At 35.7% G+C, this 68,475-nt stretch overlaps 1 non-coding gene across 1 annotated transcript; it reads right to left on the reverse strand.

Annotated features, from left to right (window-relative positions):
* Window positions 1-53,253: 53,253 nt before the first annotated feature.
* LOC114077032 lies at window positions 53,254-53,360 on the reverse strand. The gene has a single exon (XR_003578127.1). It is a non-coding gene; the product is annotated as a small nucleolar RNA R71 (small nucleolar RNA).
* Between the last annotated feature and the right edge of the window lie 15,115 nt (window positions 53,361-68,475).

The following is a 68,475-nucleotide window of genomic DNA, read 5'->3' on the forward strand; positions in this document are numbered from 1 at the left end:
GCTAAGTACCCATTTCTTCAACTGCATCAATAGCGTATCAAGATGTTGCTTAGACTTAACCTCTACCACTAAATATTACTTGGAGTTGTGATGGACCATAAAGCCACCATTTGGAGAATCTTCCAACCGAACACCTAACCGAGCCAATCTATGAACATCTTTCACTATTTTCACGTAATGCCTCCATATTTTCAAGGCAAACACTACGGCTGCTAATTCAAGATCATGAGTTATATTGTCACACCCAGGATTGCATACCTCAGATGATACCAACATCGTTGTCCTCTCAAAGGACTCAGACAAGCCATTAGTATTCGTCATAACGTGTGATCAGTAAAAAATGCGGAAAATTAAAACTTTTATATTCTATTTGAAGTATACTTAGACTTCATACTTATCATTCATAAACCATACGATATTATAAGAAATTTGTCTCAAATATATAAGACCATCTAAGAGTACAATTCTGGACTTAGCCAATAAATAGTCAATATGCCATACAAGCCTTAATACAAAAGAATCCAAGAAACATGATGGAAATAGGATATTCCTAATATCTACTAAATTCTTCATAAGTTGGAATATAATTGATAGCGTCCCGAACATGAGGACCTACCAAGACTTGGAGAAAGAGTTCCGAGCTTCATCAAATCGACCTCCTTAAACTTCAATGGCTGGAACCTACAGTTGTAGTAATATAAAGTAATAGGGTTAGTACGCCACATGTAATAAGTATGGGTAAATGCACATAACACTTAAGGACATGCATGAAAAAGTATCATTCATAATATCTTTAGAAAATGTGCTAAGCCATGTGAACGTTTTTAATGCATATACTATCGAACATATACAAGTCAAGGATTCCATCACATGAAGCATGATCATAATTAAAGACATATTATCATAGTCATGTTAACTTTTTCATATCCAATAGTTCATATAACATATCATACAAAACACTTACCAATGATTCCATCCCCAACCTACAAGTTCAATGGTCATGTGAAGCTTCATAACCCCACACAACCACGTAGATAAGATAGGAGACCATGAGTAAAGCTTTGATTCATATAACTTCTAACATAAGTAGTCATCACTTCATTTAACAATACAACTGAATAACATATCCATCATAAAGACCAACATCATATAAGAGTAACATCATGTATCATAAACATATACCTTTCAAGTTATCATATTACATAAGAACAATATCCTAGGACTTCCCTTAGAGTCAACTTGTGCAATGTCTAGGTAGAGTCCCATACCCCTACCTATACTAGGTAGACTCCTCAAGTTACATGAGGGAACATTATCCTTAACCGATATAGACCATTTGAGATAAGCATGGAATCTAATGTCATAAGCACCCACACCGAAACAAGCTGGTCTACCGTCCAAAGTATAACCAAACTTGAAATAACTTTCTAAGTGGATCCACCAACTAGTATCCTTTGGTGGCAACATATTTCAAGAACTCGGAGATGCATTAGATACTCATAGTTTCACATTACATGGAAGCCTCAATATCATGAGAGTCATTGTGAAGCTACCTTCCAACTAGGGAAGGGACTCATATCTAGTTCATCGGTTCTTAGCTTAAGTCCCTTTCTTGAATTACCTTTAAGTTTTATTTTTATAATAACTTATTATAGGTCATAGGAGATTAAATCCTTGTATATACATGATCATGAGGTCTTTATGATTAGATAAGAATTTCCTTTCATCATAACCCTTCGTATGTGAGATTACTATAACATAGTCATCTTGTGTAAAGCATACAAGAGAATATCATAACTTGCATTTATCGTGTTCTTTTCATGATCTCACAAATAAAATGTTCATATACTAGTATATCCACATAGCAACATAATAAATACTTTCACAACATATCATCATGATTTATAGGCTAACATAAACATTGTAGAGTAATCACAACTTTAGAAGACTTACCTCTAGCTTTCAAGAACCTTATTCAAGAACTTACGTTCATTTTACGACATTCATAACCATAACATAGTGAAATACTCAATATCATAATCAAGAACAACACTTAAAATCATATACAAGATCAATGCATAATGTCGGGTAAAGGATAAGGGTCATTTAAGAGTTCATTCTAGTCTTAGTTCCAATACCTACGTGTTCATATTGTCAAATAGTAGAAACAATCATATAAAACCATTATGTAATATCAACATACTCATCAAAGCTTATGGAATAGACAATAGAAAACACTTACTTTTAATTGAACATCATAAATCTAGGGTTAGGAAGAAAATCCATTTCGTAGAGTAAAACCCTAATATTTGAAGTTCTTGAAAACTTATCTTTGAAAGGACATCTTGGGAAAAGGATTCCCAAGAGTGAAAAACCCATACTTTATAGATGAAGAATCCATGAAATTTGGATGAAGAACTTGAAGTCTTTGTCTTCTTCCTTAAGCTCTTCTTGTTCTTCAATGGAGTTTGAAAAAGAGATCCTTTTTTTTTTTGAAAGATGAGAGAAAACTTGTTTGAATCTGATTTGGACGTGTAAAAGTGGTCTAAAACTGACCTACCATCAATATATAGTTGTCCTATAAATTACCCGAAAGACCCTCCACTTAAATGGGTCTTTTTAATAAGTTAAATTACCAAAAATACGACTTTATCAATTCTGGGAAGTAGCTACACATCGCGGGGCCAAATCCCATCGTTTTTATTGAATTTTGAGTTGAGGCAGTGAGGTGCATATCAGCCTTGCGTCGTGAGGCTTCCTCTCAAATCTTGAGGCATAATACCTCTTGTTCCTTGCGCGTCGCGCACCAGACCTCCACATTTAGCCTACTCGCAGGCTGCCACGCAGCCTGCCCACACATGTTTGGATCCTCCCCATGGAACCTTCTGGTGGTCCTTGGGTTGTCGTTGCCGGACGTTTGGACCCTTTGTACTACATAATACCTACCAAAGGTCTAATTAGAATGTTTGGACATCATTTTACACCTCTAAACGATGACCAAACATGGGGCCTTAAACTAGTTCAAATTAGCTAGTTTCCGGACGTCAAGGTCTTTCTTAGTCGTTTTGGCTCTAACCTTTTCCAAATGAGTTTATTACATTAATATAGGTCTGGAAACATCATTTTAAACATTATTTAATAGATTAATCTTTACTCTAAGTCATGGCATTTCCGAGTGTTACATAGATAATTCTTCTCATGCACCTTGAGTTGTCTAGAGGCATAGTCTATCACCTTACCATGTTGCGAATAAAACAACCCAAACCTACTCAGTAATCATTACAATACACCACAAAACCCTTGGTAACCTCCGGTAAGGTCAACACTGGAGCAGATGTAAGCCTATCTTTCAATACTTGGAAGCTTCTTTCACAAGCGCTTGACCACTCAAACTTAACACACTTTTGGGTCAAGGTAGTCAAAGGAGAAGCAATGGATTCAAACAAAACCACAAAACTCCTATAATAACCGGCTAAACCCAAGAAACTTCTAATGTCAGTTGGATTCAAAGGTATAGGCAAATGCTTAACCACTTCGGTTTTTTTTTTATCGACCTTGATACCCTCATTTGAGATAATATGACCAAGAAATGCCACCGATCTCAAAATTCAGACTTACTATACATGGAAAAGATGTTTGTTCAAGGCTTGCAATACGACCCTCAAATAGTCTATGTGCTTATCCTCACTCTTTGAATATACCAAGATATCATCAATTAAGACAATCACAAAGGCATCAAAGTAATTCCGGAACACTCTATTCATAAGGTCCATAAAAGTCGTTGGGGTATTAGTGAGACCAAAAGACATCACTAGGAACTTATAATGACCATACCTAGTTCGGAATGTGATTTTAGGTACATCCTCACCTCTCACCTGAAGTTGGTGATACTCCGACCTCAAGTCAACCTTAGAAAATTAGCTTGCCCCTTGGAGTTGATCAAACAAGTCGTTAATCCGAGAGAGAGGATACTTGTTCTTAATGGTGAACTTATTAAGTTGACGATAATCAATGCATATCCTAAGGGACCCATCCTTCTTCTTTACAAAAAACACCAGATCTCCCCTTAGAGAAATAATAGGTTGTATGAAACCCTTATCTAATAAGTCTTTGAGTTGAAGTTAGAGCTCTTTCAACTCCGCCAAAGCCATCCAGTAAGGAGGTGTTGAAATAGGATTTGTATCCATTAATAAGTCAATACCAAAGTCTATTTTCCTTTCAGGGGGAATTCTGGGCCATTCATCGGGAAAGAATTCTGAAAAATCCTTCACTATGGGGACCGACTCTAAAGGAGGAATGTCGGACTCAAGATCCTTAACAATTACAATATGGTATAGACACCCCTTAGATATAATTTTACAAGTCTTTAACAAGAAATGATATGACCTCTAAGGATTGAGTTATACCCCTTCCACTTTAAGACGGGTTCATTAGGAAAATTGAACTTAACTACCCTCGTTCTACAATCAGTTGAAGCAAAACAAGCATGCAACCAATCCATTCCCAAAATGACATCAAAATCAACCATATCAAGTTCTACCGAATCCGCCCATGTAACTCTATTGTGTAAGGATATAGGACAACTCCTAAAGACTCTTCTAGCCACAACAGAGTCACCCACCGGGGTTGTAGCAGAAAATGGTTCAATTAAAAAATTGGGTAGAACATCAAACTTTTTATCTACTAGAGGAGTTACAAATGATTAAGTAGCACTAGATCAAATAAAACATAAACATCAATAGAGAAGACTTGTAACATGTCGGTGACCACATTAAGAGATTCCTCTTGGTCACCCCTAGAGTGAAAATCATAGAAGCGGTCCTCTTTGGGGCATCTAAACTAGGACTGCTTGCTTGAGATTCACCACTCCCCTTCTCTTTACTCCTCACATTAGGACAATCCCTCACTTTATGGCCCTCCTTTCCACAATCAAAATAATTTCCTGTTCCCACCAAGCATTTACCCCTATGCTTCTTACCTCACTTGGCACAAGTAGGTTTGTCACTTGGTGAATTTCCATTTTTTCCCTTTTGGGGCATAGGTTTAGTCTTAGGAAATGGGAAGGGACTTGGTTAGAGACCCTCTTCTTGAACCTAGGTTTGTCTTGAATCTCAAGACTTCCCTTGGAAGTACCTCCCTCAAAAGACTTGGCCATCTTAAACTCCCTATTGTTCTTCTTGAGTCTAGTCTCCCAAACTTGTTGTGAATGTACCATCAATCGAGAAATATCCATATTGTCATGTAGCATCACTGAACGACACTCTTCAACTAGATCATCAGACACTCCCATTACAAAGTTGCTCATCTCATCCGTACGATAAGATACCAAAAAAGGAGCATACTTCGACAATTTAGTGAACTTCAAGGAGTACTCTTGCACACTCATACCTCCTTGACCAAGGTTGATGAGCTCTTCCACTTTCACCTCCCTTTTATCCCTTGGAAAGAACCGATCAAGGAAATCCCTTCTAAACACCTCCCAAGTTATAGGACCCGCTCTCAAAGCCCGATTATCTCTTTATTGGGTATACCATATTTGAGCTACATCCTTTAGTTGATAGGAGGTTAGCTCGGCCTTCTCATTGGAACTCACCCCCATATCATATAGGATCTTATAGACCTCATCAAGAAAGTCTTAGGTGTATTCATTCACCTTTGATCCAAAGAACATCGAAGGGTTCATTCTTGTAAAGTCCCTTACGCGAGAAGCCATGGTACTAGCATTTTGTTGAACAGGGGATCCAACCACCCGGTTTGCTTGAGCCATCATGGCTTGTGATTGAGTAGCTACCGCTTGATCTTGGGCAGTCATAGCTTGAGCCAAGCTTAGAAAATCCGACCTTATCTCTCCATCCATCATAGGTGGAGAAATGACCAGAGCTTGGTCGTGAGGAGGAGCTTGATTGCCTTGTGGAAGAGCTTGGTTCTCTTGGGGAGGAGCTCCGGCATTAACAATCTCTTCTTCGACTCATCTTGTGGCTTTCCTTCTAGTAGTCATAACCTATAACTACAATAAAAGGGTTAGAAGAAAAGGACACATAGAGCTACCACTCTTGAGGCACGACTTTCAAGATTACAAAAAAGGTGAGAATTCCTAAGAATCACATAGTCTCCATTCATAAGTGTGGCGCGCTTCACACCCATGAACAAGATCCTACGTAGACGTGGTTTAGTAAGAATCAATCCTAAGACACTGATACCAAATTTTACACGACTGGGGAGCACCCTCTAGACGTAATCGACGTCGTCGTCCTCGGAGAGGACTTGAACAAGCCCTTAACATTCGTCATAACATATCATATGTCAAAAATGCATAAAATATGAAACGTTTACATAGTGAGGTATACATAGACCTCTCATATATCATATATGGAGTTTACATATCCTCCCCGCTTAGTGAAGATTACATAGGCTTCTCGTTTAGTCAACATAATCAATACATAAAACTTAATCTAATAATTTATCTCTCATTAAACCATCTAAAGCGAAATATGACATCCTGGCATAGCCCTTATAAAAGTACATATTGCCACATATGGCTTACAACAAATGTCTTCAAGATTAGGAAACAAATGAATGTCTTTAGACAATAGCAGTACTACTAAGGTAGAGCAAATGTCACCATTATCGGACATTTAGGACCTACCAAGCACTTGGGGAAAAGTCCAAGTCTAGAGTAGAAACACAAAGGGATCATGAAGTAACTCACAAAGAACATGAAAACTGAAGACATGGATCATACAAGTGACAATATCTTGAAAATCCTCTTGTTCATAGAGACTAGTGATAATATAAAGACAGGTTTGTCTCCATCTTCCCCTAAAGTAGCTCATTTAGATGCATCTGTATTTGATGAAGAAGTTGAAGAATAATGGGCTATATTTCCCTCATTATCATTTATCTGTATGTCCTTAGGATACTCTATTATAAAATGAATGTTATGGCCAAAATTGATGCAACTAATAGATCCATCACAACACACCCCTGAGTATCTCAAACCACACTAAGAACATGCAGGATTTTTAGTACCCCTTTGTGCGTCACTTCCTTGTGAATGCACAAGTGTAGATCTGATGTTTCTCATAATACTAACTATTGTACACACATTGCTTTTTTGTGCAGGTGCACTAGCAGATGATGGAGCAGTTCCTTTCTGTTCCTATTAAAAAGAAGACAAAATCACAGTATCCCCTTGCTTCCCGGACTCGTTCATTAAGTCATAGCCCTCTTATTCTTGAACAATTCTTTATCCCTTAGCTTTTCCTTCCAACTTATAGAACAGGGATTATCAGCCTTATTAACCCATGTTATCTATTAACATTGCAATATCACTTTTCTTACTCGATATACAAGACAAACCAACTACAAACAAGTTCATTCTATTCATCGTGTAAATAACCATCTCTTAGATTCTATTAGATCATGGGGAAAGAAACTCCCTAAGAAAGGCCTCCTCAAATAAAGCTCATCTCACAATCGGTTACAAGTAAGCACGCGGTATAAAGAAACTTTTTGCAGATAAACTCTAACATACGAAATGAGTATGAAAAAAGTGAGGAATTTCCTAATTTTGCACCCTCCTAAAATAACAAGGATTTTACATAGAGGACTTCATAGACTCCCTAGGACTGTTGAACTCTGAGCTCTGATACCAAGTTTTTCATGTTCTAAGCCTACACCTTGGATGTGTCTAGCACTCGAAGACTGTATCTAGCCTCGAGCTCACCCTTGGTCTGGCTTACTTACTCAGTGAAAGACTTAACCACAAGACAAATAACTCAAGAAATAACTAAAAGAAATCACTTAGCCAAAATAACAACTCAAGTCTAAATCAATTACAAGTGAAAGAAAAAAGTAACAAATAATACTATATTTCTATTAAGCCTTTAAAGAAAGGGAATTTTTGGACAGGACCCCTATAATACTAACAACTGAAAATTAAAAACAATAAATGAGTAATAAACATGTCCATAAGAATGTAGGGAGGCTTACCAAATGACTCTGAGGTTGCTCATTGGATAAATGGTATGTCGAATGTTGATCCTCTTACCTGTGGTGCATCATAAGATGATGAAGACCAATTGGAATCAGTATATTGAATGTACAAGTATACTAGTTGGAATGCTACAAAAAACTGAAGCTTGAAAATAGTAAGAAGGAACACTTACCTTGTCTGCTAAACTCATGAATAACTTAAATCAACATAAAGAAATAAGACACATACAATATATTTAATGCTTGTAAAACAGTGTAAACACCTTAGTTCATTAAAGAAATGCAGTAACAAACTTATTCTTTACTTTTAAGATAAAGTATCCTAATTTCTATGAGAGATTCGTTAACCAAAAACAACGATTATGAGCCTAAGTGTTGATACAACGTCTTTCCCATGCTTCCTGAACATTCCTGTACTTTTCCGTTGCTTAAAACTGCTTAAATTAGTGGATCCACTAGCTTAACTTAAGTGACCATCTATAGAGTATGATCATTTAACATCCATAATGGCTACATATTTATGGAAACTTCAGTTAATATGAAATCACATCACCATATTAATGCTTAATACTACTCCCAAAAGTATACTTAGCTCATATGTACAAAACAACTTCTTTCTTTGGGTTGATATGATTACTCAACACTTAAAATGTCTCTTAGAATCGATGTTGCTTTTTCTTGTTCAATATTATTTTGAGAAATCTCAGCTTCCTCTTATCATAAATGTGAAAACATTTATGAAATATTTGGGAATACTTAGTTCCCTTATAATATTTGAGAAATGAACTCAATTTTTTACTCCTTACTTACCTTGAAACTCGAGCATTAAAAACAAAGTTAGAACCTTTGTAAAGACTCTTGAAAATTGTTAAGAACTTTTCTTTGACTTGTTTTTTAACTTCTAGACTCGACTCTTAACTTCTTTGACTTTGCTCTTAACTTTCGTTGAATTGGATTATGGATTCAAGGTTCATGATCTCATGTTTATGGATGATTAAATGATGTTTATATGTACCTTAGAGAGTTGGAATAAACTAAGAAACACAAGTACATCACATAGGAACTATTATGAAAATTAGGGAAAGAATGGGCGAATTGGCATCCCTAGCGCTCTGAGAGGCGTGGGACCCCAACCTCATATTACATATTACAGGCTGGGGTTCTCTGGATGTCGCGGATCTCAAAGGACCTACGAACATAGATTTTTCTTTGGGGCTTTGAGAGGCACCGCGCCCCAACCCCCATACCCATGTGTTCTCGACTTTTCTCTTCTGCTTTCCATCTCTAGACCCCCCTAAATTCCATGGTTGTTTAACCAAAACACTTAGGATCATTAGTACTATCAATATACAATATATTGAACCCAAATTACACTTCAAAATATGAATGAGAACTTCAACAACACAACCATCAAGAATTTAATAAAAAGTTCAACAATGTTCTTCAAGAGCTCACTTTCTGAACATTTAAATAGCCTAGATTTGTTGAATTTAAATGAGATTGATGTGTAGATGAACTAAACCAACAATATGTGATCTCACGTACCTTGTAGAGATCACCCCTGACGAATGGCACTCACAAAACTTGAACGTCCTCGGCAATTTCTTGATTTCTCTCCTCCTTTCTTTTCTTTTCTCTCTTCTCCAAGCCCCAAAGAAACTTATCCTTTTACTAATTGAGCAAAGTCTTATTTTACCCAATAAATCCCCAAAAGCTAAATAGGAAATTTAATTAAGGAAAAGATTAGTTTGTCTTTCCATAATTCGGATTTGGGTTTTCCTTAATCCAATAGACCAACTTCCAGAAGGCATAACTCACTCATACAATGTCTAAATCACGCAAACTCATTTCCGATCACATTTGGAAGTTTATAGTCGTTTTAAGTTGACCAAAGCACACTTTTAAATTAGGAAAATTTTATAGACTTTCTTATTCTTTCCAAAAACAAGCATTTTCAGATTTTAAACTCTTTTACAAGTTCTTTCTAGTTGCGAGATATTACATTCATATTAAATTTTTTTATATAATTAGGCATATCGGAACCAAATCCTCGTGAAATTCCTTTACATCTGTTTAACCCAGCAAAACAATGTGCTTTCCATTCAGGCACGTTAGTCACACTAGCGATGTGTGTCAATGTTTGAAAGAAGAGATCCAAAAAATCTATTGAATAGAGGAATGATCATTAAAAGGCATGTAATTTGCCATAAGTTTTTTTGGCATTAACTTTCATCTGTCATGCCGACGGCAAGTCATAATCAAGTAATTTATCCACAAAGTGTCACTTCAACTCCCCCTAACAGTCAAGCAACTGTTTTGTCAAGAATTATTGTATTAAATTTACCTTTTCAAGCATCTTCTGCAGGATATTATGATCTAATTAAAAAGAGTGCCAAGAATGGTTTCTTTCAGAGCAACCATTAGGCGTACAAGGAGGTTTCTCGAAAGATCACTTTTCAGGGGCACAGAGATGAACAATTAGTTTTTGTGTACCATCTTTTGAAAATATTTAAATTTTTTTGCGCTTAAATGATCATTTATTATTATTTTTTTGAATTTATTTTTATGTATGGGAACCTAGTGTCACTTCCGGATTTACCCCCTAGACGTAACCAACGGCGTCGTCCTCATTGAGGATTAAGACTAGCCTCTTAGTTTAATCATTACATTCATATGTCAAATTTAGCGAAAAATTTAAAACTTTTCATTACTTCTACTTGGAGGTTACTGATAGACCCTTCGTATAGGAATGTTATATAGCCTTCTACTCTTATTGCACACAAACACACACACACACACACACACAAATAAACACACACACACACATTATATATATATATATATATATATATATATGTATATATATATATTCTAGAAAATAGTCTTCAAAGATTGTCTCATCTCATAAATAACTAACACGATTAGCAATTTGGGCATAGCCCATACATTAACGTAAAGAAAGCCATATATAGGCTTTATATAATCCGTACTCAAATAAAAAGATATAGAATGTAAGAGCCTTAAATATTAAACAACATAAGATCGATATTGGCACTGCCCTTGGAAAATGAGGACCTACCCTACTTGCATGATCAAAGATCCAAGCTTTCTTCAAGTCTCCTTCCAAAATACTTCAACTGTCGGAACCTAAAATATTGGGGGGAAAGGAAGAAATGGGGTTAGTACACCACTTGTACTAAGTATTAAACCATATGCGCATATACTTTTAAATCATGACAAAGAAAAGGAAATTTCATGAAGTATGCATTTTTTTTAAATTAATATGCACATTCAACAATACCATACCAATTATGTTTGCATATTCTTTATGTCATAGGCATGTTAATCACAATAAACATCAAATATAGTCAAGTCCATCATTCATATCATATAAGAAGATACATACTCAAGTAAATCTATCATCAAGCCATATTGTCAATAAGCATGAATAAGAGTACGTTTCATTATAAATTAAGCAAGACAATTACCATAGACCCCTATCAAGTAAACAAGTTCAATGACCAAGCAAAGCCCCATAACCTTACTCAATCAAGTAACCCAACAAGAACTATGACTAACACCCTACCTCACATAACATAGCATTTTAGGTATACATAACATCTTAATTTAACAATATAACCCAACACATCTTCATAAGTTAACTAAACAACATATAGTATAAACAATGTGAAAGTTCATCATATGCATGTCTTATAACATTATAAACATAATCATATATAAGAACCTCCTTCTAAGAATCCCCTCAAGGCTAACTAGTGCAATGCTTAGGTAAACTCTTATACCCCTACGTAGACTAAGTTAGACCCCTTAGGTTATCATAGTTAGAGTTCAATCCTTTAGTTCATTTTGTCTTTTGGGAACATCTTGCCCTAACCGACATAGACTACATTAGCTAATGTGGAATCTAGTTTCATGAAACCCTACATCGAAGGAAGGAGGACTACTTGCCAAGGTAGTACCAAAACATAAATCATAGCAACTATATGGATCAACTAGGTAGTATTTATATAGGGGGGAAACATAGTTCAAGAACTATGAGATATAGTTGGGACCCTCTTTATGCTACATACATTGTAGTCTCAAAATCTCAAGAGTACTTTAGTGCTCCTACCTTCCCTATGTGGGAAGGGACACTCCGCACTCTAACTCGGTGCTAAGCTAGAGTCCCGTTTGAAAGTTTCTTTAAGACTTAAATTATAAATCATAGCTTAGCTTAGGTCATAGGGTCTAACACTTGTATAACATTATCAACATCATATCTCAATCGGAATTGCATGAGTATAAGTCCTTTCATTAAAATTCATATATCTGTGGTTATCAGATTAGCATTTCATATCATAATAAGTCACATTGGTAGTCATCACCATCCTTGTAACATATACACCTTAATCAAACTCAAAATCATAACCAAAACATTAAAATTCAACATCATACCACCCTATTAATCTTAATACAAAGCATACTCCAATGTCACATCATGACTTAATCATAATTAACCACAATTTGAAGTAAAGGATACAGATCATAAGACTTACCAACTCTTCTTCATAATTCATCACCAAAGTCTTACATAAACTCTCATTCAACCCAATTATTGGGTGTACATCATCATAAGTCATTACTCAACATTATAACAAGGCTAGGAGAATCATTACATCACAATTCAATGCTAGATTATACTTTAAGACAAGATGCTTCGGTCAATTCGCTTTCTAACCTAGATCATCTTCTCAAGAACTAGCATGAAAGACTAAAATTCACTGTAACTTGTTAATGAATAATATAAGAAAATCATCCAATAATAATTCAATCCATAAACAAGCTAATTACACAAAATACAACCTAATTTATATCAAAATCAAACCTAGCGTTAAGGTTTAGGGGTCATCTTCTACAACCAAGACCAAACCATTAAGATAAATCATAATTGAATCAAAATAGATGTTAATCTATCGATAATATCCAAAATAAATGATAAACAAGTCAAATCATAACATCAATTTCGTATTTGATGAAAACCCACTTGAAAACTAATATTTGGAAATCAATTTTGAAGGAACCCTTTGCGAAAAAAAGGTATCAAAGGTGAATTAGATATCATACCTCAATGTTTGATGAATATTTAATGGTGATTTATTCCCTTTACATCCCCCAAATCCCTCCCCTAGATAGTCTTCAATGGTGTCTTCCAATAGAGAGAGAAAAAAAAAAGAGAATTCTCCCATATGGGGTTGGGGTCTTTATATGGGGGTTAATTAAGTTAATTATGATTCCTTAATCCCTAAATAACCACCAAAACCATTAATTAATTAATTAGAACCAACTTAAAAATGTGCAGGAAAATGGACCCTCACAGACGAGACCCCGATCAACGGTCTGTCTGTGAGTCGAAGGTCATTGTTCCCTTCCATGATACACATCCTTCATTTCTATCAGAGACTATGAAATTGGAGACCTTCAATAAATTTTCTAAGTGTTTATCGACGATTGGCAAGGAAGCCCTGTCGATCCACACATGGATCGTCGATGCCCTATCGTGGATGCACACTACCAAGGTAGTGTTTGACTCCACTTGCAAGGGTCCTCCTCCAGGGCCCTTGGTTGGTATTTCGGGAGTCGTACCCGGACGTTTCGACTAGAAATCAAATTAAACACCTATTAAATATCTTTCCACCAATTTTCACCATTGTACGACTCCTAAAAGCTAGTCAAATAGGCTAAGACACGCTAGTACCTCCTAGAAGTAGTTTCCGGACGTCATGGACGTTTTGGAACGTTTTTGTTTCTAGACTTCATAAATGACTTGTAAACATTAAAATAGGCCTTAAAACAGTGTCTAGACCTTATGAAACTTATGTTAGGCTTTAAGACACGTCTTTATTTTCAAAATGTTACACCTACACTTAAACTTATTTCCTTGGTGGATACGTAGGCCGCCAACATCAGGACTATGTCATATTAGAATAGAAATTTTAATATATTTGTTTGCATATAATTGGAACTACGTTTGACCTAATTTCCTTGGTTGATACGCAGGCAGCCTATAATAGGCCCAGTCGATTTATTATAAAATTTTAGTATTCCTCCTATTGGATTTTAGCAAAGTGTTAATGGGAAATGAGAATAGAAAAATGGAAAAGAGGGAGAACCAATTTTGGAGGAAAAATGAAAAGTCATTTGCAAAGTCCAAATAAAAAATTAATTCACCCATATTAGTAGAAGAAAGGAAATTGTTGTCCTTATATTAGGAAATATTTCCTATACCTCTTAAAGGGTTAAGAAGAAGGTTCCCCCTTGCACCATCGTTACTTGCTCGCTCGGCCTCGGCCTCGGATTCAGCTTCGACTTCAGAATCAAAATTGGAATAGATTTGACAAATGATGTCATAGATTGATAATTTTTTAGACAAATTTTATTTAATCAATTTTTCCAATCAAATAAATCATTTTAATCAATTTCTTTTCTTTTATAAATTAATTCAGAAAGTTAGTTAAATAAGAAAATTAATTTTTTGGGGCAACAGAATTTATTTGAAATTGCGCGCAATGGTAATAACGATCTTATTTCTAAAAAGTCATTATTTTTTCCCAAAAGACACATCATTTCGAAAAGTTTTAATATTTCCCAAAAGACATAAATTTTTTGGAAAAAACGGGTCTGAACAAATTTGTCAGACCAAACACATTTATTTCTTAAAATGGCTATTAAAAGGAAGTCATTTTTCATTTTTCAAATACTGAAAAAAATTTCTTATCTGCATACATTTTCTCTCATTAATAAAGTGTCGATCAAGTCAGTGTATGTATGTCTTGTTATTGTTCTTACGTTCACTGAAGTTATTGAAGTTTGAGGTACCGCTTTTTCTTTAACAGGTTAATAAGTTTTATCTTGGGAGAAATTAATTTGCAACCTCGAGCACATTGAGGGGATTAAATTTCTTAAGGAGACAGAATACTTTCTGTGGACTCGAATTTAAATGTTTTTCTGCCTCTTCATCGTGTTTCTATTTCTGTATTTTATACTAACCTTAATACATGTAGTAACAATCTTAAGAAATTTAATAGTTTTTGTATTTGAGGTTTCTAGAGATAAAAATCTTTATGGTTTTCTACTCTGTTTGAATTTTTAAAATTCATTCGTTTAACGATTAAAAGACAATAAAAACATTATCGTTAAATCAGAAATAATCTATGTAAAGATTTATTCTTTAGTGTTAGTATTTCACATACTAAAATCATCATTCATTTCTGACAGAAAAATGACTAATCAAGTGAAGTAAATGCTGCAACGGTGAGTGCTATAACAATAAGTGCTGCAACAACATCGGTTGCACACAATCGTTCAACTACTGCCTAGCACTTACTGAGAAACTTTTAAATTTTTCTTGAGTCTACTTCAAGAGATGACAGTAGAAGATTTTCTTCTATATCACTACCTTATGTCTGCAGAGGTTCATTAATAAGAATGTTCCTGTTATGTTTGATGAAACTTGTCTGAAGAACAACTTTTAGTAAAAGAAGCATGGACACACTAAGATTTTTTGTATAAAAATTATATATTCTGAGTGGGCTGCAAGATGATCTGTACAATGTGTACAGTAATGTCAAAACCTTAAAAGAACTACGCGACGCTTTATAAAAGAAGTACAAATCAGATGTCGGAATGAAGAAGTGCATTGTGGCAAACTTTTTGGACTATAAGATGATAGACGGTAAAACCGTCATCACTCAAGTTGCAGAATTGCATGTCATAATCAATGATCTCCTTGCTGAAGGTATAAATTTATTTAATGCTTATGTTGGAAATATTAAGTTTATTCCTAATACTTACATACTCTTTAATATAGGATTGATTGTGAATGATACTTTTCAAGTCTGTCATAATTGAGAAGCTACCTCAATTGTGGACGGACTTTAAAAAACTACTTGAAACATACACGCAAGGAGATAACTGTTGAAGATCTCATAGTAAAGTTGAGAATTGAAGACGATAACAAGGCTGCAGAAAAGGGGTAACGTGGTTATTCAGCAATATCTAGAGTAAATATTGTTGAAGAAGATTGATATGCTCAAACATACTTCTCATATAAGAAGTAAAGCGGCCGTGTCAAGTAAATAACCAAACTAATGAGGTTGGGATCGTTCGCACGAGGAAAATAGTCTAGCCTTAACTTCAACCTGTTATTTCTATTGTTTGGTAAATGACTTCCTTGGAAAGTAAGAAACAATAAAAGGGGGGTTTCTAATTCTAAATGAATGAAAATAACTACAGCAATTGAAAGAGACACTTAACAGCTTTGAATGTAGGATTTTAATCAATTAATCAAAGTAACTAGGGTTTATGTGTTCCCCACAGGTTCATAACTTGATAATTCTAACTATAACAATTCTTTCCTAGTATCTTGCATGCAAAGTGATAAGTTATGTATTTCTAAATCCTTGGTCCGGCATCTAGNAATGAGAAAGAGTAAAATCCGAAAGTTTGCTTGATTAATCACCAAAAATCACTTGCAAGAATCTCAAAGTAATCAATAATCTCACAAAATCAAAGTAATCAATGATCAATAATCCAGAGTTTGATAATCTAACTAATAATACCAAATCTAACCTCACAGAGTCTAACCTCAAAAACGAGGTTTTTTGAACTATTTATAAAAAATAAAAACCTAATTAAACAAGGACTCTATTTGCTGGAAATCTGCCAAAACGCGGCTGGGTCGACGGACCTCGCGACGAATCGTCGTGGTCACGACGGACCGTCATGGACTTCGTCGTCCCATACTTATACAATTTCTTTTGCTGCTCTCTTAATTACCCTCGACGGCAAGTATGACGGACCGTCATAGGCACAACGGTCCGTCGAGGGCCTTCGTTTCAAAACACTTCAACTCTTGGAATATGGGTACTGCGATCACTTCTCTGAACTTCATGACGAACCTGCAGGACGGGCCGTCATAGACACGACGGACCGTCACAAGCTTCGTAACCCCACACTTGGTCAGATTCCCCATCTTCCTTCAGCAGCTGCACTACGCTGCCACCTACGGACCGTCACAAGCACGACGGACCGTCATAAGCTCCGTAGGTGGTCTCTTCTGCATTTCTTCGCTCAAAATCTCCGCATACAGCTTTGGACAGATTTCCTGCAAAATAAAAAGAAACTTATATAAAAATTTGCACAAAAAGGCTTTTGGACACACTAAACTTAAGGAAAAACTATTAATAATACCGTGAAACAATGGTATATCAACACCCTCAACTTAAATTCATTGTTTGTCCTCAAGCGACACACTATGACTCAATACAACATCTTTGTACAATAGTATCCATGTTTCATCCTTTGCAAACATTTGGATATCAATCCCGATTAATCTCATCAAATCTATGCATGCTATCACTATTAGGCTTGAACTATGTGGGATTAGAATATGACACAGACTCACCATGCACTAACACCTATCCTCTTCAATTTCTCACTGAGGTGCTAACAATTCCCGTATTGCAACTAGTGTCCTCACTTCAAAACAAAATCCTCATTTTTCACAGAATGATTTCAATTTAAGTATAAGGATTACTTTTCAACACTCGCTTTTAGAACAAAGTCACACTCATTCATACCTATTGCCATAAGCTTTCCCTTGTTTTCACTTTCTTAAGTTCGCTATACAACCCTTAGGATCACTATAGGACTTTCTTGGCTTGTAACATAGGCTCGGGGTAAGGTAGGGTATATTTAGGTATACTTTAGTGACTTTTTTCCCTCCTTGACATATCGGCTAAACCTTCCACTTTCTTCATTATATCTTGCCCAGTTTCTCATATTCTTTCACCTTGCTATTTTCTCTTATTTCTTCATTTGTGTAAGTGACTCTCTTCTTTTCTTGCTTGTATTTCTTGTATATTTTTCTTTTTTTCTTTACTTTTCTTTCAACTAATTCTTGAGTCACTTTACTTTTGTTCTTTCTCTCTCTTTGTTCTTTCAACCCCACTTTCCAGAGCATTCCTCATAATAGCCACCCTCAACTCATGGATTTACCATGAGTCAAGGTACACAATACCTAAAGTTGGGTCAGGGCCATAACAAAGGTTGTTTTCTACATTAGCCACCCTCAACATATGCTTTTGGCATTAGCTGAGGTGCACATGTCCAAGGAGGGACCAGGGCCAACACATTGTTCCCAGAAAAGATCGGTTGGGGTGAAAAAGAAAGGTCTATTTTAAGCTCGGATCATTTGGATCAAAGAAGGATAAATTTCATTTGCTTTTCTTCTATTTAGGCTAAAGATGGGCTATATTGAATAAGGGCCTATGATCCTTTCCTAATTGTTTATTACAGCTTACTTTTAGCAGGACTAACCAGGCAAGTCCAGCTCAGTACCAATAGTGGACTTATTCGAATTTTCCTCACACTCACTTGACATCTAATCACTATACTAGATTATCATACACCTAGCTCGAATTTAAGACTTAGGGTAATGCAATGGTGTAACTCTATGTCATGTTTAGAGCCACACAATTTTCAGTTACTATGCCTAGTCATGCATCATTTTCTAGTTTATCAGGATATCATTTTAGCCATCATGCTCCAGAACTAAACTATGTACAAAAGATATAAACATGCCGGTTCAACAGAAAAAGTAATCAGGCTTTTGGGGGAAAAGAACACAGGCAGGAAAACCCCAAAAGAGGATAGAGAATTTGGGCTACTCAAACTTCACCCTAACACTCACTTTCCATTTACCCCACCCCCAAAAAAAACATACAATTGTCCCCAAGGCATAAAAATTTAAATACTAGAGTGGTAGGTGAAGCAAACCTGTGGCGCAAAGCGCCGTCGATCAGCAAGCTGGTGGGTCCAGGTCCCCGGAACCCACGTCCTCTGCAATCTGGACACCCTCAGTGGTGTCCTCAGCAACAACCGCACAATCAGTAGTGCCTCCTGCTATCTCCACAGTGCGGGAGCTAGACGCCCCAGCTGCTAACTCTGATGCTCTCATCTGGTAAGCCTCCTCCTCAGCAAGTGAGGCTCTCCTCGCAGCCTCCATCTCTCGGCGCTCCTTCTTCCGTGCTCGCTCCTCGTTCTCTACTCGACCCCTACGCCTCTTGGAATTCTCTCGAGGGGGAGGTGGTGGAATATCTGAAGTGGAAAATAGGGCCGCCAACACTGTGTCTTCAGCAGGCTCAACAGAAGGGGCCTCAGACTCCGGCACCCTAGCCTCTAAGATCGTGTCGATATCCGCACGAAGACTGTCAACTGCAGCCTGAAGAGTCGACACATCCACCCGAGGGGCTGGTCGGGCTAACACCCTCAACTCAAAGGCGTACAAGCGCTGATGAACCTCAGCGATCTTCCGCTCTGTATATTGTAACATTTTACGCTCTAGGCGCTCTTCTGACTCAGTAATAGACTTCTGCATCCACGGCTGGATATGATGAAGAAGTGTAGCCATTTGTGCCTCTAATTTTTGGACCCTAGCAAGCGGGACCAGTGCCGGTAGAGGGGCTGTGCGAGAGGAGCTCGGGGCAGTGCTACTACCCAGGATAGACTCGACCGGGGTAGTGTCAGTGGACGCGCCTATGTAGCCGTGCGGGCCTGGGCTACCGTATCAGCAAGATCATCAGTAAGTGGGGGCAGCTCGGGACAGGGCCCTCTACGTGGAGCCAACTCATAGGCCTCATCTCTGGTGAGGCCGACGTCAACAGTGCCCTGCAGGGTCTTGAGCTGATCTACGTGCCATATAGGCACACTTGCGGACCTGCAGAGGGAAAAGATCATGCACGGGAAAGGGTAAGTAGTAGTGACCTTGAATGTCCTCTCGTGCATGAGTGCCTGTAGAAGCCACGCAAAGTCCACCTCGAACCCAGCTGTCATCGCCGCCATCAACACTGCTCGATCCCATGTAACGATATTATCAGCAGCTGTGGGGGAAAGGCAGTGACGGACAAGCAGCCACAAGAACTTCGCCGTGCAAGTGAGGTTGGCCTTCTTGATGGCCCCCTTTGGCTCAGTCACCCAGTCGACACCCTCACAATCAACTGACAGGTGCAGGGCCATCCACCTCTTGGTGGTCTCTCTTAATGATGGCTCGCGCAGGAACTGCCCATCTTTAACAATCTGCCAGCGGTAGTCAAACTCGGCAGTGAGAGGGGTCCGATAGCATCAACACCCACGCCGTATAGAAACCGGCGGATGGCAGGCAGGGAAATGTCAACCTGTACGCCCCGTACTCGGACCTGCTCCAGTGGGGCCTGTTTAGCGGGGGCAGCCCGCCTATCTATCTGTGATCGGAGAGTCGCTACGTAGGATGCATAGAACTCTAGGACCATTTCTTCACTGTAACGTCCCAACGGACGTGCTGTCCACTCCAAGCGATGCCTGGTGAAGAGATTGTGGATCTCAGGCATAGTCGGGAGACTCCTTGTAAGGACCCGCCGCTCCAAGGTGAGTATTCAAGTCATTACTCCTTTATCAGTCAGGAACATGGCATCGGAGTAGACTTGAAATTGCCCGTCGACACACCACCGGTTGGGCTGGTCAGTGGCTGGGGTGGGGACCTGAGCTGGTGAGCCTGATGTGGATTCTGAACTGTCAGCCTCATCAGACGAGGCCGACGCTGCAGTGGTGGCGCATGCGGGAACCTCAGCAGAGCCGGAGCCTTCCTCTGACCAGGATACTTTTAAGGAGCCAGACGCTCCTTTTTCATTTGTGGCTGACCCAGAGGGTGTGCCGGTCAGTATGCGCTCCTCATCAGACTGGGAGGCAGTTACTACGCCAGACGCCACCTTTTTGGGTCTGGCTCTGGGAGCACGTGCAGCACGGGAAGGGGTGGAAGTGCTTGGGGGCACGTACTCAGGGTCACGCTCATCATCGGAGCCAATGACTATGCAGGCAGACGGGGAGACAGACTTCGATCACCCGCGTGCATAGATTCGGTCTTGCTTGTGTGCCATAGTAGATAGTACCTGTAAATGATCAATATTACTACGAGTGGCGGCAAACAAGACAAGCAAAACCATACTAAACAAAATATTTAAAATAGTATGTCATTTCTATAGAAATAGTGACACACGACGGGCCTGGTGACGGCTCGTCGTGACTATGACGGACCGTCATGAGGTCCGTCGTGTCTTACTTGGTCTATGAATATATGGAGAACCCTGAAGGAGAGTCTCTGACTAGTATGACGGTATGTGCAGGACGGACCGTCACAGGCACGACGGTCCGTCGTACATGTCCGTCAGAGGACAATTGGGAAAAAAAAGGAAGACCCTTAGGAGAGGGGTCTCTGACCGGCATGACGGCCATGCAGGACGGAACTTCATGACTACGACGGTTCGTCACATGTGTCCGTTAGAGGACACATGGGATAACATGAGAGACCCTTTGAAACGGGGTCTCTAACAACCAGAACGGTTGTGCAGGACGGACCGTCATGAAGACGACGGTCCGTCACATGTGTCCCATGGGGAACACTTAGGAAAAAATGAGAGACCCTTAGAAACAGGGTCTCTAACAACCAGAACGGTTGTGCAGGACGGACCGTCGTGAAGACAACGATCCGTCACATGTGTCCGTTGGGACAGGGTGCTATGGATTTTTGAACGGACCCTACGACGGTCCGTCGTGGGTACGACGGTCCATCATCGGGGTCTCGTTCTGTATATCAGTGAAAGAACTGGGGGTACCCCATGCATCCCTGATGAACCCACATCAAACTTGTAGTGTTTTGGACCTACATTTGTCTAACAACTACCTAGGAAACTAGCAATGCAAAAGCACCTATGTCTAGGGTTGTAAACATGGAAATTTTGAACATTTTTAACCTACGTTAAACAGAATCGTATAAAAGAAACAACATATGACTAAGAAGTAAGCTAATACTAACTAATAAACAAAAATGCAAGATCAATGAGTAGAAATTAGAGACACATACCTTAGAATTGGAGAAAAACAAATGGACAAGTAGCTCCGACTAGTAGATTAACTCTTTTAGGGATTTGGAGAATTGTGGGGGGAGCAATGATCGAGGGAGAGAATGTGGAAGTTGAAAAGAGAGGGAAATGGGGGGAATAATGAAGGAATGGGGGTGAAATGAGGCGTTGGGGAGATTAAATGGTGAAAGTTTATAATAAACTCCAACCGGGTCGGGTCGGGTATACCTCATTAATCACGCGACGATTCCCCGACGACGGTCCGTCGCAGTTATGACGACCCATCGTTGGTTCCATCGTGTGTGCCCTAGTTTGAAAATAACAGAGAAACGTACCTGGTATGACGGATGCATACGACGGTCCGTCGTAGGCTCAACAGTCCGTCGATGTTTCCGTCAGTGACTGCTGCAGAGTAATTTTCTGTAGAATTTCCTGGTGATGTGCCTGCAAATTTAAAAACCCATTAGTAGAAAAAATGCTACCATTACTAAAAAGACTATAAGTATTGGGTTGCCTCCAAAAAAGTGCCTGATTTAATGTCGCGGCACGATTGGGGACACTTGATTACTCAGCCTTCATCAAGATGGTTTGCCTCTATTACTATATTCCCCGATGCTTTTTGCCCAAAATAGAGGTTTATTCGTTCTCTATTAACCTCAAACCGCACTTCCTCCTTTGCTTTTAACTCAACTGTTCCATGAGGGAATACTTGGGTAATCAAGTAAGGGCCAGTCCATTTGGACTTGAGCTTGCCCGGAAGACAAGGTGACCCAGAACTAACTAAAAGCACCAAGTCCGAACCATAAACTCTTGTTTTGCATTTTTTTGTTCATTCTCCTTCCTCATCTTTTCTTTGTGGGATATGGCAGATACCGATTGGAGCTCACCACTATGCCTCATGGTCCAACAAGTGTTGATGGTCGCTTCTTCATTACTCAACTGAAATGTCATCTGTCCCTTCTCCATATCAACTAAGGCTCTACCTGTAGCAAGGAATGGCCTTCCAAGAATAATAGGCACTTCAAAATCGGCCTCACAATCAAGAATAACAAAATCAGCCGGAAAGATGAATGACTCCACTTTTACTAGCACATCATGGAGTATCCCTATAGGTCGTTTCACTGTACGATCAGCCATCAGTAGCCGCATCGCAGTTGGTTTTGGATCCCCCAAACCCAACTTCTTGTAAATTGAGAGGGGCATGAGATTTATGCTTGCCCCCAGATCACATAATGCTTTCGCAAAATGTAATGACCCAACTGTACAAGGAATAGTGAACGCACCCGGATCTTCTTTCTTTTGTACGAGGGATCTTGTAGCAATATCACTACAATGCTGCAGCCTATCATCATCCTCAAAAGTGACCGATCTTTTCTTGGTGACCAGATCTTTCATAAATTTTGCATAACCGGGCATTTGTTCTAAAGCTTCTACCAAAGGGACATTGATAGAAAGCTGCTTCAACATTGTTATGAAACGCCGGTATTTACCATCCTCGGTCTTTTTCACTAATCTCTGAGGGAAGGGTGGTGGTGGCCTAGGCATGGGAATTACCTTGATAGGTACTTCTGCATCTTTTCCATTACTTTCCTCTGCTTCACCACTACCCTTTACCACCTTATCATTATCCTTTCTCACATTTTCCTCAGTAGATGGCATAGGTGGGTCAATGGTTTGCTTACCACCCCGAGTAGTGATTGCCATACAGTGCGCATCATTCTTTGGATTTTGGACAGTGTTGCTAGGAAGAGTGCCCGGTTGCCGTGTGTTCACTGTCGCAGATAATTGGGCCACTTGCAATTCGATCTGTTTAATCGAAATTGCATGTGTATCAACTTTTTTCCCAATACTAGCTAAATCACACCTCAACTCTTTAATGTGCTCGTCACTATCATCGAACCTCCTCATCATTTTGTGCAACATATCCTCAACTCGCGCCATACTATCTCCACACTCCCTAGGAGTAACTTCAGGGCCCACTCCTGTCGTTTCTATTAGCATAGTTACCCCTGTTAAAGTTGTTGTCGCGGTTGTGGTTTCCATCTCGGACATAATGACCCTCACGGTTGTAGTTACCATAGTTCTGACGTTGGTTCCCTTGACCTTGGCGCCAGTTCTCCTGATTTGAGCCTTGGGCGCTTGGTCGAAAACCCCCCGTCTGCTCATTTACTGCATAAGTGTCCTCCGCATAATAGCATTCATCATTAGGAGGTGGTGGTTTAGCCAAGTAGTTGACTGCATTTATCTTTTCTGCACCACCAGTGACATGTTCTAGTACCAACCCAAGCTCGGTTCTCATCTGAGCCATTTCTTCACGAATCTCATCTGTTGCTGGGTTATGAGTGGACTGCACTGCGAAGGTGTTTCTCCCTGTATCAGACTTCCTAGTACTCCAAGCTTTGTTATTCCGGGAGATTTTCTCTTATTTTTCAGCGATCTCAACATAAGGACACTCCCCATAAGATCCACCTGCTATAGTGTCCAACACCGCTTTATTGTTATCATCATGTCCCCGATAGAAGTATTCCTTCAGTGACTTATCATCTATACGGTGATTTGGGACACTTCTCAAGAACGAGGTGAATCTATCCCAAGAACTACTAACTGACTCTCCTGGTAGTGCCACAAAGTTGTTCACTCTGTCTTTGTGGTTTAGTTTCTTGGAGACCTGATAGTAGCGTGCTAAGAAGACATCCCTTAGTTGATTCCAAGTGAAGATTGAGTTGTATGGAAGCTCAGTGAACCAAATAGCAGCCTCTCCCGTCAGTGAGAGAGGAAACACTCAGAGACCTATTATATCTAAATCCAAATCAGGCCTCCCTACACAACTTTTACACACTGGCCTTACCTTAGCTATATGGGCATGTGGATCCTCAGAAGGTAGCCCTGAAAACAAACCTCTGGCAGTGAGCATTTGCATCAGGCTACTAGTTACCACAAAGGTGTGGCCTGTGGTTAGAGGAGGCAAGACAAGTGGCCCATCCGAGTCTGCTATGTTATCATAGCCTCTGTAGTATGCTTGTGGCCGGGAACGGGATTTTGTCCCCTCTGTTGGTGTTCAACCGGAGCATCGGGTATCATCTGACCATGAACATCAACCGGATCTGGGATGTTCTGGTTCGGATCATCATCATTTATTCCCAAGTTTCGATTCATATTGCGCAGTGTTCGCTCTAATTCGTGATCATAGGGAAACAAGGGTTCTCTTCCTCTCCGTGTATTTGGCATACAAGGAGGATAGTTTTAAAAAAAAATCAAAAACTATAAAACAAAGTAAAATAAAAAAATTATCAACTAAACTCTAGTAATAAGTTCAAGTTAATTTAAAAGCTATAATCCCCGGCAGCGGCGCCAAAATTTGATACGCTCAAACTTACTTCTCAAATAAGAAGTAAAGCGGTCGTGTCATATAAATAACCCAACTAGTGAGGTTGGGATCGTTCCCACGAGGAAAATAGTCTAGACTTAACTTCAACCTGTTATTACTATTGTTTGGTCAATGACTTCCTTGAAAGTAAAAAACAATAACATGGGGGTTTCTAATTCTAAATGAACGAAAATAACTAACACAATTGAAAGAGACACTTAACAGCTTTGGATGTTGGATTTTAATCAATTAATCAAAGTAACTAGGGTTTACGTGTTCCCCACAGGTTCATAACTTGATAATTCTAACTATAACAATTCTTTCCTAGTATCTTGCATGCAAAGTGATAAGTTATGTATTTCTAAATCCTTGGTCCGGCATCTAGAAAATCTCACTCCGCACCTTGGTCCGGCTACGTGTGTTGCTTTCCTAACCCTTATCTTTACCTCATATTAAGCATCGTATTCGATATTTGACTAAGTTATTACCTCGTACCAATCAATACTAGCCTATTAGATAGTATACACTAAATCTATGTTAATAATTCTTTTCCTATTATCTACCTCCTTTGTCCGTAAAGTAGCATTAAGGCGAGTTCTAACGTTGGACATCCGTTAAAAAGACTTCTAAGCGAAAGAATTATTAATACATGCAAGACACTATTCTAGAATTGTTATTTTAGTTAGGCTTTATCTCATTATTTTCCTATGGTTCCCACAACCCTTGTTATTGAGTTTAGTCACCCATAGTCATAATCACAATATTCAAATATATTATATAAGAATTCATGTACTTACTTCAATGAGAAAGAGTAAAATCCGAAAGTTTACTTGATTAATCACCAAAAATCACTTGCAAGAATCTCAAAGTAATCAATAATCTCACAAAATCAAAGTAATCAATGATCAATAATCTAGAGTTTAATAATCTATCTAATAATACCGAGTCTAACCTCAAAAACGAGGTTTTTCGAACTATTTATAAAAAATAAAAACCTAATTAAACAAGGACTCTATTTGCTGGAAATCTGCAAAAACGCGGCTGGGTCGACGGACCTCGAGATGGATTGTCGTGGTCACGACGGACCGTCATGGACTTCGTCGTCCCATACTTATACAATTTCTTCTGCTGCTCTCTTCATTACCCTCGATGGCAAGTATGACTGACCGTCATAGGTACAACGGTCCGTCGAGGGCCTTCGTTTCAAAACACTTCAACTCTTGGAATATGGGTACTGGGATCACTTCTCTGAACTTCATGACGAACCTGCAAGACGGACCGTCATAGACACGACGGACCGTCACAAGCTTCGTAACCCCACACTTGGTCAGACTTCCCCATCTTCCTTCAGCAGCTGCACTACGCTGCCACCTACGGACCGTCACAAGCACGACGGACCGTCATAAGCTCCGTAGGTGGTCTCTTTCTACATTTCTTTGCTCAAAATCTCCGCATTCAGCTTTGGACAGATTTCCTGCAAAATAAAAAGAAACTTGTATAAAAATTTGCACGAAAAGGCTTTTGGACACACTAAACTTAAGGAAAAAGTATTAATAATACCGTGAAACCACGGTATATCAAAGATCCTACAAAATTAAAAAAAAGAAAGAAAAACTCTGGTCCAAAAAGCAATCCTCCTAACAAGATACTCAATGGAAGCTATTTCAATTATGGCAAATATAGACATAAGGCTATTGAATGTCGGGTCCAAAGAAGGACAAGAATAATAAGGATGAGGCAAGCTTGGCTGAATCCAAATGAGAAATAGACGATCTTTCGGCAATGCTTTCCAAATGTAACATGGTTGGAAATCCAAGAGAATGGTGGATAAATTCTTGTGCCTCATGGCATGTTTCTGCCAAGAAAGAATTATTTTCATCATATACTCCAGCACCTACAGAGGTGAAGTTGTTTATGGCAAACTTTGTTGTTGCAAAGGTGGAAGTAACTGGAAAGGTCCTATTAAAGATGACATCAGGCATGATGGTGACATTGAACATGGTCTCATATTTTCCAAAATTGGGAAAGAATTTAGTTTCTCCTCAAATTCTTACTAACAATAGATTCAAATGTGTATTTGTTGAAGTAGTAGTGAGTAAGAATGAAATGTATGTAGGAAAACATTACCTTAGTGATGGACTTTTCATACTCAATGTTATTGTAGTTGATACGAATAAAGATTCTCTTTCTTCTTATTTGCTTGAGTCTAAATGTTTATGACATGAACATTTGCGACACATGAATAACAAACACTTGCGAAAACTGATTAATTTAAATGTTTTGCAAAAAATTGAGTGAAATGATGTCGAATTTGCATTGAATCTAAGTATTCTAAACATCGTTCTAAATATGTTAAAAGGAATTCAAATCCCTTAAAACTGATTCACACTCATAGTTGTGACATGATGTAGAAAAGAAAAACCGAACTTTAAATGAAATGATGAATGTCTTACTTATATGTTCAGGTTTACTACAAAACTTATGGGGGGGNGGGGGGGGGGGGGGAAGCTAATCTATCAGCAACTCGAATACTCAATGGAGTGCCTCGCACGAAGACACATGTGATTCCATATGAGAAACGGAAAGGTAGAAAATCCAACATGAAATATTTCAATGTGTGGGGGTGTCTAGCCAATGTCCAGGTTCCTATACATACGAGGGTGAAGATAGGGCCTAAGATTGTGGATTGTGTATTCAATGGATATGCCACAAACAGTAAGGCATGTCGATTTTTGGTGCATAAGTCCGAACATTCGAATATTCATGATAATACAGTAACTGTATCAGATAATGATGAATTTTTTGAACATATCTATCCCTATAAAACTAGACTTGAGTCATCTAGTAGGGCGTCTAAACTGCGCCGAGAAGAATCAAAAGAGAATGAATTCAATGAAGAGAGTCCAAGGCATAGTAAATGTCAAAGGACATATACTTCATTTGGATCTTATTTTTTAACATTCCTTCTTGCAAGTGAGCCTCAAACATTCAAAGAAGCAATGTTGTATAGCGAGTCAACCTTTTGGAAGGAGACTGTCAATAGTGAGATAGAATCAATCCTAAACAATCATACTTGGGAGTTGGTTGATCTTCCTCAAGGGAAGAAACCCTTGGGTTCAAAATGGATCTTCAAAAGGAAGATGACAGATGGTGGAACTATTGAAATATTCTAAAGCAATACTTGTCGCCAATGGCTTTAAGAAAAATGAAGGTCTTGATTATTTTCACACATGCTCGCCAGTGACTAGGATTACATCAATTCGGATGTTAATTGCTTTAGCTGCAGTGTATGATCTTGAAATCCACCAAATGGATGTGAAAACCGTCTTCTTAAATGGAAAGTTGGAAGAAGAAATTTACATGGAACAACCTGAGGGTTTTGTAGTTCCTAATAAAGAAAAGAAAGTGTGCAATCTTATTAAGTCATTTTTTGGACTAAAACAAGCACTGAAACAATGTCATGCAAAGTTTTACCAAACCATGTTGTCAAATGGATTTAATATCAATGTATGTGATAAATGTATTTACATTAAAGATACTCCGAATCAGGAAGTCATTGTATGCCTATATGTGGTTGACATGCTGATAGTGAGCAAGAACATTGCCAATCACTACAAAATAAAATAGCATTTAGCGACAACTAAATTCATCACTAATCTATGGTATTTCGTCGCTAAACCGGATTTACAACAAATTGCTGGTTGTTGCTATTTCGCTCGTTAGTAATCTCTTAGTGATTAAAAAATGAGGCCATCACAAATTTAGCAACATATTAGAGATAAATGATACCCGTCGAAACTTGTTAGTGACAGACTGGTCCGTCGCTATACTTATATAGTTCGTTGCTATTCCATATGTAATTTTGTCAATTCAAATAAATTTGCGATAAAATTTTGTCACTAATCCGTCACAAAATATTCTATTGTTTGAGCCGACATATCTGCCACTAAAATATTTCATTGCTAATTCGTTGCCAACATTTTTTTATAGCAATGACCAGATCGTCATTAAATTTGTTGCTAAAAAATTTCTTGTAAAATAATTTCATTTATTTATTTTAAATATACGTTGCTGAAATAAATTAAATAACATTTACTAAAAGTAATTCTAAAATAACAAACATTCATAAAAAAATAATAACCAGACACTTCAAAATCATTAGATAGCGAAATCCTAATCACATATTTTGGAGCAAAACATCAAAAACAATTTATCAACTATTCCTAAGAGAACTTTTGTTCATCAACTTTGGTAGTATGCTTCACATTGATCAATATCATATTGAGACGTTTTTTCAAGTAATATTATTTTCATATTTTTCCTGTAAATAGAGATAAATAGAAAGCATTAAAGATTACTAACAAAATTATATTTTAAAAAAAAGTGCAGTAACATATGGAACATTGTAGATTAATTAAATGTACTATACTTTTTTAGCCAATATACATTACATTTAAGCTTAGATTAAAAATCAGTGAAATGATAATTACATACAATATCACATTACTCAAGAAAACATGCTATAAGCCTACAACTATACATTAGTCCCCAACAAACACATGAGGAGATAAGTTAGAAAGTAGATATTGACCCAAACTAAAACTTGTTCAGTGATTCCATAAGGGAAAACAAAATTATTTTTGAGTCATTTATAATATGATGAGGATAATTTTGACCTTTTTTTGTTGTGAAAATACTAGATAGAAAATAAATAAAGAAACACACTGTAATTGACACTTCAAGTTCAGAAAATCTTGGATGGATTTCAAATGTTTCAAGACCAAACAAATGTAATTCATATAAATTTCAAGAAAAAAGTAACTACCTAACCCAATTTATTCCCGTGGTCTATAATAGACACTTTATTCTATAACTCCTTTAGCAAAAATTCATAAACAATGAAACATAACAACGATACGTCCCAACGAGTATCATCATAACGTAAACTACACAAAAGCATATGCATGTAACATTGTTTTGTTATGTTTTCTTTTGTTTCCCTTTCTCGATTTTGCTTAATGGTTACCAGCATAACCCTCTTGCCTGAACTAAATGAGAATATGAATTATAAATGACTATCAACTTCTTGTATTACTTTTTTTTCTTAATCTTATTTTGAGAAAATTCTCCGTCTTCAGACTTATCTTGATAATTACATTCACATCTTATCTGAATCGTAGAAACTGAAATTAATATGCTGAAAATCTCCTTACTAAAGATAGACAGTAGAGCAATTTTCTTCCTACTTCCCAGTGATAGCCAAGGATTGACTCGATGAGAAAGACTTGAGCTTTTACGGCTCATTAGGAATTCGGAAGGAAACATATTTGAGTCCAATTTGGACTCCACATGAGTTCACATAAATAAAAAAAATAGAAATCAGAACCCAAAATAAGTAAAGTAACAATATTGCATCTAAATCAATCCTCAATAATAAACAATGAACATGCAGGTAGGAAGAAAATGAAATAGCAAATGTACAATGACATAAATAATGTAAAATTTACAAATATTAATTAGGCTTAAGCCACTATTCTAGATAAATTTGACCACTACTCATGTTAAGTTAATCGGATTTCTACTAATTCATCACATTTGGCTCCTAAAAAATAACAAAAAAAGATTGTCAAAGTTAAGAATCAATGTATGCAGTGAGCAAATTTAACAAAGAAATGAAAACATGAATACTACAAAGGATTGAGAAAGGGGTTCACATGGTAAAGACTTGATTAATATATTAACAGAAGGACTCAAACTGCGATTAAAACATTACATCTTAAAAAGACAAATCAGTTAGAGTTAACAAAAGACAAACGGATAAAACCCAAGATCACAACAGGTTCACAAAACATGAAACAGTAAGCTAAGAAAAAAAAAAGAAACCAAACAAGAATTAGAGAGATAGTTTCCCTTTCTAATGAAAAATTACATGTATATTTTTGGATAGGCTTCAAAGTTTTGGAATTACATGGACAATTTGAGAGCGCTCATCAAAAAAAGATTTTTCATCATGGCCATGCGTATGGACGTGCAAATGTAACTCGCTTGGTGTTGGATCTCGATCCTTTTCAATAGCCTATACAAAAGATAAATCACCTTTAGATACAATAATATTTATCGTGTATTGTATGTTTAGATACACAAGTGTATATATCAGACAACCTATAGAGAGTGCTTATATAATTTGTGAAATATATACTTACAAGTTTTCTGCGATATTCTCCAAATGAGATAGATTCACTCGTGTGACTCAAACGCAAACTTCATGACCGCCAACACAATGATGCACTTGGATTAACAATTTATCTTTATACACCTAAATGAAGCAGCTTCAATGTGAACTCAAAAAGGGGGAAGGGGGCATAAAGAAGACAAATATAAAATTGCTAACACACAGTTGAGGAAATAAAGGATATAGGCAATGAATAGAAGAACACATTGGTCTTTGATGGATCTTATAGAAACGCCACCATATTGTACAGTACAATCATACATATCCTTTTGGACTACTCGAATTGCTTTTGTTGATTTATACTACCTATCTATAACATTCGTTTTGAAAAAGCACAAAAATCAGATATTTTGATTGCTTACTATCTCTCAGAAACGTCAAGAGGTGGAATCTGACTTCAGTTAAAGAAATTCAAGTTAAGCTAACATCATCTCATGAAAGCCATACATTACTTGTTTTGGAACAATTGCTTTAATATATATTTCATGAAATAGACAAAACCAAATTACATAAGAATTATTGTCATTTTATTCTTTTAAGCTCTTAGTGTTTCAATAAAAGATATGATAAGAATGCTTTATTCAGAGAGCATTGAAGGAAAGAGTTTCTTCACCTAAAATCCTTATAGAGGTCCTATGACTGAAATTGTTGTTGTGTTCTCCCTCACTTGCTGGAGCTGGATGTTGCCGGTGCTCACCATCGCTGCTCGCTGTGTGTTGCTAATGTTGCTGTCCTTTTCCGCTAGAGAAGGAGGCAACTGATGGCACTATCTTTGTGTTGTTACTGTAGCCGAACAGAGACCACATGGTCGCCTAATTGCTCGCAGATTGGAGCTTCTGCTAGCGAAGGAGGTTCGCTGGTGGTCTTCGCGCGTCTTCCAAAGCTCACTATTGTTGTTGACTGCTTGTTCTCCAGGCTGTAAAGGCCGGAAAGAAGAACGGAGAAGAAGGCGAACAAGGGTTGGGCGGTGGACTTTGAAATGAGAGGAGGAGAATGAAGAAAATTATTGATTTGGGTCTTTTGTATAAGATGGGAAATCAAGGGTCTTAAATTAGGACCATTGATAAATTTGGACGCGCGAATGAGATTGACTCTTTGAGTTTGATAAATTATGATGGACGGATGAGATGAAATTATAGTAATAAAAATCTGAAATTGAAGTTTGCAAAGGAATTAGTGATGGATTCTAAAATTCGTCGGTTTCAAATAAATATATATATTTAGAAAAATTATATTGACGGATATTTTCATCATTATATAATATAATTTTATTAAAAAATATATTTGATAGTTTAGAAATCTTTTTCGTCACTAATTCAGTCGCCCAATATTAAGTAAATTTGTCACCACTACTTTGTAACTAAATCCGTAGGGAAAATTAGGTGCCAAATTTTTTCGCTCTAATATTTAGCGACGGATTATATATTCCGGTGTAAATCTGTTGCTACATTTTAAATCAAAAATTATTTGTTCATTTTGCAACAAAATGGTTCTTCTGTCGCAAATCCGTCATTAAATTGTGACGAAATACCATTCGTTGGGAATATCCATCGCTAAACATTGTTTTAGTAGTAAATATAAAATATACTAAGTGTATGCTCTCTAGTAAGTTTGATATCAAAGATCTAGGAGTTGCTGATGTGTTATTGAGAATTAAGATTCTCAAAACACCTAACAGTCTAGCATTATCTCAAACTTATTATATTCAAAAAGATACTTGAAAAGTTCAAGTATTTAAATTTCAAAAGGGAAAAGACCAAAATTGACATGAACTTTCATCTTGCAAAGAATAAAGGTGAAAGTCAGACTGAATTGGACTATGCCAGAGTGTTGGAAGATTGATGTATGTCATGAATTGTACATGACCAGATATAGCTAGCTCTATTAGTAAACTGAGTCGATAAACAAGTAATCCCAATCAAAAGCATTGGTTTGCAATGAAGAGAGTTTTGGGATACTTAGATGACTTTCAAAATTATACTTTGCATTACAACAAATACCCTGATGTTCTTAAAGGATATAGTGATCCAAATTGGATTACTGGGTCTACTAAAAAGATCCACCAGTGGATACCTTTTCTCTATTGGTGGAAGAGCAAATCTTCGGAATCATAAAAAAATGTAACTCGCTCTATAATGGAGTCTGAATTCATAGCCTTAGACAAGGCAAGTCAAGGTAGCTGAATAGCTTCGAAATTTCATAGAAGATATTCCGTTTTGGCCCAAACCAATGACCCTTATATGCATGCACTGTGATAGTCAAGATGTAATATGAAGGGCTGGAAGTGTTATGTATATGAACAAGTCTGGTCAAATAGCACGAAGACATAACTCTGTTATACAACTACTCTATAGTGGAATTATCAAAATTGACAATGTAAAGTCAAAGGATAATGTGTCGGATCCACTTACAAATGGACTAACTAGATAGGGAGTTGAGATTTCATCGACGGAAGGGGACTATGCCGGAGAACAAGTCACCGTGGTGGTAAATCTACCTAATAGACTGGAGATACGAAGGCCTACGTTCAAGGAGATAAAAAAAAGTCATTCATGACGGTTCAACATTGTCAAAAATTATTTTATGGTCCATTGTCATGATGAGACAATGTTCAGTAACAAGGATAAAGGCATAAGGACTTTTTAATGATTTCTTAGTTTGATACAGGGTATATCAAATATTGTATCTACGAGATAACACATTTAGAAACCACCTATGTGAGTGTGAAGTGTAAGACGCTTCAAGGAGAATCTGGTAAGGCTAGTTCTCTAAGAACTTATAAACCGAGATGTGTTCATGGATGAAACGAACAAAACAATGAGAACTAAGAACATTTCAAAGGTTGATTGTGTGACTTATGTTGTCTAGGTATACACCAAAGCTCGATGTTCAAAGATATCAAATCTATCAATTGACCGAGTATATCCGATATATGTTCACTACGAAAAGTTGAAAGGGAAATCTTCTTACACAGATGAGATTAACCCTTACTTACAAGATACAAAAGTTTTTTCTGCATATGTTTTAACAATTGTCATTCCCCAATCATGTGGGGGATTATTGGATTTTAGCAAAGTGTGAATGGGAAATGAGAAGAGAAAAATGGAATAGAGGGGGAACAAATATTGGATGGAAAATTAAAAGTATATTAGGAAACACTTGCTATACTTCTTAAAAGGTTAAGAAGAAGGTGTTCCCTTGCGCCGCCAACGTCGCTCGCTCGCCCTCGGCCTCGGCTTCGAATTCGAATTCAGCTTTAGATTTGGATTGATTGATAAAATTTTTGGACAAAATTATTTATTCATTTTTGTTAATTGAATAAATCCTGTTAATCAATTTCTTTTCTCTTATAAATTAATTCAGAATGTTAGTTAAATAACAGATTTATTTTTGGCGTAATGGAATTTATTTGAAATTCGCGCGCAACAGTAATAACGATATGATTTCCAAAAAATTATTTTTTTCCCAAAAGAATCATCTTTCCAAAAATTTGTTATTTTTTTAAAAGACACAAACTTCTGGAAAAATGCGTCTGAACAAATTTGTCTGAACAGACACAATTCTTGCTGAAAATTGCTATAAAAAGGAAGTCATTTTTGTTTTTGAAATACAGAAAATTGTTTCTTCTCTACGTACATTTTCTCTCATAAACAAAGTGTCGATCAACTCAGTCTGTGTGTGGCTTGTTATTATTCTTACGTTCCCTTATGTTATTGAAGTTTGAGGTACCGCTACTTCTTTAACAGGTTAATCCGTTTTATCTTGTGGGAAATTAATCTGCAACCTAGGGTACATGAGGGAATTAAATTTCTTAAGGAGACACAACACTTTCTATGGACTCGGATTAAAAAGTTTTTTCTATCTATTTCATCTTGTTTTTGTTTCTGTATTTTTGACTAACTTTACTGCATATATTTACACATCCTCCTCTGAAGAATGAAGCTAGAGCATAATTTTGGCATGCAAGCGAGATAATTTTTGGAAGCATGCCTAAATTAGCAAAGGATAAGGATATAATTGAAGCCAAGGTTTGATGCTCGACATGAGTCAACCTTTTTCCAAATCAAAATTTTCTTTTCTTTTATTTTCAGCATTAGATCCTAGAAGATTATATCTAACTCTCGTCCCCTCTTCATTGACTTAAATGTTTGCCTCAGGCCTAAATTCTTAATTTTACAAAATCAAGCATAATCTTCTTTTATCATATATTTTATTGTACTTGCATTTACTTCATGTATTCCCCTACCCTAACAATTTATTATTGTTTTAAGTTTTGTTTCTTCTTTAGAGGTTGCCTAGCATTGAACACTGTTTTGAGTATGAATCTGCATTATGGATAGAATTATAATGGCGAAAAAATTGAATTCATTAAACAATGGCATGGGATTCGTGCAAGAAAAAAATGATGATTCTAAGAAGAATGTGGTTGGTAAACAATTCTGTCAATCTGGAAACAACCTTTAACCTTCTTCGTACAACTACTAAAACTTCCAGCTCAACTCACAGTATTTGTCTAACCTTATCTCCCCCTCAGCTTCTGTCTATACAATCTCTCCACGAATGCCATCAGTATGCACTATAAATCCCAATAATGTTCAAGTCACTGTGATGCCAAATATCCATCCTCCCACAATTAAATTTCCTTACAATGAATAAAGCACAACAAAATATATGCTCGTCCATATTATATTAAAAAAGCACAACAAATTATCCGCTCTTCCATATTCTAGATGTGAGGAGGATATTCAGCAAATTTATCATGAAGATATTGGAAAAGAGCTCCACAGTACTGGAGAATCATTTGATGAAGAGTTGTTCTCAAGAATTTATCAGAGTTTGAAGTATGGGAATTTATGTGTGCATCCAAATGTTGAACTTATGCCAGGACACACAGTTCCTAAGTTCAATTCTTTCAATGGGAAAGGAGATCCCATTGCTCACTTAAATAACTATTGCAGCATATTGGTTGGTAATGGACATGTTGAAGACATACGAATGAGATTATTCATTTAAAGTGTATCAGGATTAGCACATGCTTGGTACAATGAGCAAGACTTTAGCAAATGTCATACATTGTAAGATATGGCCGCGACTTTGTAAAGCTATATGAGTTCAAAATTGATATGATCTGCATATAACTTATTTTCTCAAAGTGATGTAAATTTTGCATGAATCTTTTAAAGAATATGGCATATGATGGAGGTTAGAAGCTTATAAGATTCATCCTTCATTGTCTTAAGAGGAGTTGATATCAACCTTATCCATGTTCAAGAAGGGCTATATTATGCAAAGTTGCTTAGAACTTCTGCACACACCTTCTATGATTTGATAAAGGTTGGCAAAGATATTGAAAATGGTATTCAATGAGGAAGACTCAACAGCACAAGTTGTCAACCAACCCTTCCAACCAAAGGTATAAGTACCGTCCAAATGATGATTTTTTTGCAATATCATACTTTTTCCAACTATTGCATCGTGCATCTCCAACATCCATGCAAACAAAAGTTGCACGATGATCAATCTAGCCCACAACTGGAAAAGAAGGCGAAATCTTTCTCCTTCACTCCTTTGGATGAGAGATATGCAAATATATTTGAGATATTGAGAGCAAATGGGCTTCTACAATCAAGAGATGGGTTCATTCATGAGTATATGCCTAAACACTATGATCTATCCAAGAGTTTTGCTTAACACTCAAAACATTCAAGGACATGACATTGAAGATTGTCATGCACTAAATTTCAAGAATGAATGCATGATTATAGTGGAAAGATAAAAATACAACTAGAGCCTAACCAGCAATGGCAGTATCACAAACACCAGCACATTGTAGTTAAGGGTGATCCATTGAAATTGACACCAAAGCATTTGAAGAGAAAGCGTGTGAAGAGTCAAGAGGAATAACAAAGACATTATATCTATAACTTCTCCTTTTTAAGAAATATCTACCCTTTTGCAATCCTTTCTAACCTTTTGTAATGAACTACGTGTGACATGATTCTTGTTGAAAGCAGGATACATAGGCACTTAGTTTAGGTTCGGTCTCAATATAATAAAATTTCTTCTATCCTATGAGCATAGACTGGTAGGACAACTTGAACATGACCTATAGAGGTTTGATAAGGGGCAGAAGTTGAGGTCCCAAGCCATATTCACCATCAAATTTCTTCAATGTCGTTACAACAAGAAATGTAGATTCAAAGCCAAAGCTTTGTGGTTCAATGCAAGGCAACCATCTTTTATACTAACAAATTTTATTGAGTAATGTAGAGGTTGATTTTTAATTATTATTGAACGATATCCCCACCAAGCTCAACATCAAGTCAAATTTTAAAGATTCACATGGCGCAACATCAACAAGAATCAAATTTTAATTTCATAATTTTTCATTGAGGGCTTAATTTACAAGCAACAAATTTTCATTGGCGTTGAAGCTCTTATGGTATGGGCACCATATGCACTATTGCAAAGTATTGCACTAGACACCACCTTTTAAATAATCAATATTATAAAGGCACTAAAACACGCTCTTCATACTAGGTTATGATTACCGTAAAGAAATCGAACCAAGCTTATTGGGTTGCACCAAAATTCATATTTGTCAGTTCACATCATATATTGGGTTAGTCCACCCTAATATAAGATATATTGTGTTCTTCCACACTCAAATAGAATACATCGGGTTCTTCCATCCTCAAATAGGATACATTGAGTTCTTCCACCATCTAATAGGCTATATCAAGTTCTTCAACCTTCAAATAGGATACATCGGGTTTTTCCACCCTATAATAAATCATACATATTGGAATATTTCACCCTCATATATGATATATTGGGTTCTTCCACACTCTAATTGGATATATTGAGTCTTCAACCCTCTCATAGGAGGGTTCTTCAACCCTGTAATAGGATACATCGGGTTCTTCCACCCTCTAATAGGATATGATGGCTTTTTCCGCCCTCAAATAGGATATATCGGATTCTTCCATTCTCTAATAGGATATGGGTTCATCCACCTAAATGAGACATCATGTTTTTCCATCCTCTAATAGGGTACATTGGGTCATTCCACCCCAAAATAGGATTCTTTGGGTTCCTTCACTCTAAAATATAAGAAATCCGGTTCATCCACCCTCAAAATAGGACATATTGGGTTAGTTTTCCCTCAAATAAGATATTTTAATCTCATTTGTCTCTAAAGTGATATCTTTCAATGCTTAATTATTTATTCATTTTTTGAAAAATACTTATGAACTTCATGCTATATTTTGAATTCCTTTAAAACCTTATATATCTCTAACGAGACATCTCCAAATGCATTAATCATTTATTTTATACATATGAGCAATGCGTATTATATTTTAAATTTGTTGAAAAGCTTATTAGTCTCTAAGGAGATATTATGTAATGGCCTAGTTATTTTTTATTATTCAGTGAAAGCATTTCAAATTTCTTGAAAAAACCAAGTTACACATGTATGTCTTCTTTACTGATGAGACTTGGAGACGCATAATTTCAAGTAGTTGCTTAAGTTTAAAGGAAATACAATATGTTTGATTAATTTTATCTAGAGCTTTGATTTATAAAGGAAACATTTTCCATACTACATTTGTCATAAGATATTTATTTATATTTCTAGTTTTATATTATTTCCTAACAGTATCGTGATTTGGCAGCACTATCCAGAAGTAGCAACAAGAGACACAATGCAACGTGAAACTTTATCAAAGTAGTGAACTAGAGAAATTTGTTGAGAAATTTTAGCTTTCCAACAAAGATAAAAGGTTTGCCTCAAACTATGCTCGACTCTACTCTCAAATACTCTCCTCCATAACAATATCAGTGACAACGTAATTCAACGCTGGGACAACATTTTCAAGCTTGGGTCTACCTTGTTCTCAAAATCCTTTACCTGTTAAATTATTCAATTCTCCTAAGGTTCTCTTTGTTGGTCGGGACAAAAATGGATTCTATGTCAACTTCTTTGCCCAAAAACTCTTACATCGTCTCTGGTCAACAAGGGACAAGCTTTTGACACCCAATTTTGACCCTCCTTTTTTCTAATTCATTATTTCGAGCATCTAAGTTAAAAATATATAAAGTTATCTTTTTTCGTAACACTTTTACTTCTACGATTATTTATCTTCTAAATTTTTGTTTAAATATAAAAATTACTAATATCACGTTTTATACCTTATTTTCTTAAAGATGGATTGTCGTCATCTTATCTAAAGTTTCTAACTTATTAAATTAATTATAAGTTATTAGTATATTTCTAAATCATCAGCGAAAATATAATATTAGTATTTTATTTTTTACATACTACATGTATATTATGTTAGAAGCTCAAAATAATTAATATAAAGAAGGAACAAAACCAAATATTTCAGCCAATTGGGCTGCCAAGTCTCCCCAAATCCTTCTAAACCGCTGCAGCCCAAAACAAAGCCCAAACTCGGCCCAACTTCCATCATATTCAGAAGGTAGGGCAGGAAGCCCCCCTGTCTCTCTCGTTCTGCAATTTTCAAGAAGGCAACAAGCTTTCACCAACTATGGACAGACTTTCCATTCCATTTTCGTGACATGTGTATATCAATCACTTGAAGGCTGCTATGTTCAACTACTCACGTTATTAAAGTTTGAATGGTTATCTTGACCAAGTTCAAAAATCTGAAATTTCAAAATCCCGTCCAAAACACAACCCTAGCTCTAAATCGCCTATATATACTCGCATTCCGTCATATATGAGGGGAGTAGAATTTTTCTGGCCGCTCATACTCTCTAAACCATTAATATTTTCTCTAAGGGATTTCATCTTTCACTCTATTCAGACTTTAGACTCATCTCTGTTCAAGTGTAGACTTGTGATCGAAACATCCTGTTTGCGGCACCGCAACTGGAGATATTTGCCTTCAATGTTTCTCTGTTTCTGTCTTTTTTTTGAGAAGGTCATGTATCATTACTTATTATATAAATGATGTTTAAAAATTTTGATTTTCTCGAGACTCATACAAATCTGAAGTTATATTCTTTTCACTTTAGTAGTCACATGCTTAAGGAATGGTTTGCTCAGTGTTTGCTCATTGGCTTTCCGGGAATAAATAACTATGCTCAATGCCCACAATCTACTGTATATCTACTATATTAACAAATAAACTTTAGTTTAAGCTTTATTTTATTGCTTGCTTGCTTGCCGAAGTCTCTCTTCTATTCTGTAAGAAGAGTTAAATGAGTTTATTTTTATTAATTTTTAATTCTAAATACTAAGTGTAATCCATTTCAAAGAATCAAGTCAAGTGATCATGGTTTGAAAAATATTTATGTTGTACTTTAAACATGTCGATGTTAGTAACTATATAGTTCCTAAAGGGCATGTATAGTTTGGTTTAATGTTTCTCGTGCTTGCATATTTTTCATTTCAAATAGTCTCTTTGTTGTGTGATTTTTTATTAGTTCCATGTTTGGTTTATTCAATATTTGAATAAAGTTTATTCGTACAAATCTCTTTATCCTCTCATTACTTGCATGAACATTTTTGGAGGAAAAATGGAGTCTCATTTAAGGACACTCGCAAAATTAGAGTTTCATGGACTCGACACCATCATACCTTATAAAGTCGACATCCTAGACTATCCAAATAGCAAGCAAAATTCATTTGGGGTAATTTTTACTTATCAACATTTAGCATTTATTTGTTTTAATTTCTTATGTGTTAAGGATATGTGTTAATTTCTTGTTTCATATGAACTAACTTAATATAGATGTTTGTATTTCGGTACCATTAGTTTGAAACAAATCCTTATTAGTCTCTTTAGCACTTATAAAGTTTATTTGGCAAACCCTTTTTTTGAAAAACTTCTTTTTGCACCACTTTCAACACACTTATTTATTATGTTTTTTTCAAACTTGATAATGTATTCAAAAAAAAGAAAGAACAAATGTTCTATGCCCCTATTATTTATTTTAAAAAAAGCTTTTTGTAAAGAAGCGCTTTGTCAATAAATGAGTAGATGTCTATTTTTTGACCTTTTCTTTTAAGCCACGAAATTTATTACCATTTCTATTATGTAAAAGGTGAATCTCTTTAACTATAAATCTAAAGAATCGTCCACTTAACTGATGATAGTTTCAACATTTCCTAAAACAATCACTATCAACAAAGTACAAGACATAAATTCAGAATTTAAGAGAAATTACAAGTACTCAAATAAGAGAAACAGCAGAAAAAAAACAAAGAAAACAAACCCTCCGTTGAGAGAGAGGATTAGTTGCCAGTGAAGTTACATTGTTGTATAACAATATTTTGGAGCTGATAAATCTTATTATTGAAGATTTTCTTTTGCGAGTCGAACATGCTCGAGAAGAACTTCGCAGGACTGGTCGAGGCCAGTTGTAATTGATTTTGCATTGTAGACTTCGCCAATTGAAATTCCGACCAACCTCAAAACAATATATCAAATCAATTACAACTGGCCTTGACCAGTCCTACAGCGTTGTTCTAGAGCTAGTTCGACTCACAAAAGTAAATCATCTATAACCAGATTTGTCAGTTCTAAAACATCGTTGTGCAACAATGTAAACTCGTTGTCATCAATCCCCTCTCTCAAGTGATGGTTCGTTTTCTTAATCTTTGTTTTCTTTCTTCTGAAGTTTCTTTTATTTGAGAACTAGTTTCTCTTAAACTTTTTAATTTGTGTCTTGTACTTTGTTGGTAGTGATTGTTATAGGAAATCTAAGAACTAGTTGTGATTAAAGTAACAGTTCATTAGGTTTTACGGTTAACTAGATTAACCTTGTACAATATAGAAATGTTATTGAAATTATGTTTATGTAAGACATAAGTGTAACATACTGTATGTGGTTGTACAATTGAAGGATTAATAAATAACTTTTCATTAGCCCTGTGTATCCAATCTTTTTGGTTGAAGACTAGTATGCCTTGTAGTTTTTGTTAAAATTAAAGTCTTGGGTCAATTTGATGTGCCAGAATTTTTTTTCCTTGATAAAATTATATTTCAGTGTTTCGTGTTAACTTGAATATAATTGTGGAAAATGCAAAAATATTTTTTATGAAAGATAACTTCTAGCACTAATGTGCAGAAGTCATTCTCCATTATAATTCTAGTTGTTAGTCCATATTATCTGTTCCAATCAGAGCATGCGTAGACATTTTTTTAACTTTAAATACTCAAAGTTATCACCAAAAATGATATCTCATACAGTGATTTATAGTAAAAAAAATCTTTTAGGATTTTTTTGGGCTAATCCCTAATACTAGGTGGTGCAAGTTTTGAGACTCGGTCGACAAACATGAAGCAAAATTTGTGGGTTACCTATCATGATTCCAGATTTTTATCTGTCTTTTATTTTAGAATATAAAATTGCATCCTCAATATACAGACTGAATAATGGACAATATTGTTCAAAATTCAGATACATTTTGATGATAGAATTGAAATTGATGATTTACCAATATGTACACTGATATTGAACATATTATAAAAAATATATAAATGTATAGTTGAATTTATATATTATATAAAATAATTTATTCCTCATTTCAAATAGTTTTAATGGTAAATTAAGAAGAAAAAAAGAAGAAGAATGATGATGCAAAATTTTAAACTATATTTATTTGTGGGATCCATATTTAAGTGGAATATAAAATAATTTACTTTGTCATAAAAAATTATTTTAATGATTAATGTAGTTGAGTGATTTTTTAAGATAAAAAAGTTAAGTTGGGAAATTTATATATACAAAACAAAATTTAATGACTAAATAATTTTTCATAGTTCAATGATCCAATAAGATATTGACTCTTTTTTTCACTTTCTCCAAATGATAATGAAATTATGTTAGCACTCATAAATTGTTGAAAATGTCAAAAAACTTAATCTTATATTATGATTGATCTGCTTAGAACAATATATTACATTCACATGTATGTAACATAAAAGTAATCAAAACTCTACAACTGAACTATTAAACACAAGTTATGAATATAAAATACGGGTACTCCTACAATCGTAGCTGAACCTCCACACTTACAATCTGTATAAAATTATTCCAAACTAATAATTAACAAATAATACAATGCATAACTCAACAACAACAGTTCGACAAATTCAGATATCAATAGACAAGATCATGTTCACCAATCAAACGTTTCACAAAATGGCACACTCAGAAGTTCACAAATAACAAATATATGCATTGCAATTAAATTTTTTGTCAAATACAGAGATGCATGTCTTGCTTAGTGTGTAACACCTGGCAATTTGAAATAACTAGGAAGAAGCTTAGAATAGGAAATATTTATTCCTGGAGAGAGTTAAAAATCTGGAAGAAATTTAAAGTTAGAATAAATTGAGATTTTGGAAAACATCAAAAAGCAATAACTTCTATCTCAAGATGAGTTAGGTGTAATTCCAGACGTGGTTGGAAATCTATTGGAATAATCTTTCCAACACTATGGAGTTTACATGATTTTGAGTTCTTATGAGTGAGTTATGCCTTTTGGAAGTTGGGTTTTCGATTAAGGAAAATCCAATCTGTATTTTGCAAAGGTAGTTTACTCTTTTCCTTACCCGAGTTAATTAATTCATTTCTAGGAGTTCAATTGGTACAAAAAAATAGATTTTACTCAGATCAGAAAAGTTCATTTTACTCTACGGCTTCGAGAAAATAGAAAAAAGAGAAAAAGGGAGAAAGAAAGGAAGAATCGTGAAGATCTTCACAAATTTCTTGTGGATTTCGTCAAGGGGGTGATCCCCACAAGCTATATGAGAGCACATAGCATTGGGTCCATTCACCTACGCGTCGATCATGTTTAATCCAACGATTTTCATCCTAAAAGAGTTAGACATTGAAGTTCATGAGTTGTCTTCATGAATTGTTTTTCATATTTCAACTTACATATGATTGATGGGTTTTCTTGAGGCGTTTTAGCAACTTTAAGAGTAGTTCTGAGTTAGTTTCTACTGTACATGCTTTTGGGTTCTGAATCTAAGAATTTATGGAGACAACAATTCGATTTAGAATTATTGAGGATTAGAAAACGAGTCAAAATATTCATTAGACAAACTTGGGGAGGGACAGGCCCGGCACGCCCCATCTGCGCTAAAGAGTTTGGAGTAGCGCGCGTGTAGTGCGCTCAAATGGAGCTTCATAAAAGTGGGGCCTGGCGCGGCCTGCCCTGAATGCTCCCGGATAGGAATATTTCACACAGTTTTCGTCATTCAATCCATTCAAACCTTTCTAGAGTGTATTAACACTTCCTATTGATTCTAACTACTATAAATGACTTATGAAAATTATCTAGGAATAGGAATTACAACCTTGAATCCATAAGTATTTCTCAAATGCTTTTAAGTTTTTTCTAAGACTTGAAGTTAGATGAGTAAAAGAGTAAAATAGTAAAGTTTGAAATTTTTTTCTTCAAGTAAATATATGGGGACGAACTATTTCCAAAGAGTAAAAAAAATTCACGGAAGCTGAGATTCCAAAGAGCATTTGAGCTAGTTTTCAGAAAATAGTAATCACTTTCTTAATAAAGCTAGAGAGAAAACTTTGACTTTCAAGTTGCCCTTTTAGCTAAGTTTTTGAGCAATTATCCGAAACCACTGAAACAAGATATGTTTTTAAATATAAAAACCTAGTATATTTTTGAAGTAGTATTGAACACCGATATGGGGGAGAGTTTAGAAAACTCCGAGCTGCCATAAACCATGTATCCACCATGGGTAAAAAAGGGTCATACTTTTTAGATGATTCCGTCAAATCTTTTTAGCACAGACTAGTGGATTTTCTTAGTATTCCATGTCTATACTCATTTCTATTTATTGCACAATCCTAGAAGCTTGAGGCAAGATGTTGTATCATCACCATAGCTCTTATGTTATGATTGTCGATTAGAGAAACTCCAACATAAGTAATTTTATTTTATATACACATTTCATTGTTGATATTAGGCATATTTATATTCCTAGAATTCTACTAATGCCCATATTTACGTTTAGTATGAATTCAATCTTTATGTATTTAAGAGTCTTATCGAGTCGTTTGTTTATTTATGAGATAACCAACATAATTAGTTGTGTAGGTGAGCTTAATGGGTGAAACGAGCACAAAAATGAAAAAAGGGAGCAATCTTAAGGTTTGAGTCAAAAGAGAGCAAGGAAGAATTTGAGTAAAATGCACCAAGACATTTGTGTGTGGCTCACGCGTCGCGGAGAGGGAGTAGAATCATGGTAAAAAAAATTAAATATGAGGCAGAACACCTCATGTAGCTCGCGCGTCGCGGATGAGATGCCTATTTTGGGGCAAGAAAGAAATCATGAGGCAGAGCACTTTATGATAATCGCACGTCGCACAGAAGGAAAATTTGCATGGACTCGGAATTCTCAAGGCATTGCACGCCTGAGGCCAAGATTTGGCTGTCTCGACTTTTAATATAACTAAGGTTTTGTTTTTGTAGGGAGTATTCTTTTTTTTGGATTTTGAAAAATGACGACTTTGGAGACATTTTTCTGAAGCTTTAGGGTTGTTTCTCAATCTCTTTTCCTTTCAATGTGATCTCTTGAGTTTACTATTGGGTTTAGTATTGACTATCATATAGATCTCTCCTATGTTCTTACTTATGTATTTCATGCTTAATCACCATGAAATAAATCCATTGTCTGAATTGAACTTGAGAGAGGAATAAGAGTATAGAACGTTGACATATGGATCTTGTTGAACTCTAAATACCTAAGGTTCATTAATTTCTAGGATATGGATATAACTAGAAACCTCGTTTGGGTCACTATATAGGCAAATAACTTAATGCTCGGTAATTAAACACTCTATCCCCACTTAATGATGTAGTTACGGTGTTAATTATCATAGGCGATTAGAGGTTGGGAGACCATTATCATACATCAAACTTTGCGATTCATTGATTCGACATTCAGTAAATACCCTTACTAAATGAGAGTGAGTACATGATTCCTGATAAATGTTGCAGCTCTGGATCTTTCTGAAAACATATTTTATAAACCTTCACACTTAATCGTATTAATTATATTTGTTTTTAATAACAAATAGAAAATAAAGAACTCTAATAACTGGAACTGCCTTTTTGTTGAACTAAAAATAAGAATAATTTCTAGTTTTTAACGTGAGTCCCTATGGGTACGATACCCGACTCTTAAAAAGAGCTACTTTATTACTTGTATGACCACTTGTACTTTCGTGTGCGATTTGGACGCAAAAAGTTTTTTTCTCTACTCCCGTAGACTTTAGAATTAGAAAATATTTGACTTTTTAATTCTGATATAACAGGTATGTGTTGACAACTTGATCTTAGCATTTCATTATTGCAGGCTGTGTGAAACTACATAATAGACCAGGATCAAGGATTGTTCTCGACTATCTGAAAACCTGAAAGATTCCTACACAGAAGATGGAGAAAAGCTGAATATCCAATTCCTCTGGTTATTGGTGAACTACCATCTCCTTTCACAAAACAGAGGAAAAATTATAAGAACCTAAAACAATGGCTGCTGATATGAAAGTAAGAGATTTGGAAATCCCACGCCCCACCAATGTGACTTGGTGCATTCAGATACCTGAAGCCTATGGGAGATTTGAACTGAAGAAGATTATGGTGCAAATCTGTACACAAATGGGCAGTTTACTGGTCTTTCAAATGACGATCGTACAGTCATGCCCCGAGCTACCTCCGAGATGCAGACAAGGGACATAAGACCACAAGTGAACCCAAGCAAACCCTGCTGACATGATCATGAGCATACTAAAAATAATAAAATAATGCAGAATTTAAATCATAATATAGATGAAAAGATGGGGAATACCATACGCTAAAGCTGAGATATATGAAAACTGATGTGTTTAATACAAATAAGTTACTAACTCAATACTAAGATGAAACTAACTATGCCTGAAAATAGCCTCTAATTGACTGAAAATGATGGGACAAGCCCCAACTAAGTCTAGCAAAAACTGAAACTAAAGGACTAAAAAACTGAAATGAACTCGTGACTATTTTCCTCAGAGAATGAGGACTCACCATTGATTCAGCTGAATTGAAGATCGGGAAACGGTCTAAGCGTGATCTAGATACTGAGAACCTGAACCTACATCATGAAAAGATGTAGCACATATGCGTCAGTACTTGAATAATAGTGAGAATGTAGGATAGAGTAAAGCTGAAACAAAACATGATTGAACAAGCACAAAAGCAAGTATAACTTAACATGATATATTGAATTCTGAGTTAACTGGATGCAATGACCAAATTTATAACATGCTGAGACTAAATACTAACTGAACTGTAAATATGGTCAATGCAATAGAGTCTGACTTAACTCTGGGTTCTACTTATAAATAATAATAAAACCACATGAGCTAAAATGGAGTTCGATGTATACGCCCCATCGAGAGGACCCAATATACCGTGCCAGAGGTATAAAGACATGATTGCGTGATCACTAAACCAATGCCCACAGAGGGGACTTACAACCTACATGTCTAGTAGTTGTTAGACTATTTGGGTACGCTGAAACGTAGTCCAACATGGTATTATTCTACTCCCAATGAATTAAATGATTAACATATTATGACTGAATTTCTATAAATACTGTATGATCAAAATTGAACATGGAAATTAAGAATGCATTAATTACTCTAATAATGATGTATTAATAACTGAGGTATGCATATATAAAATAACTGAAATATTTGACCTAGCATGTGTAATTCAAGAACTAAATAAATACATAGCTAGAGCTTTGAAATTCATTCAATAAACAGAATGATAACATGGTAATCTGATTTTGACCTTATACCTAACTAATTCATGATAATCTGCTTAAGTTCTAGAAACCCTAAGTCTAGTCATGATATGGGAATCAAGAAACTGACTGAAAAAACTAGGGATCTAATGGGTGAAAGAAACTCACTAGTGAAATCCCACATACGTGGTGATGAAATCCACAGAGAAATCTTTAGATTTCAGGGCTGGAACTAATGGAACCTTGCTGGATTCTTGAACTAGGGTTCTTGAACTTAATCTGCTTTCTTGCTTCTAATTTTCTAAGTTTTGATTTACGATTTTGACTTAGGTAAGTTTGGGTTGTGTTTCTAGGCTTAAACTGACTAAAATCTCATGATTTAGAGCTTAAATGATGTATTTTAGGGGTTAAACGTACAAGGAAAAGAACAAAAGACCCTTGAAAGTTTGTTGCTGAACCAATCGATGACCTGGAGTGACAGGACATCGTTCAATCGACGGTCTGTAGTTTGGGTCCGTATTTGGGTCTGCTCGACAGACCTTCACTAAAATGGGCATAAATTTTTACTCAGAGGCCGGGTTTTAGCAAACCTGGTGGATATGGAAAGATAATTCAATTATCCATTATATCATAGGTCATAGATCACCTAATTCATTTTGTAGTAAAAGATATAACAATATTTAGTTAGCCCTATCAGCACATTCACTGTAACATATTGCTAACCTCACCTACGATCAGACCTACGGACCGTAGATTGAACGAAGGTCCGTGCTGGTCATCCATAGTTCATGTTAGAGGTTGGGTAACTTAAATCTCAATCCATGGACACAGACCACGGATCGTATTTCTACCATCAACTAAGGGATAAAAGGGATGTAACCAATCCATTCCTAGAATGACATCGAAGTCTACCATTTCTAACTCTAGAAGATCTCCTGAGGTTACTTTTTAAGATACTGTGACAGGGAAATTTTTGTATACCCGTCTTTCTATAACTAGGTCACTAACTGGAGTAGAGACCAAGAAAGATTCTGAGAGAGCTTCTGCAGTGACACTAAATTGGACTTCTATGTAAAGAGTTACAAAGAAAGAGTATCCCCGGATCTAACAATGCATAAACATCAAGCTCAAAGACTCATAACGTACCAGTTACTAAATCATGAGAACCTTCTTGATCTTGGCGAGCCTGAAGAGCATACAACTTGTTCTGGCACTGAACGCAACCTGTACGAGATGAGTTACCCTACTGAGTCGAGCGATATGCTTCTGATTCTGAAGATTTAGATTGAGCTCTACCATTACCACCTCCTTGACCTTGTCTAAAAGGAAAATTCCTCAACTTGTGACCAGACTGACCACATCCTAAGCGACCTTCTTTTCCTACGAGGCACTCACCTTGATCGTTCTTACCACCCTTAGGTCAAGTGGGGTAAGTTTTGTTTCCTAAAACACTTCCTTGAGATTTTGAGACTGTTGTTCTACCCTTCTGATCATACCTATTATTGAAGGATGGAACACTAGCTGATGAAGGGGCTCGGGTTGTAAATTTCAGTTGACTTTTTGAGCGATTTGCACCACTTGATTTTCTATGAAAGTAGTCATAGTTCCTAGCCCTAGTCTTCTTATTCTCGTTAGGCGGTTCCCTAAAATTATCACCCTCAACCTGCGGAGCAATAGTCATGAGCCTTGAGATTTTTATATCTCCTAGTAACATAACATTTCTGCACTCAGTTTTCACCAAATCTAACACTATATCAAAAACTTATTAATCTAATCCCTGGAGTCAGCAACCATGTGAGGATTATACCTGGAGAGTTGGTTAAAGTTGAGCCCATACTTTTGGACCGTCATGTTTCCTTGACTTAAGCTCATGAATTCTTGAGTCTTTGCTTCTCTCAACTCTCTTCGGAAAAACCTGTGCAAAAAGGTCGCACTAAAGTAATCCTAAGTAATAGGAGTTACATCTATACCCCTTTTTTCCTTCCACTGAGTGTACCGGATATGAGCAACATCTTTCAAATGGTCTGATGCCAACTCAACCTTATCATTTCCAGTGACCTGAATTACCTCAAAGATATTCTTGATCTCATCTAAGAAATTCTGGGGATCCTCACTAGTCTGCGATCCTAAGAGCTCAGGTGGATTCATCCTAACAAAGTCATAGACCCTAGATGTTGTTGATCCACCATCTGCATTCACCTGATCTTGAACCAGCTGATTATTTTGGTTAGAAACACTCTGAGCCAAAATTTAAATAACATTCCTGAACTCAGCATTGGAGACTTCCTAATCTGGGATTGCAGGAGCTGCGTTTGCATCCCTAGCGTTATCTCTATGAGGAGACATTATTTGAAATGTAGAACTTTGAGTTAGAATAGAATTAGATTATACCATACGCACGATATGAATAACAAGAAAGTGATGTTTTCCCTAAAACACTTCATGCCCTCCCTCTCCTTAGTACATTCGTGAAAAGGAGTCTACTTAGTGCCTCTTTTGAGACATCCTATGAAACCTAAACCTAAAACTCTAATACCAAGTTTGTCACACCCCGAGCTACCCCCAAGACGCGGACACGGGACCTAGGACCAAAAGTGATCCCAAGCTAACCCTACCAATATGATCATGACCATACTAAAGATAATAAACTTTGAGGAAGCTAAATCATAATAAGGATGAAATGATGAGGAATACTCATATGCTAAAATTGAGATATATGAAATCTAATGAGTTTAATAAAAAAGTTATCAACTCAATACTAAGCTTAAACTAACTATGTTTTAAAATAACCTCTCACTGACTAAAAATGCTGGGACAGGCCCCATCTGATTCTAGAAAAAAACATAAACCAAAAGTTTAAAATACTAAAATGAACTTATTTCTATTGTCCTCGGAGAATGAGGACTCAAACTAATTCTTCTGAACTAGAGATGTGAAATCATTCTAAGCGTAATATGGATGCTGAGAGCCGGAACCTACATCACGAGAAGATGTAGTGTACATATGCGTCATACTTGAAAGGTACTGTGCAAGTAGGATAGAGTAAAAATTGAAATAAAATATGAGTGAACAAGCACAAAAACAAGTATAATGTACTAAACATGATATACTGAATTATGAGCTAACTGGATTCAATGAAAAAATTAATAACATGCTGAGACTGAATACTAACTCAACTGTAAATATGGTCAATGCAATAGAGTCTAACTTAATTGTGGAGCTACTAATAACCAATTATAAAACCACATGAGTTAAATGTAGAGTCTGATGTATACTATTAAATGTAGAGTCCGATGTATACTCCCCATCGAAAGGACCCAATATGTCGTGAAAAATATATAAAGGCATGTTGGCATCATCACTAAACTAATGCCAAAAAATGGGACTTACAACCTACTTGTCTAGTAGTTCTATGACTATTTGGGTATGCTGAACCCTAGTTCAACTCGGTATTATGCTACTCCCAATGAATTAAGTCATTAGCATATTATGACTAGATTTCTGTAAATACTTGATAGCTCAAAACTTAATACGCAAATTGAGAATGCAACAATTAATCTGATAATCATGCATTAATAACTAAGGCATGCATATCTGAAGTAACTGAAATATCTTATCTAACATGTGTAATTCAAGAACTAAAGAAATATATAGCTAGGGTTCTGAATTTCATGAAATAAACTCAGTAATAACATGGTATTCTTACTTGGAACTTATAACTAACTAATTCATGGTAATCTGCTATAGTTCTAGAAACCTCAAGTCTAGTCATGATATGGGAATACAAAAACATGACTATAAACTAGGGATATAACTGGTGAAAGGATCCCAATAAAATTTCACATACCTTATGATGAAATCCACAGAGAAATCTTTAGATTTCGGGGCTGGAAATGATGGAACCTTGTTGCATTCTTGAACTAGGGTTTTTGACCTTTTTCTGCTTTCTTGCTTCTAAATTTCTAGGTTTTGTTTTATGATTTTTACTTAGGTCAGTTGTTTTTATGTTTCTACGCTTAAATTGACTACAATTTCTTGATTTAGGGCCTAAACGATGTACCTTAGGGGTTAAACGAACTAGGAAAAGACCAAAAGACCCTGGAAATTTTGCAGTTGGACCAATCGACGACCTGAACTGACGGGCCATCGTTCAATTGACGGTCCGTTGTTTCGGTCTCTTTGACACGTCTTCATTAAAATGGGCATAACTTTTTACTCGCAGGTAAAATTTTAGAAAACTCGGTGGCTATGAAAATATAACTCAATTATATATCATATGATAGGTCATGGAACACCTAATTAATTTTGTGCTAAAAGCTATGATAATTTTAAGTTGACCCTATCAGCAAATTCCCCTTAACTAACTGCTAACGTCACCTACGGTCAGACCTACGGACCGTAGATAGAATAAAGGTCCGTGATGGTCATCTGTAGTTCATGTCAGAGGCTGGTTAACTTGATTCTCAATTCACCGACACAGACCAAGGACCGAAGTCTGACTTATGAATCGTAGGTTTGTCGGTGGATTTACACTTAGTAGAGTTTTGTAGGCTGTGTTTTGGGAGAGCTTCAGTTGCAAACGGCGGATGCACAGTACGGCTTGTAGATTAGCCTACGGTCTGTCAATAGTGACCATCGATTGCACTTGTAGATTTATAAGAATATGATTATTGGTATGTTTTTATACGTGGTATTACATCTACGGTTTACATTAAGAACTTTTTCGAGATCAGTCAAACTTACAGTCCAACTATAGTGAATAAAGATTACATGAGGCTTACATTATTCCCTTTCTCTCTCTCAGGGAAAGAAAAAAGATGATTGAATTGAGAGCCTGTGAATTTAATCACCATCTAGAAAAATTTAGCTTAGAAGTTCCTCATTATGTTTTTTTCATCAAGTATAACATCAAAATTGAGGAGTGATATATTGAGTTTCAGGAAGAAAGGTGGAGAGAACTTGTACCATGCTTGGGACAAGTTTAAGTCGTTGTTGATTAGTTGCCCTCATAATCAATTATCTAACGAGCTGTTAGTCCACACCTTCATTGAAAGGTAGGAGCCTAATACAAAGATTTGACTTGATTCAGCTGCACGTGGACAGGCCTTGGAGAACACTTATGCGAAATTTTTCACCTTGCTGAAGAGAATTTCTTAGGGAAACCCAGAGTGGAATGGAAGTACAATGAAATCTGTAGTACAAAAGACTACAAGTATGCTAGAATTAGATGTTGTTACTACAATAACTACATATATTATTGCTATGCAGAATATGATGAACACATACTTTAGTAACATGTCATTGGGGAAACAACCTATTCAAGTGAACCCAGTTCAACAACCACCATAAGGTGCAAACCCAGACACTGTAAACTTTGTAGGTAATACTAAAAGAGGAGAATGCGAACAAAACTATGGGAACTGATACAACCCAAGTTGGAGAAACGAATAAAACTTCTCTTGGGGTAAAAATATGAATCATGGCCAAGGGCAACACCAATATAGGTTGCAAGTCAATGCTCATAGGTACAATAACAGGCAAACAAGAGCAACCAAAGCTGCAATCTATAAACATGAGTGTTGATGATATTGTAAAAAATATTATGGTGAACCAAGCTTAGTTAGGTGTAGATGTGAGAAATATCAATTGGATACTCAGTTAATGGAGAAACAATTTGGGAATTTTGATAGTGCCCATAATTGACAACCACAAGGAGGGTTGCCTAGGATACTGACCAAAATCTTGAAGAGGTTAATGTGGTTAGTACACACAGTTGTTAGCAATCGGAGGAGTTAGCTCCTAAGCAAAGCATCACTGAAGATGTAAACAAGGAAAGTGAACCCATGAAAGGTGAGTTCAAAGAGAATGAAGAACGATTAGTGAGACCACCTCCTCCATTTCCTCAGAAGTTCAAGAAAAAAAAAAGGAGGACGAGCGTTTTTTGTAGGTTTCTCTCTCTCTTTTGAAACAAGTTCACATTAATTTGCCTTTGGTAGATGTGTTACATGACATACCTAGGTGTTGAAATTACATGTAGGGGATTGTGGCGAGCAATAGGAGGTTGACAGAGTATGAAACTACGGAACTTACTGAATAGTGCAGCTCCACAATATAGAACAAGCTGCCCATTAAATTAGAAGATCCGAAAAGTTTCACTGTTAGGAACAATATAGGGAAGAGAATTCATGATAGAGGGATGAGCGGTCTTGGAACTAGTAGAAAATTGATGCAAACTTCGCTGTCAAAAAAGGTGGGGTTGGGTAGTCCTAAACCTAGTACCATAATTTTGCAGTTGGCGGATAGGTCGGTAGCTAGGTGTGAGGGTGTTGTAGAAGATGTACTGGTGCGAGTGGGATCATTTATTTTCCCAGTATATTTTGTAGTGTTGAATTTTGATCCTGATCCTGAGGTCCCCTTTATCTTAAGGAAACCTTTCTTCAAAACTGGAAGGGTAATGATTGATGTAGCTGCTAGGCAGCTTACTACGAGGACTCATGATAATGTAGAGGTTATTGATGTGTATAAATCGTTGAAAATGCAGATGTGTATGAGGAGTTGTCTGCCATAACTTTATCTGATCTTGAGGAAAAAGCTAAGTATATTGCAGCCAAGGATACCCTAAAGTGAGTGTAAGTGGGTGATGACCTATATGGGGATTTTAAAGCACAAAAATTTGTGCAGTTCTTTGATGTGTCACTTATAATGACAACTAGAGATCGTTTGGAGACTCTAAATAGGGTGTTGGTTCCTCCACCCAAGCCCTTCATTGAAGAAGAACCCAACTTGGAGATAAAAGACACTACCGTCCCACCTCAGGTAAGCATTCTTATGTAAACATAAAACTTTACAGGTTATTTTGTCTACAACATTATTATACGAATAGGTGGAAGTCGCACTACAAATTCTGAAGAGAAGAAAAATAGCTATGGGATGGAAAATTTCTGGCATCCATTGTAATATTCCCATTCTCTATATGATCAAAATATACATGGAAGAAAGGTATAAAGCAAGTGCACAACATAATCGAAGATTAAATCCGTAGATGAAAGATGTTGTCACGAAAGAGGTCATGAAGTGGCTCGATGCAAGATTGTATACCGAATATATGACATCAAATTGGTAAGTCCAGTGCAGTGTGTGCCAAAGAAGGGAGGAATGAATGTTGTAACCAAAGAGAAGAATGAGCTGATACTTTCATCTATTACATGAAATTCAATGAATCCACCAGGAAGGACCATATATAGTACTTTAAAGCGTATGTCATTCGTCTTGTGCAATGCCCTAACAACATTTAGAGATGTAGGATGGCATTCCTCCATGATATGGTGGATGACTTGGTTGAAGTGTTCAAGGACAATTTCTCAGTGTTTGGTGAGTTATTTGAACTGTTTTTACTAACCTTGACCGAGTTCTTACTAGGTGTGAGGAGCCCAATTTGTTGCTTAACTAGGAGAAGTGTCAATTCTCTGTTATATAGTGAACACAAGATCTCAAAGAGTGGCATAGAAGTTCATAAAGCGAAGATGGAATTGATTTAAAAATTTTCCCCACCTATATCAGTGAATGAAGTCCAAAGCTTCCTTGGACATGCTAGATTTTACAGGATACACACACACACACATACACACATAGATAAAGAGAGAGAGAGAACATGCATCTGGCTTCATGACTACAGTACATAAGCAGTTGTACTCAAGTAGGGACAAACTATCCTGGGAAGGAAGCTGCCCAATTGCTAAAACAAACAATGTACAAGCATAAAAAATGTAAATAACTTTATTGGAACTTCAAATAAACCTACTTAACTAAAGGGATAACTTTAAATAAGAGACTCAACAACTAAAGTGAATTAATTTAATTGGATTAAACTATTACACATAATTGAATTTCCTTTGCGATAAGTGGATGAGAAAATAGGCAACGGAATGCAGAAGAAATCTTCAATAACAAGCATATACACTTTCATCATATTCTGTCCACTCACATGGATCAAAACTCATTGGCCGTTTCACTGTTAGATTAAACGTTATTTGCATATCCACCAAGGAGCAAGGAATTTCTCCTTTTCTTCTACGGTAAATATCATATCCGTATAAATGTGAATTTTTGGGGGCATCTGCACAAATGGTTTTTCTAACACTCTATTTAAATTTATCAAAGGAAAAGTTCATTCATCTAGTTTTAAAGTCAAAATTTAGCCGACTTGCTTACAGAGTATAATTTCAAGAGTAGTCTCAAAAGAGAACTGCTAATGTCCTGACTAAGAGTTCTAGGTTTAAAGTCTAATGGAACAATCCCCATATTATGTATTGGAGTTAAAAAGAACATAAAATATTTCATCTCTCTGTTTTTAGGATCCTGAGAATTATTGTTACATTTCACAAAATATACTATTAAACTTAACTAGCACTGAACTTCCATGAACTTTCATCTAGTTATTACCTTTGAGTATCATAACCTGTGAACCTGACAGTTGCGAAAGTCCTAGAATTTCGTCATCCAAAAGATCAATATGTGTAACTTCATTCTGAAAATTGCACATTTCTAACATTTCTAGACTTGTTAATGTTGTGTTGCGTAATATTTAAGGAAAACTAATAAACACCAGATGATTTTCCAGGTTGGAATTCCTTTGCTTTTTGAATAGTTTGGACATTTTATCATGATGGGATACTATACATTTCTCTCTACCTTCCTCGACCCAACTATTAGGTTATAAGATTTTGTAGTACATAGTTCCATTGCTTGTATGATATTTGACATTAAGAACTTTGATTTCTAATTGCACTATAACTAGCCTCTCCCTGACAATTTCATTCTATCTTAGGCCATTGATTAAACCATTTCCAGCCAAGATGAGATATGAATGGAAATACATATTTGAAGCTTTAGAATATGGAGCTGGTTAGGACGACAAATGGAGTCCCTCTGAAGATCATAAGACGGCTAAAGATTAGATCCTAGTATAAAGAAACTATTCGTTCTAACAACATTCCATGAAACTTCCCAGTACATTATTAGCAGCAGTAAAGAGTACTAATGTTTATACTATAATAACAGATGCAGTAGCAAGTGATTCAACTCTCACATTACCTTTATTACAATAAATACAATCATAATTAATGTACAGTTGTATGTTATTTCTATAATACAAATTTCTACATATCAGGTTTCACAAGCAGACAAATGTTTTGAATTCATAACCATGAACATAAGTTTTCAGGAATAATCCATACACACATAAAAGGTTTTAGAACAAAGTTATATTCTTTATAATACTTCCACTCACATAAGATAGAAAATTTAATACATATGACATGGAGTCAATATTTATAAACGAGATGCAGCAAGAAGGAGCCCAAAAAGGATATTGTTGTCCATCACAGGCCCTCAAAAGTCTCACACAAATGCAGTTTTTCTTTCAAGGAACAAACAAAACTATTTTAAGCATACATGAATAAGAAGTTTTGCACTTTTTTGCTTTGGTAGATTAAGGGAATCACTTAGTTGTTCAATGTCTATAGTACTGATTCAGAAACACATGGAACAACCAACCAATTACTATCCTAATAAAGATAGGAAAGTAATAAACAATTACCTCATTCTGAGATTGTAAAGGAGATTGAAATATAATGAGGATTGTCTTCATGGTCTTAACTTGAAGACTCTTATAAGTCATTTCCTATTCTGAGAAAAGATTTGGAAAAAGGGCAGCGTTTAAATGATGTAATTATAGGGACCATCAATGTTCTTTAATTGAGGTTCAATCATCCTGCATTAGTTCTCTGAGTATATAAACACATGATTACCAAATTATAAAATATTTTAAGTACCGAAGGATTAAACAAACTACTTTCGATATGAGAAAGCTTTAGCACATCATCTTCGTTGTTCTGTCCCTGGTGAGCAACGACAAAATCATATGGGATTTCATTACTTCAGTGGCAAACATAGATAAAATCGTGAATAAATCTAAAAGAGCTTCGATCTGAAAATGGAATTTTTGTATCTGAACAAACAGTGGAAAATTAAAGAAGTATTTTGAAATCATCCTTCAACTTGTTTGTGAATAATCAGAGAACACCTGCAACTTCTGGAATATTCATCAGTACCCTTTTAAAGGACAAGCCTTAACAATCATGCATAAACTACCTTCACGGGTAAAGTTTAACAAACGACAATATCATATATCGTCTAACAAAAAATAGAGTTCCGTTCAATAACTTCTTTGCCTTATCTGTTATAAGTTTACAAATCATACACTGACTACCATCACTGATATAGGATAACACATGTTAGTATAATATATCGTCTAATGAAGAATAGAGTTCAATTCTATAACTTCTGTTGTACTATATATTAAATTTACAAAATTTGCTATCTCTCACTGTAATCCTTAAGGGCGACAAATTTTTAGATTAGGTTGCTTTGCACTTCACCAAAACCAAGTGATTTATAAGTTCCACCTTATATAAGTTTGTAGATCTTCCCAAGAAAGGTCTCCATGATTACAACAATGAAAGAAATCAACACACACAGACAAAGCCACAACCTTAACTTAGGCAGCTGAGAATATGTTCCCAGGTATCTTAGAATAAACAATGATAGATGGATATATTAACATAGCTATTAGATACATCCTCCATATAATGATACATACAGAAATATTACCAGATATCAATTACCTTAAGATTATGCAGACCCATCTACTCAACATAATATGAGTCCAAGCCAATGTAAAATTTACTCAATAAGCTGTAAACACAAGGTTCTAAAACAAGACAATAGCTTGCACGACGATTATGTTTTGTTTTAAAAAACTGTTGATTTTTAGAGTGAACTTCATATGATTCGACTAACAAGACCCTACAACTATTCAGTCTAATTTCAAAGTTCTAAATTAGGAACACAAACAGGTAACACAGTGTAAAGTAGGCAAGTTGCATAAGATTTTAAGACTAATGTTGAAATAAAATCTGGATCAGGAAAGTTGAATCAAATATAAAGCAAGCAAGTTGGAAAAACATCATTTAAATTTCACATGTAGAACAAAAAGGGCAAAGAATCAACTGATAAATCTAAATACGAGCTAGACAACCAAAAAAATCAACTGATGAAGCTATAATACAAGCTAGACTCCCAAAAATCATATAAAAACAAAAGAACATTAAACCCTAAATCTAAAATTTTGAATTTCAAATACAGAATTTCTTAAGTGATAAAATCTATACCAACAAAATTGTGTTCTTCAGTAAGAACTACGACGAAACTCGTGTTCTTCATCGAGAAGCTCCAAGCTCTTCCGAGAAATACATGAGAAATCAAGTTATTCATCGAGAAATATGAGAGAAAATCATGAGAAAATACTTAGCTATACAACTCTTCAATCAGTTTTTTAGACTTTAGCTTCAACTTTTTGATAAGCTCATCTGGGAAAATTTGTCTTCATAAGTTCAACAGAGACATATTAAGATGTGATTTTCTTCTTTGGGGACACATAAGTTTTATTAATGTTTTATGAATATTGGAGGGAATATAATATTTGGTGAAAATTTTAAGTCCACACTTATAATGTGTTATTTTTTCAATTAAAAAATGGGAAACTGTAAAGGTGTGGTCATATATATAAATAGGTGTTGCCAATTATATCATATTGTACCAACAGATATAAAGTGTATCTTATACCATTAAGGATTACACTTTTGAAGTCTTGTAAATATTATCGTTCCTAAAAGTTAAAAACTTTGGTTACGCTTTAAAAGTGTTCCTAGAACTACTTTAGGCAACACTTTACAAACGTAGTCCAAAATTAGTGCTGTTGTATACCTAAAATGGTGTAGTGTATAAGTTGAAATTGTGTTTTTCCATGATTTGCATTGGGGGATGGGGAGGATTTGTATGTTGTGAATACCATGTTTCATATTTCATTGTGTTGTATTTCAAAATCTTCAATAGAAGACACAATGTCATTGTAGCTTATGTAGGGTGTTGACGTGTGATGTTTGTACACTTCTTAGTTCAAATTCTTGAGTAGAATTATCAACTTTGCATGGATATATTAGTGCTTATTCTGATTGGGTGTGGACTTCAAAGTCAAGTTGATTTCCTTTCCCTCTTAGCGTTGAAGACTTGAGTAGACACGAATTTGGTGCTTTCTTGAATACGTTGTGAATAATAAAATTTGGGAAGTCTGAGTACCTAAAATGTGATTGATTTGAACTAAGTGTGGGGTTGTGTGCGCAAGCCAAATGTATCTTGCGTGTTGGTGTAATTCTGAGACTGAAATTTGATACATCATTCATGTCACTTTGTCTACTTCACAACGTCCCGGGAAAGTAGTGTCCCAACAAGTTCACAAGAAGCGTCTAAGGAGAGGTCATGTACAACTCTTGCCTCTGTCCCGTAAGGTACAAAATTAGAGGTTCAGAATAAAGGCTGGCTCTAAGGAAGGAAAAGGATGGTGAAACAATTATATTGAGTTATCCTACTTCTCGGATGTATGCAATGATCAGGATAACTTGGCCTGGGAGTTCCTGCAGACCTTGAGGCTAATTAGAGAGCTTAGGATTGAGTTCGCATATTCTGATCTAGATGAGTGCAAATTAAGCTTAGATCATGATTTCTATGCCGATTGGGTACCGAAAACTAGGTGAAACTTTGTGACTATTCGGTGTGTAAATGTACCTATTACACCCACAAGCATCAATGATACTTTGGGTACTGCACAGGGCACATATCCTCTTGTGCTAACTAGGAATAATATTAGACCCCCCATATCAGGCCATCCGAAATCCACTATATGATCCTAAATCCATTGGTCAGTGGACAAAGCACAACATCAATAGATATCACAAATCTCTTCTATATGCTCGCATGCTTCGAGAGACGCATGTGTGGCTAAAAGTAGTGATGAGCTGCCTCATTCCCGGCATATATTACGCGGACATCACTTTTGACGGGGTATGTATGTTGTAGTATTTGATTATGAGCACAAATATCAACATAGGGCTATAATTAAATCGGTGAGATATCGCAGAGACGTGGTAATATAGATGGTTCTGATTCCATGGAAGATTGAGAAAGGAGTTGTTTTTTACCTTGCCTTGCGAAATTTATTGAAATTTTAAAATGCACTTGGGATAGTACAATTGTATAAGTGTGGGGTAGGGTGAAAAAACTTATTTGATATATACATATTTTGTGCTTGAATAGAGTTTTCTAGTTTTATTTTGGGTTCATTGGTAGTTGTTTCTGGTTCTTTATCCATAAATAGTCCATTTGAACTATACAAAAATACCAAAAGATTTTTATTCTTTATTAGAATTGAGTTCATAGTTATAGATCAAGTCATGATGCCCAATGATAGACGGATGACAACTGTATTAAGGGCAATTCCACATTTGTGTCGTAGGATGGGTTGTGTTGAAGCTGTAACTTTGTGAGAAGGGTTGTATAAATGCATTTAAATATGTGTATATGATCTGAATGTACAACTTGATCTTAATTGAACCTTCTGCATGACATGATTTTGTGTTGAAATTGATCCTTTTTGAATAAAACATGTGCCATGAGTGGTGAGTTTTGTTATGATATCCAAGTTATGTTTCTTAACCTAGAACTTGCCCAAGTTGTTACTGAAGAGAAATGCAGGTGTTATTGTGCTTGAATGATGACAGCAAGCTTTCTTTGAAAATGGTTTAAAAATTGATCATGTTAAGAAATATTATCCCTAGTCCTACCTGTCACACCTCTTTTATTTTTTACAATTGTTGAGGATATGACGGGTTTTAAAAAAAATATGTTTTCATTTTTTTATAGAGTGGCCACTTGGAGTTGAGTTTTTTAGGTGTTCCATGTCACAAGATAGTTCTTAGGTTAAAATAAAATTTTTTTTTTAATGGTCTACGAAAAACAGAGATTGGATAAGGAATTCTATTGACCGGAGGGAAGGTATGAGGCAACTCCCGAGTCCCGTGGTTCTAGCACGGTCACTTTATTAACTTATATTTGGCTAAAGTAATTTATTTATTTATTTTGGATAAAAAGGGGAAAATTGTATTAATTACTATTTTTAAAAAAAATTGATTTGCCTAAGAGCGTAACCGCACACAAGACCCTTATTTTTAGAAAAGAATATACACCAAGGATCATAACCGAACACATGATGGTATTTGAAGTTTTATTTTATTGTTTAAAGAAAACAAAACACAATAATTAATTACTCAATTTTTTAAAAAAAAATAATGATAAAAATGAATAAAAGAAAATGGTGCAACAGATAGACCAAGAAATTATTAGTATTTAGTTATTTATTATTATTAAAAAATTTCTAGCATTTATATTTATTGTTTTACAAAAAATAAAATACAATAGACAGTTAAGTTTTATAACTAGACAATGACAACAAAAGAAGAAAAAAATAAATTTTTTTTTACAAAATTACAATTAAACACTCTTTTAAACTAATGATATACTAGTTTTAATTTTTTTTAATATTGATAAAAGTTTAAGAAATAACCAATTTGTTAGAAAAAATTATAAAATGACTATCTTGACTTATTTTATGATGATTGCAAAATAACAAATTTTCTAATTGTTAAATTATTAAGTCAAATTAGTCAAATTAGTCAACTTTATATTTTTACTTTAATAGTCAATTCAAATATTTATTGAAGAAAAAATTTATTTTTATTTTTATTTTTGAAAAAAAGACCATATTTACATATATATTTTTTTTCCAGAAATAACAAGATTTACATTTTTTGCAGAAGTAACCAGATTTTACATTTTCCTTTTGTTGCAAAAATGACTAGATTAAACCCTTGTGCAAAAATGACTAGTTTTACATTTTTTATTTTTATTTTTTTCTTAAGTTCATTTTTCAAAAAGAAAGTTACCAAAAACCTAAAAAAATGCGATTTTTATATTTTTTTTACCTTTTTTTACTTACTAAAGCTAACATTTAAACTAAATCTGATTAATAATATATATGTACATCATAATAAACACAATCATATGAGAAACAATATAGAATTAACTAATAAAAATATACCAACTAAGTAACATAAGGATAAACATAATCATACGAGAATCATAATAAACTTAGCAAAAAAAAATATCAACAATTTTTCAATAAAAAATAAAATAAAAAGAACATAAACATTAATTCAAGATTACATTGAAATGTAAAAAGAAATACATACAGTTGATGACAAGCAAATAATAGAAGCAAATTCAATTGAATTCCCAAGACAACCCAAGAGAAATATCTTTTTTTTTTTTAAGAAGAAGAATTTTTTTTTTCTTCTTCTGATTTTCTTTCTATCTTTTTTCTTCTTTTCCTCTTTTTTCTTTTGGAAAAAAGAAGGTGTTTAAATAGGTATTCAACATTAAATCTTCCACTTTTCTTGAAAACTTAAGAGCCAATGCATGCATTGGACTCTCTGTTTTCCCAAGGTGCCACCCAAGATGGCCAATGATTTTTTTTTTTGTTTTAAGAAAAATCAAATTAATTGAATGATTAATTTTCCCTTTTTGATGAACCATTTACTTTTTTCATTAATTGAATATAGTTATATGGGTCATAAAAAAAAAATAGGCCCAAATGTCATTTAGATGACACATTAATTTTATTCATTGTTTGAAAAATAGTTAATGGGTCATTTAAAAATAAAAGACCCAAATGTCATGTAGATGACCTATTTCTTTTATTCATTATTTGAATAATACCTGATGGGCCATCTGAAAATATCTAAAAATAAGCCCAAATGTCATGTAGATGACCAATTTCTTTTATTCACTGTTTGAACAATAACTGATGGGCTATTCTGAAAAAATCTAAAATAGGCCCAAATGTTGACCCATTTCACCAAGACCCAAACAAATTGACCCACTAACACAAAATCTAAACATCTAAACAATTTTAAAGATCAAACACAACTAAATAATGCAGTAAAAAAGAAAAAGAAAAAAAATAAACACAAAACGAAATAAAATTAATAAATAAATAGTAATAATTCTTCAAGCAACAACATAAACATGATAAACTTAAAGAACATTAGTAACATAAATCCGACATCAAATGACTTATATGGTCAAACGAAAAAAAGATAATGATGAATTTGGATAAAGATTGAGAGGGGGGGGGGGGGAAGATTGATATAACTTCTGGGTAAATGAAGGTCGCCGGAAAATTTTTTGACGGATTTTGAACATAAAATATATATCAAATGATAACCATTGAAGAACTCTACACATTTATGTAAAGATTTTGGGTTGGGAATGACCGGACCTTTATAAATCTAAGGAAAAAAGTAAAAGTTCATATTTGGTTTTTCATTAGATCTACGGAGTTTGGCTATAGATATGGATGAAAGGTTTGTAGATTTACATAGAGGAGGGTGAAAGGAAAAGATGGTAACATTTTAAATATTTTTTGGCCAAAAAGGTGGTAGCCACCGGGCGGTAGTGGCGGCAGCGATGGCCGGCCGACGGCATGGTAGTAAGGGGAAGAAGAAAAATGAAAAAAATTTAAAATAAAAATTTTTTAATTTTTTGGAGTTTTGTATTTTTTTTTGGGTCCAATAATAGCACTTAGATCAAAATATCATGAATGGTTGAGATTCAATCTTGACCATTTCTATTGACCGGGTCAATCGATTAGGCCATCAGAATTGATCTAAATCAGCCCAATTTAAACCAAATTCGGTCATTTGAGCCAATAAAATAATAAAAACAAATACAAAAAATACAAATAAACATAAGATTCCTTACAAAAATATTATAGGAGTAAAATAAACACGTAAAAATTAGGCGTTCACAACATGCCCCTCTTTGCTTAGAAACATGAAGAGTTTTCAAGCAAAGAAAGTAAACGAAGTGGCTAATTTTTGACTGTTTCAAACTCCGATGAAGCCATTTTGTAAAATTTGACCGAACCTTGCTTCAGAGGTTGCCTACATATCCTTGATTAAAAGGAAATCAGATCACTGTAGTTCGACAAACTTTGATAGGTGAAACTATCAGAAACAGTGGCCGAAAGATTGCTGCATATTGCTTGTATCATCTACTGCCTATAGTTACAAAGAAAAGAGTTAGAGAACTATGTATCTCTACATTATAAATGTTGTAATAATTCTAATTGATGTATCTTCTTAGGATCTTGTCTAGATCTTTCACTTGCTCTGCGCATTATCTTTGAGATCGATCTTCATGCTGTCTTGGCGGCTGGTGGATCATTCTTAAGTGCATGTTTTAACTTGAGTTGGTTGTTGAAACTTAAAACTCAAGATCACAAAATGAATAACCCATGAAGAATATGTTTCCTTTAGAAAAGAAGAAAACATATGAGAATCTTGAACTAGGAAGTATAACCCTAGAATGAATAGGTTAAGTGAGGAGTGTTGCCCTTAGAATTCCAAATAATACCCATTGTCCTAAGATTGGATGTATCCCCAAAATGTGACACGGTGTTTATAACCTATGAATGTTGGTGCGTATTGCTCCAGATATGCATATGGTGCGTATTGCCCATGAATAGAGAATTGATCTGTATTGCATGCGAATAAGGACTGGTGCGCACTACACATAAATTCAGATTAATGCGTATTGTATGAAATTCAGACTGGGTTGTATTACTCATGAGCACAGGATGGTGCGTATTGTCCATGAATAAAGGATGTGTGCGTGTTGCAAATGAATTCCACATGAATTCCAATTGGTGCGTATTGCCCATGAATAAAGGATGTGTGCTTGTTGCACGAAATTCAGATTGGTGCATATTGCATGAAATTCATACAGGTGTGTATTGCACATGAACAAAGAATGGTGCGTATTGCCTATGAATAAAGGATGTGTACGTATTGCACGGAATTCATATTGATGCGTATTGCACAAAATTCAGACAGGTTTGTACTGCACATGAACAGAGGATGGTGCGTATTTCCCATGAATAAAGGACGTGTTCTTGTTGCACAGAATTCAGATTGGTACATATTGCATGAAATTTAGACAGGTGCATATTGCACATGAACAAATGATTCTGCATAATTCCCATTATTAAATGGACGTGTGCGTATTGCACGGAATTCAAATTGGAGCGTATTTCTCGAAACTCTCGCATTGATAGGCAAAAGTGTGTGTAGAATGAGATGAAACACCAAACATTTGAAGACATTCAATATCTTCCTTTTTGTGATGTTTCATTTTTGACTTGTAACCCTGCATTTCTTTTTTCTTTCCGTGTTGAGCAAATGAAAGAGAAAATTGTTAGTTTAAAGTGATGTCCCAAAGAATCAAGACCTCATGAATTTTCAGTGAACATCTGAGGTGCGTTTAGTCCTTGCTCAATGGCTTGTCAACTCAGATACTCAGCGTTACTTTTGGCAACCCGTAGTAAGCTTGCACTCTGTACTTTATTTTGTCAAAAGATTATATCAAAAAGAGAAAAAAACCAAATATCAAACTTAAGAGTATGAAAGATTCTATCAAGAAGACAATAAACTTAATGAAGTATATTCTTTAAAAATGAGAAAGAGAACTTATCTGGAGGCATATGTCGACTTTGATTGAACCCTGATATGCACTTGGACTTGCCCCCTGATCCGTTTGAATTTTTTAGTTCTCAAAATCTGAGTCATCGTCAATTGATATATGTGTCGAGAAATAATCATCTTTGCAGAATTCATTGATGATGTTCTCTCCCTTTATCTTAAGGTGCCCGTAGGATTTTCGCCTATAACTTTTTTTTATATTTTTTTTCGTCTTATGATTCCTATAAAGATTTTCACTTATAAGACTCTCTCTCTCTCTATCTCTTTTTTTTTTACTTACTTATGGTACCCCCAAGGGTTTTCACTCATCAGTTTTTTTTTTGTTGCCTTTGATGATTAATATCATTTTCAGATTTGATAAAAAAAGTTGGTTGCCATAATAAACCGAATTACAATATGACATTATTCTATAAAAAAAAACTAAAATAATGCCCCAGTTTTTTTAAGTACTGGAAAATTGATTTTTTTATGTGACCGAACCCTTAAATGGTTGCCTTCGTATCCTTTCAGAATCAGGTCAAACATAGTTCAGAGTTTTCAATGAGATTTTTTTTGGAAGAGGTGCCTTTGTTCTTTCAACCCCAAATTTGTAGCAGAACCTTAGAATGCATTAGATGTAGTATCTTTTGACTGAATCTGCATTAACAATGCTGCCCGTGATTTTTCCTTCCACATCAGTAAGGTGCAGGGCTCTTTTTGACAATACTTCCTTGATAAGATATAGACCTTGCCAATTTGGGGAAAACTTTCTCTTGGATTCTTCTTGGTGCGGGAGAATGCGCTTTAAGACCAGTTGACCTACTTCAAAGTGTCTTGGGTGAACCTTTTTGTTGTATGCACGAGTCATCCTTTGCTGATAAAGCTACCAAAACAGACAGTCGTAAATCATTTCTCGTCTATTAATGCGAGTTGCTCTAGTTAGGTTTTGACCTATTCAGTACTCTTCAATTTCAGCCTCGACAATGATTCGAAGAGATGGAATTTTGAATTCCGCTTGAATCACAACCTCAGTTCCGTACACCAACAAATAAGGAGTTTCACCAATCGAGGTGCGCACTACTGTGCGATATCCTAAAAGTGAAAAAGGCAACTTCTCATTCCATTGTCTAGTGCCTTTATCCATCCTTCTAAGAATCTTTTTGATATTCTTGTTGGCTGCCTCCACAGCTCCATTAGCTTTTGGTGGGTATGAAGTAGAATTGTTGTTCACAATTTTGAACAGCTCGCATACCTCCTTCATCAGATTACTATTGAGGTTGCTGCATTATCTGTGATGATAGCTTTTGGGATACCAAATCGACAAATAATGTTTGAATGAACAAAATCCACGACCGCCTTCTTGGTGACTGCTTTGAAAGTTATCGCCTCCACCCATTTGGTGAAGTAATCAGTTGCAACCAAAATTGTAACGACCTGTTTAATCGTTTTGAGCAGCAGATTTTATTTCTGGAAAAACTGTGTGAGTCGACGGAACCCACGACGGACCGTCATGGGTAAGACGGGCCGTCGAGGGGGTCTCGTTCCAAAAGACTTAGACTTCTGAAATTTGGGTACTGAAATCGACTCTCTGAACTTGGCGACG

Source organism: Solanum pennellii, chromosome 4, assembly GCF_001406875.1.
Source record: "Solanum pennellii chromosome 4, SPENNV200".
NCBI classification, from domain to species: domain Eukaryota; kingdom Viridiplantae; phylum Streptophyta; class Magnoliopsida; order Solanales; family Solanaceae; genus Solanum; species Solanum pennellii.